This window comes from Dipodomys merriami, unplaced genomic scaffold, assembly GCF_024711535.1.
Source record: "Dipodomys merriami isolate MVZ:Mamm:240054 unplaced genomic scaffold, mDipMer1.0.p SCAF_90, whole genome shotgun sequence".
NCBI lineage: Eukaryota > Metazoa > Chordata > Mammalia > Rodentia > Heteromyidae > Dipodomys > Dipodomys merriami.
The window spans coordinates 1,277,587-1,349,675 of NW_027206513.1; the positions used below are offsets into that span (position 1 = coordinate 1,277,587).

The 72,089-nt window shown below is 39.3% G+C and overlaps 2 protein-coding genes across 3 annotated transcripts in view; one reads left to right on the forward strand and one right to left on the reverse strand.

The window, feature by feature from the left end:
- Positions 1 to 1,967: 1,967 nt before the first annotated feature.
- LOC138821168 (mitotic checkpoint serine/threonine-protein kinase BUB1-like) lies at positions 1,968 to 49,492 on the reverse strand. Of its 2 annotated transcripts, XM_070013251.1 has the most exons (26): positions 49,432 to 49,492; positions 38,621 to 38,683; positions 37,964 to 38,023; positions 37,744 to 37,882; positions 36,127 to 36,323; positions 34,367 to 34,410; positions 32,994 to 33,094; positions 31,865 to 31,917; positions 31,595 to 31,770; positions 30,118 to 30,269; positions 27,308 to 27,537; positions 26,094 to 26,152; positions 21,334 to 21,462; positions 21,144 to 21,254; positions 20,386 to 20,482; positions 19,333 to 19,414; positions 17,443 to 17,617; positions 13,679 to 13,766; positions 9,616 to 9,854; positions 7,850 to 7,993; positions 6,796 to 6,911; positions 6,312 to 6,473; positions 5,974 to 6,131; positions 5,708 to 5,879; positions 4,477 to 4,583; positions 1,968 to 2,280 (listed from the first exon to the last, which is right to left on the reverse strand). In XM_070013251.1, exons 3-26 carry the CDS (start codon positions 38,020 to 38,022, stop codon positions 2,085 to 2,087), a joined length of 3,186 nt encoding a protein of 1,061 aa, XP_069869352.1. In that variant the 5' UTR covers position 38,023; positions 38,621 to 38,683; positions 49,432 to 49,492; the 3' UTR covers positions 1,968 to 2,084. The 2 variants fall into 2 exon arrangements, with proteins under 2 accessions (XP_069869352.1, XP_069869351.1); XM_070013250.1 differs by lacking the exon at positions 38,621 to 38,683 and having other exon boundaries at positions 49,432 to 49,486.
- Positions 49,493 to 70,287: 20,795 nt separating this feature from the next.
- The window catches only part of Acoxl (acyl-CoA oxidase like), a 366,861-nt gene continuing 365,059 nt past the window's right edge, over positions 70,288 to 72,089 (forward strand). Inside the window, 1 exon segment of the mRNA XM_070013290.1 lies at positions 70,288 to 70,412. Within this exon segment, the coding sequence (XP_069869391.1) occupies positions 70,288 to 70,412 (125 nt within the window).

Genomic DNA, 72,089 nt, shown 5'->3' on the forward strand with positions numbered 1-72,089 from the left:
TGGCAGCCACCATCTACTTCCCATCTAGGTCAACTGACTAGTTGAGTGTGTAATTGACCACTTAAGTTACTTTTTATTTCCAAAATAAAAGCATATTTTGTGATCCTATTCTAGTAAGTAGTTTATCCATAGGGCACTTGTACTCGTGTTTGTGGCAAGAAAGCTATGAAATCAATGAACTGTGTCTAATAAAGGACTGGATAATAAATTATGGTACTTGTTCATGTAGTGAAATGATATATAGCTGGACCCACTGAGTAGATATATGGGTAAGGAAAGTCTAGAAGTGTTGTAGTTCTCATTTGTTTGGAATAGAAACAATAATATCAATACTTAACATAATTAAAAATGTATCTGAAACCAGTATCATGAAGCTTAATGAATAAAGGCCACAAGAGCTCCCATGAAAGCAGCACCTAACATGACAGTACCATACTACACAGCTCTCTTAAAGTGCAGGTTACTGGAAGAGAAAAAAAACTACCAAAAAAATTAGAGTGAAAATAATAAGTATAAGCATTACTTTCATTATGACAGTTAATTCAGAAACCTCAAGAATCAAATGAAAAGCTTTGTACAGAAATCAAAAGGCTTCATGTATTCAAACTATCAACTACAAAAAGGAAGGATGGGATATCTAATATAAAATAACCACCAGTTGGCCTCATGTCTGTAACCCTAGCTACTCAAGAGGCTGAGATCTGAGGATCATGGTTTGAAGCCAGCCTGGGCAGGAAAGTTTATGAGACTCATATCTAATTACCTACTGAGACACTAGAAGTAGAACTGTGGCTCAAGTGGCAGAGCAAGCTTGCCCTGAACAAATAAACTCAGGGACAGTGCCCAGGTTCAGAGTTCAAGCTCCAGGCCTGACACAAAAAACTCCACAAGTAACTTACTCATAAATACTGAAATTAGTGCAGTTAAAAAAAAAAATCAAACAACTAGTGGAACTTTGTCTCTACACTTACAGATAACGTTTTTAAGACACATATCAAAAGCCACTTAAAGCTTTATAAATCAAGAGTATGAAGCAGAATTTTAGATTTTTCATGTCAACAAACTATTCAAGAGACATACAATAAATGGAAATATCTGTCTCCTATACTAAGGACTCTTACAAATTAAAAGGAAATAGAACAATAAAGAGTTCTCAGCAAATAACACAGACATAGCAAAAAGATATGTTAGGCTTAATTCATAGAAGAAATGCAAATTAAGACTAAAAGGAGCTGGATGCTGGTGGTTCATGCCTGTAATCCTAGCTACTCAGGAAGTAGAGATCTGAGAATTGTGGTTCAAAGCCAGCTTGGGCAGAAAAGTCTGAGATTCTTATTCCAATTAACCACCAGAAAACTGGAAGTGACGCTGTGGCTCAAAGTGATAGAGCATTAGCCTAGTGAAAGAAATAAGGGACAGCACTTAGGGCCTGAGTTCTAGCCCCATGGCCAATGCCATGGTAGCTGAGGATACTGCAAAAGGAAGTAATTCACCTTACACTCCTGGACTGTGGGCTGCAGATGTTTTCAGGAAGACCTGTGCAACCTGAGGGCCCTTCTAGCTCTAAAGTCAATAAAAGCAGTAGTGTACCTATTTAGCAAGATCAAGGTCCTGAGTTCAAAACCCTAATATTGGCCCCCCCAAAAAAAATTATTTCTAAGAATAGAGATTTTCCACCGAATGGTACTGTAAAAGACAGACAGCTTTTTTGTTCTTTCTTTTCCACAAAAACTTTAAGACTCTGGATGTATTTTGGAAGGTTTCCTTCTACACAGAAGGGACCAAAGTAATGTTGGCCCAGTTTTGGCTTAAAAAGGTCAGGGTTTCCAATGGGTCTTCTTGGGAAAGTTCACATGCATTGTCACGAATGCTTGCCTACTGGAACAGATCCATTAGTCAGCTGCCTCCAACCTCCCACTGTGTTTATTTGGTTGGAGTATTTGTTACAACTAAGTCACATGGGTCTGTTTTATGGACTTTATTTGTAAGAAACACATAAATAATCAATGTGAAAAAGAATCAAGGTTTGAAGTAAGAGATCAGTCTTTACACAGTGTCTTCTGGAGAGTGTCCCCATCTACATTTCATTTTCTCAAACGCTTATAGTCCATGAGCAGCACAATTAGCCTGTTACGCAGGGTTCGGATCTTGCTTGAATAGTGCTGTTGAAACAGGCTCTTCAGCTTCTGCCTTAACAAATCCAAAGATGGGAGATGGTCGCAGTCTGGTATATTCAACATGGTGTGGAAAAACTCCTCCCACATCTCCAGATGAGGAAGCCTGAAGAGACAAAGCATCAACAGTGGATAAAACACAGACTTCAAAACACACAATATGCTCACACATTGACTCCTGAGAGCCTGGATGGTATAAGAGGACAATTCCCACATAAATACCATTTACTGACTGAGAATGCAAGTACTGTCAGGTACAGTGGCTCAAGCCCATAATCCTAGCAACTTGGGAGCAGAGATTGAGGAATCATGGCTTGTGAACAGCCCAGACAAAAAAGAAGTTTATGAGACTCCATGTTAGCCAATGGCTAGGCACAGTAATGCATACCTGTTACCCCAAACTATGAGGGAAGCCCAGCCTTTGCAAGGTGCAGTGGCCTGAGTCTGTCATTTCCAGTGATGACATGGGGAAGCCTAAGGAGAAGGATCCAAGCATATGAAGTGAGACCTATCTCAGAAATAACCAATGCACAAAGGGGGCTGGAAGTATGACAAGAGGTAGAGTGCCTGCCTAGCAAGCACAATTCCCTGAGTTTTTCCAGTAATCTCCCCTTCAAAAAAGAAAAAAAAATGGAAGCACTGAACCCATCATAAACAAGAAAAACAAAAGATCCAACCAAATTTCTAAACACATTCGGTTTGAGAAACATGGTTGAAAAGCTATCTGCTTTTGGCTGGTTGTAAATAGTACGGAATAGTCAGATACTCATAATGCAGCCCTATTGCAAGAGCTTATTTGTGCTCAAGCCAGGACCAAGCAGACAGCTGATAGGCTGCACTGCCCTGAGTGTGCTCAGTCTTTAGAGTTCCAGACACTGCAAACTTCATGTCTTGGTGAGAAGCCCCTATGAAGAAAACACCACACTGAAATTGGACTCCAGAGCTTGGTCACCGGACCTTTAGAGGGGAGCTTCAGTCTTTCCCTTCACTTGCCAGAGCTGGAAGCCTTCTGAACAACCATCTTGTCCTCCCATTATGAGCACAAGAAAGAATGCAGGAAGAATGCTCAATCTGATGATTCATTATACAGAATAAAACATAGCTGTTTTAGTCTTCCTGAAGAGATTGAACCTAATCTATGAATACCACATGACATTTCATAAAATTATTACCAACTACTTTTTTGTTCTTCAGTTTTGGAAGACGGTGGGCAGAGTGAGGAGAATCCAAGTGTTAAGTTTTGGTTTTTAAAGAATATCAACATGTAAACTTCCAGTAAGCTGTGTGTATGAGAGTACTTTTCTGTATGAATTTTTATTTCTCAAAAACGTTAAGAGAAGGTGGGGCTCTCAAGGCAGCTCAGTGGCAGAGTGCTTGCCTCACACGCATGAGGGAGGTCCTGGGGTTCGATTACACAGCACCACATAAATAGAAAAAGCCGGAAGTGGCACTGTGGCTCAAGTGGTAGAGTGTTAGCCTTGAACTGAAGAGTTGAGGGACAGCACCCAGGCCCAGAGTTCAAGCCCCAAACCAACAAAAAAAACAAAACAAACAAAAAAAGCATTAAGAGAAGGAAGTATAAGTCATATAAGGAACATACATGTACCTAACCTTACACAGCACCGGTAGTACATTCACAAGGTGCAACTCTGGAAGAGCCATTCACATTGACAGGATGAGATCCAGACCATTCTTGAAATTTTGTAGATCAGAACAAACTGTTAGTGAACTAAACTCAGATAAGGATGGGACTTAAATTTTGTCCTATAATAGAAAGCTGTGTCCTCCTACTATATAACTTTCAAAGCACCTTCATAATTTCCTTTGCTTCGTTCTTATAAGAAACATCTGAGAAGAATCTGCATTATTCCCATTACAGAGGCAAGAAAACACGTGGGAAAATCCTGAGGCTCAGTGACATTAGGTGAGTCTTCCCACCCATGGGTAGAGAGAAACACTGGAGTTCACAGTATCCAACCATGTAGCTGGCAATTTTCAGTGATGCCATGTAGCACTGGTTGCTCCTGGCCCTTTTCATCTGGTGCTGCGGATGGAACTCAGGGCCTTTTGAAACTGAGCTACTCTACTGAGCAGCCCTTGGCTGCGCTATTTTTACATGTGGAGAAACAGCAGTGGTGGCGCCATGCGATCTGAGCATTGCCTGTGTCAGTACTGAGCTGTCACCACAATGCCTAAGACAGGTTTTCCATACAGCGACAGAACTCCTTTTTCTGCCAGACAAAACTCACCACCATTCTGCTATATCTATTGTTTTCACTGTCACCCTATTGCCAATCCCCACCTTCTAAAAAGACCTTCAGGCTTCCAGACACCTCCTACATTTTTCACTCTCATGTAAGTGCCAAAGAGCATGCAGTATACTGTTGCGGCAACGCCAAAGTAATCAATCTGTAGAGAAAACACAGGTGCATGTCACTCAATAGTAATTTGCACACGAGCCTATAAATATGTAACTTTTAACTTGGACACTGTTATATAACCATCGGGCTTTAAAGATTTCTCTGAAAGCTACTGAGATGCCTCACTGCTTGTCTAGGCCCTGCCTGAAGCTTCCATGGGAGAGCAACACCCTTGCCTCCCGAGGTGGCCCCTTAGAAAGCTCTGTGCTTCTTGACCTAGTTAGTGTTCTTCCCAAGTCTTTTATTCTGTTGCATGCAGCAACTACAACAGTAGAATCGCTTTGTTTGGGAGCTCCAACTCCCTCCACTGTGATTCTGGTGGTTATATGATGTTTATAACTGAAAAGAACCCTCCATTGTGGCCCAAGTTTGTAAGACAACACACTGTCTGTCCCCCTCCATGCCTGAGGAAATGCTAGATTAGCATTTGTGCAGTTGGGGGTCTTATTGGCAGTAGAATAGAAATCAGACTCGCACCCTGGCCCATTTTAACTATAGCTCCTGAAAAGTGAGTTTATACCCACCTGGAAACTGGGTAGAGATTTTGTTAACCTAGTTTCAAACTTTACTTTTGTCCTAGTTAGTATTCTCTTTACTTGATAACTAACTTTGATGGAAATTGTGACGTATTTCTTTAGGATAATATCGATGCAATCTTTTGGATAAGGTATTCTGGGAGGATATCTGGTAGCTGTATCTTGTAACAGTCAGGTTCACTTACTTACCTATGAAAATAGCCAGGTGTGTGCAACACTGGCTCAATTCTGCCCACAGTCAATAGGCTGGGGTGTCCAGCTAATTCTGGCCCAAAAAGGAAACCAAGCTGCTTTCATCTACAACTGAAGCTGGATCCTGGTAGCATGACTTCCTTTTGAAAGGTCACAAATCTGCTTTTTCCTAGGGTCAAACTTTGACAATGCATTTGCTTCCCTTTGCTGATGATAGACTTGAGAAAGGTATATTGCTCAGGAGTAATTCTATCTTCCCCCTCAGCCATAAGTTTGACTTTTCTTTCACCCACTAGTTCAAACTAAGTAGAATCCCAAATTCATTTTGAAAATCTGATAAGAGAGAGAGGAAAAAGTTTTCAAAGCTCTTGTTTTACTCCCATACCTGGTAGTTCCATGGTTTGCTACTGAGCATTTCTGTACACTGAAAACCAGAAGTTTCACACTTGGCTGTAAATGTAGTTCCTTTTGGAAAAAGTCTCATATCGATACTCTGACCCAGGTCAATCAGTGCCAAGCCAGCAGCTAAATCATCATCATCATCCTGTTTCAAAAATCTAGATTCAACAAAAACAAGGGTCAAGATGCATGAGCACAAACAGCAAGCGGCTGCTAGAGAAGGGTGAAGGAGGCCTGTTACAGAGCACTTGCCTGTTTCCCAGGATGAAATTGTCTGGTTTAACGTCTCCATGAATGATCTCACAGCTGTGAACTTGTTCAATCATGTGGAGCATTTTGATAGCGAAAGAGATGACGATAGCCTGCGGCATCACTTTTTCAGGGGTATTTTTATAGAGGTTAATGGCATTCTAGAAACAATGCAAGTGACACCCTGAGTTGGTTGTGGAGGATACATGAAATTTCTAGTCAAAAAGGCTTTGCCTCACCCTTCTGTCCAGCAAAAGTTCCAACCACAAAAGACAGGTGCAAGTCATAAAGCAGAAATGCACTTCAAATTCATGACCATATCATGGAAACAAAACACTTACTAATAATGTTCCATAGCTGTAGAGCTCTCCTACTAATATGCTGCCATTTTGGAATAAGTGGGCAGAATAGAACTTGATAAACATGTACTCCATGGTTGGCTTGAGTCTCTCCATTAGCTGGGTCCCAATGTAGAATTCCCAGGGGTTGGCAGGCTTCTGGACCTGTAATACAAATCAGATCCATGACATTCATATCCCATTTCACATTCTGGATAGGATACCCAGAAAGCAAGCTCCATTCCAATAAAGGACATGGTATAAAGAGAGATGATAATCTATGAACTGCTTTACAATATGGGGCTTACTACTACAGGATAATTTTAGTGGCAAGGCAGTTCTGAGTCTTCACAGGATAGTTCTTATGTAATCATTCACTACAGATCTCAATGAAAACACAGTTTTAAGGAAAAAAAGGAGGCAAAGAACTTTTGTTATAAAATTCACTTCTATATTGCTTAAACAAGAACTCCCTGAGATCATTTACCTTTAAAATACATTTCTGCTTATTTTTCACCTCATTCACATCTCCAAGGGTAGCTTCATAGACCTGGGCAAAAGCTCCTTCTCCAATAAGGCAATTGACATACACCAACGAAGGACCTTGGAAAAAAAGTGTTAAAATGAGAAAAGGCCCGAATCATTAGTGACTACACAATAAAGAATTTGTACAATTTTTCTTGGTTTTCAACTGCTCTGATGAATAAAAATAAATAGGGAAAGGTCTAGAAAAAAGTGAAAGAAAGACCTGGCATCAAAGAGGCTTCTTAACAAGTCCCTGGCACAGAGGTGTGATGTTGGCTCAGGACATTGAGCTGCATGGCCTTGGGCATGTGTCTCCCTCTCACCAAGGTTTTCCCATTTTAGAAAGGGTACTCGTGCTTCCTGCTTTGTGTGACTTTCGAGATGTTGGTAAGAACATGTAAAAATCTTTTGTAAAGAGCTAATAAACAAAGTTTGGGACAATGTATGTGTTTTTACAACAGAATAAAAAGGACAAAGTTCTACATACTATACAGCCAGTTGCCCTACAATTAACTTTTTGTTTTGAGGGTGTGTGTGTGTGTGCGTGCGTGCGTGTGTGTGTGCGTGTGCGTGTGTGTGTGTGTGTGTGCACGCGCCTATCCTGTGGCTTGAACTTAGGGCTTATGCACTGTCTCAGAGCTTTTTTTTTTTTGCTCATGACTAGTGCTCTATCACTTGAGCCACAGCTCCACTTCTGACTTTTTTGGTAGTTAACTGGAGATAAGAGTCTCCCTGGCTTTCTTGCTTGGGCTGGCTTGGAACCACAACCTTCATATCTCAGCTTCCTGAGTAGCTAGGATTACAGGCATGAACCACTGCAGTCTAGCCTGTTAACTCTACATAATTATGGCAGGCTTGTCACAAATAAAGATCCATTGTATGTTCCTATTAACTAAATGCCACACTTTCTTCAGATTTCATTAGTTTCTCCATGTGTTACAGGATATATTACTTTTAGCATCTTCTATATTCATGTTATCAAAGAATTCAAAATTATGTTCTCTATTAATTCTTACCTAATTGGAACTCAGTTTTAGGCTTGATGGTTGGAAGTTTATACTGGTGCTCAAAAGTATTTGGATATGAACTCACTGGTTTAGAAAGTCCAGATAAAAGTTTAAGAATCAAGTCATTATCCCATGGGTTTTCAACTGTAAACTCTAAGAGAAACAGGAACAAAAAAAGGAACAAATTATTCTAATGAAATTTTAGAGAAAGCAAGTTGAGACATTAATAAGTTTTCAAAAGCTTTGATCTTAATAGAATATTAATTCAATAATAAACTTTTTTCAAATGTCAGAACTGATATTTCAGTGTATTTATTGCCATTTTAAATTCATAAGTTTGGCCAATATTCATTTGTTGACAAAGGGAATCAATTGGCTACATCTTTCTCAATTTATGGAGTTACTGGATCACAACTTTAATGATGACAACGGTGTCTAAAGACACACTTGGACATTAGTTACTTCTAATGGCTCAGACACACATATTCTTTAACTGTTTCTCCACTTATAACCACATGCATGAGTATGAATATTAGGAATCAATCCCAAGGCCTCTCACATACTAGGCTAGAGCAACTCCTCTACACTCTAGCCTTTGCAAACTATTTCTACTAACTATGCACAACTTGCGCAGAGGAGATGGGCTTTGGGTCCACAAAAAACAAAAACAAAAACACTTTTTAAAGGGAAGACAAAGCCTTCTCTCCAAGAGTGTTATGAAATTTCTGAAAGTCTTACCCACTAGGGGGTTATCATTTCCTTAGAATTAAGTATGTATAGAACAGTGTTCAGATCATTTCACATTTATTAAGGAACCAATGTTCACTTAGTTTTTCCAATGATCCCACGAGGTAGATACTAGCATTACTTCTGCTTCACACAAACGATAGACGAACATAGAGAACTGAAACAATCTTAGTTAAGGTCACATGACTACTTAGGTGGGAGTGCTAGCATTAGAACCCAATTTAGAATCTAGGTAGTCTATTTGCAGTCTGTGCTCTCAACCACAAATGCAATGGTGACTTGTCTGTAAAATGAGGGGAAATAGTATTATAGGCCCTTTGGTTCTAGTTCCCTCTTTTCTTTTTGGTGGGTCGTGGGGCTCGAACTCTGGGCCTGGGGCTGTCTCTCAGCTCTTCAGCTCAGGGCAAGTGCTCTACCACGTGAGTCACAGTGCCACTTCCATTTTTCTGGTGGTTTAATGGAGATAAGAGTCTCATGGACTTTCCCGGGCTGGCTTTGAACTGTGATCCTCAGATTTCAGTCTCCTCAGTACCTAGGATTACAGGTGTGAGCCACCAGTGCCCAGCTAATTCCCTCTTTTAACAATAGTTGTCTTGCTATCATTTAAGATTAAAACAGATTGACCTGCCCTTCAAACTAAGATGCAGGCATGAGTTCTGTTCTGAGCATGTATTCTACTCAGTGATGTGCAAGTCCTCGTTCTGATGTTTTTCACAGAAGAGCTTTTCCCACACTGTTCTTTTTTTGTTTGTTTTTGGTCGGTTGTGGGGCTTGAACTCTGGGCTTGGACACTGTACCCGAGCTCTTCAGATAAAAGTGAGTGCTCTACTGTTTGAGCCACCGACTTCCGGTTTTCTAGTGACTTACTGGAGATAAGAGTCTCACAGACTTTCCTGCCTGGGCTGGCTTTGAACTGCGATCCTCAGATCTAAGCATCCTGAGTAACTAGGATTATAGGGATGAGCCACCGGCACCTGGTCCATGCTACTGTTCTTATAGCAAGACTATAATTGAACATCTGTGCATACTTGCAGCATTGACATTCCCAAGTGAACTAATCTGTGTCCATTGTGCTTGAAGTGCAGGGCTGGCATCTGATGGGTGCTCCATGATGTCAAGGTCACTGCCTCTATGTTTTCTAGCCTCAAGGACCCCCACTGCCTTATGTGTGAGCACATCACCCATAGCAGTTTGGCGAGGCTGACGTACAGATGCTGAAGTCATGTCAGGCAGGAATGTTTGTACTGGACTTTTGTCTTGAATTACACTAGATATGTGACAAGTGTAAGAGACAAAGAAAGGTGATTAGAAGCCTATTTGATTTGATCACATGAAAGTTTCACAAAACAATTATCTGTTAGTTACCATTCTAGGAATGCCATTTCAAAAGTGCCTCACAGGCTGTTGATTAAATCATTTTTAGACTAATACATAAAATTAGTATATGAATAGAAATAAAAATTAAAGACATATAATGTCTTAAACAAGTGAGGTGATACACAGGGTATTAGTGGTAGAAAATTGAGAGGAATGATTTTTTCCCTCAAGTTCCATCTAAGAATGCTACTGTAATCAGGTCTAACTTCATTTTAAGAAGATTTCTTACATGATATTGAGAGAAAAATAAAATATCAACCATAATTCAATATCTTAATTCATTTCTATAAACACATATGCATATGTACATGTGTGTGCATGGTAGTACATGTATGCAAAGTTATTCCTCATTCATCAATTTCACAGTGGTGAATTCACCTACATGCTAACATTAATGCATAACTACAAGATGAATACTCATGTGATTTTGCATTTCTTATTTTCAGATTTTCAGAGAGCAATAACAAATTTGAGTAAACCAACATACATATTCCCAGTATCAAGTGAAAACCAGGTTAGGCTCTGACTCACTGCTTTACTTTCATACTGTCTTTTTTGGGGTATAGGATCATATGGTTTTGTATTCTTGTGTTTTTTTGTTGTTCATTTCATTATTAAAATGTCTTCAATTTGTTGTAATATTGAAGGGCAGTCTGATACACCTAAGTGCAGGAAGGCTGTAAAGTGCCTTGTAGAGAAAATATAGGTATTAGTTAACCTTCACTCAGCAGGAAGTACAGTCTCATTGGATGTGAATTCAGTGCTAACAAATCAGCCACATGTTATATAAGATGTCTTAAAAGAAACTAACCTTGCTTTTTCCCTAGAACAGTGGTTCAGTATAGAGAACAGACATATGGAGAACCACAAAGAAGAGACTTTTGATTGTGTATCTCCACTTACATATGCCCTTGCATCAACATATACACATCCACAAATATATAAATGCTTATTTTCACATGAGTAAATCTATATATGTAATTTAATATGCTGCTAGTTTTACTTCTTGTCACATTTCCATTACTGTAAATTTCTTTAAATTTCTTTTGGAATAGTTTTAAAGAAATGTTGTAAGGATGATAGAAAATTCCTATCAATTTCCTTTAATGTTATCAGCTCCTATTAGAAGGTACTTCTGTGAAAACTAACAAAAAAAGACTTGTACTTTGCTACTCAATTCTAACTGTCATTTGGATGTTGTCAGGTCTTCTACTATTGTCCATCTTCTATTCCAAGATCCAGTCCTAGATATGATGTTGTAGTTAGCTGGACTGTTTTTTTCTCTCCTTACTCTCCAGTGACAATTCTGGCAAGGCTTTTCTTCCCAGGACCTTAACAGAACTGGGTTTCTGATATTTTTCTCATATCTACACTGTGATGACTGGTGTTTGGGAAGACTATCAGAGCAGCACAGTGTTCTCCTTCTGTGGCATCAACATGTATCACCATGATTTATCATTGGTGATGTTAACCTGTCTGTCAGGTTTCTTATACTACTTCCAAGGATTTTAATAACTTATTCACTATTTAAATAGATATTAAAGGTATTTATACACAATGAAAAAGGGCTTCCAAACCCTTACACATTGCTTTCTAATGATATGAGTATCCAAATTATTGTTGGTGCACAAATAATAAACTTTCTCCATAAGAATGAATTTTAAGCTCTTTTCTTCTGAATATCTAAAAAGATAGAATATCACTGTGTCACCTACCTATTGCTTATGGTAAAAAATAACCCTCACAGCCAGGCATTGGTAGCTCATGCCTACAATCCTAGTAACTGAGGAGGCTGAGAATGGGAGAATTGTAATTTAAGGCCAGCCTGGACAGAAAAGCTTGCAAGATTCTACCTCAACCCACAGCTGGCTGTAGTCGTACACATCTTCATCCTATGTGGGAGCCTGAGGTTGGGAGGATGGTAGGACCAGGGCAGTTCAGACAAGAAAACTCCACAAGACTCCATTTCCATGGAGGAAAGTGGATGCAGTGGCATATGCCTATAATCCCAGCAACTATGAAAAGACTAAAGTATGTAGACTGAGGCTCAGCAGTCTGCGTGCCTGAGTGGGAAACAAGACCTTGTCCTAAAAATAACCAGTGGGAAACAAGGCAAGAGGCATGATAAGTCTTGTTTCCTTACAGTTTAACTGGTACAGAGGGAAGGGAAGTATCAAAGAAAATAGACCCTTGGCAGTGTGCATCTCACTGGATTTTTGTTCTCTTTCTTTTAAGTTAAATTTTTCCCCCCACCCACCTCTGGTGCCATCCTGGGGCTTGAACTTAGAGCTTGGGCAATCCTGAGCTTCTTTGCTCAAGGCTAATGCTCTACCACTAGAGCCACAGCTCCACTTCTGGTTTTCTGGTGGTTTAACGGAGATAAGAGTCTCAAAGACTTTCTTGCCTGGGCTGGCTTCCAACTGTGACCCTCATATCTTAGCCTCTTGAGTAGCTAGGATTATAGGCATAAGACACTGTCACCTGGCTTCTTTTAACTATGGTTTAAAGTACTCTTGTGAATCAAAAACTTGCCTGGACTTAGGAAAACTCCAGGTAGCAGTACAGAACAACACCATGCTTTGCAATCTCTTGTTGGCACAAGCCTCTCACCAGAAAAATGAAGAGAAAACACGTAGAAAATGGCCAACTTAGTGATAATAAAATTAATGCAAAACTGATCTTGCCCGTCACTTGAAAATCATATCAGTGGTTTTTTGTTTTTTTTTTTTGGTAACATAGCTTAGCATGGTGGAAAAAACAAGGTTTCTGAAGAAAAAAAAATGGGTTCAAATTCCAGTTCCATAAACCATAAGGCCTATGACTTTAGGTCAATAATTTATTCCTCTTGGAAGTGATTTGCTCATCTATAACAGAGGAGAATAATTCCTACAACTCTGTTATTGTAAGGATGAACTACAGGGCACAGTACATGAAAAGCATATGCACCTTGTCTAGAATATAAGTACTTAAGAAAGCAGCTACTAGCTGGGCGCTGGTGGCTCACGCCTGTAATCCTAGCTCCTCAGGAGGCTGAGAACTGAGGATCGCGGTTCAAAGCCAGCCCGGGCAGGAAAGACCGTGAGACTCCTATCTCCAATAAACCACCAGAAAACGGGAAGTGGCGCTGTAGCTCAAGTGGTAGGGCGCTCGCTTTGAGCTGAAGAGCTGAGGGACAGCACCCAGGCCCAGAGTTCAAGCCCCACGACTGACAAAAAAAAAAAAAAGAAAAAAAAGAAAGCAGCTACTTTTACTATTGATTACATGGAATGGTCTATCAAATATGGAAGAAGTTTACTCCTGCAAAGTATTGCACCTTGCACCAACACTGAAGGAGGCTTAAGCACTCTATCTTCTTCTCTTAAAAGAAAGTTACTAATTTTTTTTAATGACAATGGGTATAAAGGGGCGATTATGTGTTGGCACAGCTCTGCAATGGTCTTTGTCTGCTAAGAGGATTTGCAGTTTTAATCTTGAAATTGAATGGAAGTCAGTTTCGTTAAATGTTCTCACAAGAATTCTGTTATCCCAGCTGCTTTGATCACTGTCCTGCTATACCCAGTGCTCAGGCTCATCACTATGGTCACATTCATAGACACAATTCTCACTTAAAAGGTACCAGTCAAGAAAAATTCCATGAGCCCTTGAGGGTTTAGATTAGGTGTTCAATTACATCTTAAAATGCAAAGCTACAATGAAATGGAGAACATACTATACCCGAATTTTCTGTCTTTAGGAGGCTGTACCCTCTTTTCTTCATGAGAGTTTAAAGTTGCACATGTACCCTGTGTTGTCACCATATTTTCTGGAACATACAAAAAAAATAGAGATAGACACATTATGTGCACATATGTGTATACACACATTTGATATTTACAAAGTCTGGGATTCCTTTTTTATGCTGACTTGGACAATAGTTTCAAAATTGTATTCTATGATAAAAATTGCTATATAAAAAACAATTTATATCTATTTTTCCTATGAACTTGCAGAAAATTACTGTGCTATTGGTCTTTACCAAACATACTAAAAATTCAAGCACAACAGTTTGAGACCTTTGAAAATTTTTCTTTTTTTTTTTTTTGGGTCCGGTTGTGGGGCCTGAACTCTGGGCCTGGGCACTGTCCCTCAGCTCTTCAGCTCAAGGCTAGCACTCTACCACTTGAGCCACAGTGCCACTTCCGGCTTTTTTCTTTTTGCTTATGTGGTGCTGAGGAATCGAACCAAGGGCCTCAGGCATGGAAGCCAAGAACCATGTCTCCTAAAAACAGCCTAATGTCACAAATGAGATGGATAATTACTGCCAGTTAGGATGTGATTCTTTCCTTTATCTCTAACATTAATTCACCTAAACGGATTCAATCAATGTTCAATGGCTGATTTTAGAATTTGCTCTTTGATTTCAAATGGAGAGGGTTGTGTGACTTTTCATATAACAAATGGGATTTCTCTTTCCATTCTTATTAGGTGACTCCTGAGATAGAATTTGAACAAATTAGAAAACACTATTTGAAATGACAACTATATCTTCGCCTAATAGCCACAAAAATACTGTATTGCTTGGCAGAAAAAAAAGTGTAAAGTAGTACCTTCATATTAATGACTGCTTATTTTGCCCTGTATAAGGAATGTACAAAAAAGGATATTCTAAATACATTATTTCCATTCATTTAGCACAATTAAATCCTTTGGTTTCACTTCGGCATGGAAAAAAGTTGCTGTAAGATTGAAAAATGGGGAATAAAATCACTGAAAAAACCTATTGGGCTCCGTTTTCTCTGGCCTGGAGGCAGCTCTTTTGCCATACCTCACCCCTGAAAACGTATGCCTGCTCCAAGTTTGCCTCTACTCCCTCCTTGGTGAGGAGTACCTGTCAGCTGCTGAGCTGACCACTATCTGCCGTGGTACTGAACCAATCACAGACACTGACAGATGAGAGCCATAGCAGCTTAGCAGGCCCATGTCCCCTGACCTCACGTCCCCAGCTACAGCTTCCAAACCAGCACCCTCAAGGGACATCAACACAGCAGCCAAGTTCATGGGGGCTGAAGCCTCCAGTTGAGGTGGCTGGTGAAACTGGTATGCCTGCCACTCCTATCTGTCACCCCCCTCTTGGTAAGTCAGTCTGTCCACAGTGGCCTGCCACTCTCTGGACTTTTTTGTCTTAAGGATCATAGGGATTATATACAGAGAGTCAAAATGCTCACATATACTAGTAATAGGAATTTCTCTGTATGTGTGAGATTGGCAGTGTTTCAGAGCCTCATCATTGGTTATGCCAGGAATCCTTCTCTGAAGCAGCAGTTCTTCTCCTACGCCATTCTGGGCTTTGCCCTCTTGGATCCCACGTGGCCTTTCTCATCATCTTCACCATGTGAAGGAGCTGTCTCTACCTTCCATACTTTTTGCTCCCATGTCTTGTTTGTCCTGTATGTTCCTTTTCCTGTACCTCCTCAGGAAGTCTGGGGAAAGTGGTTGGCTCAGGGTTTGACAGAGGAAAGACAAATAAATACTGTATTAATAAGAAAAAAAATCTATTGGTAGTGTAGGCACTGGTGGCTCATGCCTGTAATCCTAGCCACTCAGGAGGCTGAGATACGAGGATTCTGGTTTGAAGCCAGCCCTAGGAGTAAAGCTCATAGGATGCTCACCTCCAGTTAACTACCAAAAAGAGGGAAAGAGAGCCATAGCTCAAGTGTAGAGAACTAACCTTTAGGAAAAAAGCTCAGGGACAGAGACCAAGTCCCGAGGTCAAGCCCTAGGACCAGTACACACACATACACACAAATAGCTATTGCTAATATATGTGAGCATTTTGACTCTCTGTATATAGTCCCTATGATCCTTAAGACAAGAGTCTAGAGAGTGGCAGGCCACTGTGGACAGGATGACTTACCAAGAGGTCCCTAGAGGGACCTCTTGACTTACCAAGAGGCATGGGGGATTAGGGGTGGAGGTGGCAGGCACACCAGTTTCAAAATCCAAAGAGGACATGAACAGTAACAGTGCTTTCCGAGCATAGGGATTTTTATGTCCTTCAGCTTAACAAACTTTACTGAATCAACTTTTAGTTGATTAAGATGGTTTAAATGTGGTTATTACTTATCATAGCTGCCTTTAACCTAAAACTATGTATTCTCATCTGTAGTAGGCAGGACAGACATATTAGACTTCTACCAAGTAATGCTAATACTCTATGTAACCAAGCATTAGACTGCAGTAAATCTTATTAGTCAGTCTCTCACTGAAAAGGTACTTGACTTCTCAATGCTATAACATTAGCTTCTGTTTATAGAGCCAGAGCGGCAAATTAAGAACAGTCAGTTGACGTTTTGAAAGACTCTTATAGTTTCCTGAATGGAAAGCTTTTATTTTATTTTTTAAAATTCAAGTAGCAAGCTTGTGATAGCATTTAGCAATAGCCCATGTTTCAACTAAATTCCCTTCTGCAGATTTAAAGAGATGTAAATATTGACTCCCCCCAAAGAAAAATATAAATGAACACACTAGATTAGTAATCTTAGAAAAGAGCATGATTCCTTAGTCAAAACTTTTGTCTACAGGTTCTTAACTCCACCGAAGTATGCTTGCATCTGACAAGTGAAATTCTTTGGTCACTACTATTTGAGTTATATACCTAGCCCTTTTTGCTTTTGCTGTTTTGCTAATATGGTCTCACATTTTGCTGGTGCTGGCCTCAACTGTGATCCTCCTTTTTACATTCCCATTTTGCTGTGATGGCAGGCACTGGTCATTGTGCTTAGCTTTTAATTGGTTGAGATGGAAGTCTTTCAAACTTTTTGTCCAGGCTAGGCTTAAACAGCAATACTCCTAATCTCAGCCTCTGAAATATCGAGGCTTACCGGTATGAGCCGCTGTACTCAGCTGATAGAATATATTTTATAGTTGGCTAATTAATAGCTAATAATTAACTGTGCTCAATGTAATAATTTTAAAGCTTAATTCATAAGTATAAAGATTTTTTATATAAGAGGTTTTATATCTGGGTGGGGTGGAAATAAAAGCTATAAGTCTGGTTACTCTTTAAAAATATGACTTTATTACTCTCTAAAAATGACTTTCTTTGTATAGTATACTTGGTCCAAAATAATAAAATTTAGACACATAACTTTGTGTTTGTCTATTTGCCTTTAAACACTTCTATAATTTTTTCTTTCTATTGACATAGGGTCTTGCTACATAGCTCAGGCTAGCTTTGATCTTCTTGCCAATTTCTTGAATGCTAGGATTATAGGCATGTACAACTACATTTTGCTTGATATTTTTCTCTTTCTACCTGTTCATTAAGTTGTGAATATACACAGACTTTATGAAGTCTACCAAAGGGGAAAAATACAACTGACAAATTTTATACTTAATTTTAATTTTCAAACTATTTATAGAATTTTTAAGTAGAAAAGCTTAATATTAAATAAACTGAAGTTCATAAAAGACAGACACTAAAACAGTGTGATACACACCTTTATCTTCTAGCATGTGCTCTGAGTCTGCTGGAAGCTTATGGAACGGTGTAGATACAAGTTGGGCAGCAGGTGTAAAATCTCTGGTGCTCTTAGGACTGGGTGCAAGGGTTTTGTTGCAGCGAGTACCCCAGATAGTTGAATCATCTAAAAACTCTTCAGTGTGAGGCATTTCCTACAACAGAGGAGGAACTGAAAAGCAGCAATACTTTCCCTGTTTTGTCTATCACATTTTAACTCATTAACATGTTAAGATGAAGCCAGGTGCAGGTGACCTAGACTTGCAGTGCCTGCTACTCAGGAGGCTAAAGCAGGAGGATCATTGGAGCTCAGGAGTTCAAGACCAGCCTGGACAACATAGTAAGACCTCATGTCAAAGAAACTAAAACAAAGCTGAAAAATGTTTATTAAAGAGGAATTAAGAAAATCAAATCTTAATTTTTACCTTTAGCACTTCTCAGAAAAGCAAAGCACATTTTTGTTTTTGCTTTTACATTTTTAAGTTTGAAAAAAAGTCTAGATTTATTGAAGAGATACAAAGATAGTAGTACACAGTTCTTCTCTTCAGTAAGAATTCTTTAACCTCTTCTAGAACCTGGTACATTCCAAAGGTAAACAATTAACTAACTTCAGACCTTATTAGGATTGCACAGTATGCTGCATTTAGCTGTCCTGCCTGCTAGTCTCCACTCCCCATGGCGATCTATGTATCATTCTTACTTTTTCTTGCACTGACACTTTTGGAGACTGGCCAGCAACTGGGTAGGATGCCCCTCTAATTTAGGCTTACTTAATTTTTCATGGTTAGACTAGATTTACAGATTTTGAGGAAGACTGCAAAGTATCCTTTTCATACATTTCAATATAATTTTTTACTGATGAGGTTAAGCAAATCACTTGAGAAGGTATCTGTGAGGTTTCTTCACTATGAATTTTTTTTTCTTTCCCTACTGTATTTGTTAGAAGCAAGTTACTACGTCTTGCCCAAACTTGAAAAGAGAGTTACACTCCTAGAAAGACATCAGGAAAGAATTCAAAGGTCCTTTATAAATTATACTGTTTATTCAATATTTATTCTTTGAGCCGGGCACCAGTGGCTCACTCCTGTAATCCTAGCTACTCAGCAGGCTGAGATCTGAGGATCACATTCAAAGCCAGCCTGGGCAGGAATGTCCTTGAGACTCTTATCCCTAATAAACTACCAGAAAACTGGAAGTGGCATTGTAGCTCAAATGGGAGAGCGCTAGCCTTGAGCTGAAGAGCTCAGGAAATCACCAGCAGAGTAATTTATAATTACCAAGTTTATGATTATATAACATATAAAATTTGTGAGTCTAGTGAACTGCTTGAAGTTATACAAATACTCTAAAAGTTCTTTAAAGAGGGGCTGGGAAGGTGGCTCAGTGGTAGTGCTTGCCTTGAGGCCCTGGGTTCTATTCCTCAGCACCACAGAAGCAGAAAAACCCAGAAGTGGTGCTCTGGCTCAAGTGGCTATTATTAAGGTGTTTACTGAAGGGTTACCATTAAACTAAGAATCTTTAAAGAACTTTTTTTTTTTTTTTTTCGGTCATGGGGCCATAGTTATATTAAAAAAAGATTCTTGTTTCCCATTGTTAGCATACATGCATGGGCCCTACCTGCAGCAGATACTAGTGATTATCTTAAGAGTAAGAATCATATAAACTTCAATATTTTTCTATCCCAGTATCTGACATATTACAGGGACTCAAAAAGTTGTTGAATAATGCTTTGAAAGAAACACATTCTTCATAGAACACTATATTTTCCAATATAGTTGGACATACCTCAGACCATTTGGAGAACTAATCAATTCCTAAAATGAAAAGAGTTGTAAAGATCCATTTCAAAATAAACCAGAGATTTGCTTACATTTTGTTTTGAAGGAAATCTGCTAACAGAGCGTTCCCCGAAGTTCCTGGATCCTGGAGGCTTATTTTTAAGCTGTGGTAATCTAAGGAGAGATTTAAAAAATTCAAAATCCTAAAATGTATTGATAAAATAAATGCTATCACTTAAAAGTGAATGTCAGAAAATTTTCCACTTATACCTGAGTTAATAGTTTTAGGGATTCTTATTTTTACTACCATTCTACAAAACAATGCAAACTGAATCACGTATAAACATTATTGATCTAGAGTTACTCAAAAGGGGTGGAAAATACAATTTCTGTCAAATTTAGTTCCAAGTTTTGGGGGCAAAAGAAGAATAAGGACTATGAAAAGTAAAATGTCAAGGATTTTATTTATAAAATGTCATTTATTTCTTACTTCCTGTTTCTGGCCTAGCTCTGAAATATTGCTCTGGACGCTGGTCGTGTCTTCTTTCTGCTTCAGTGAAGTTTTTCCCTATCAGGATACTGATAATTCACACTGACATCTCTTGTTCCATGGTTTAAGCTATGAATAGTGAGGCTTTCAGAGCCACCCCTCTTTAGAGTCTGATGTGGCTCTTCAACATTAGTCCTTTGCCGAACATATTCTTTAAGCAACATTACTCATCAAAAGCTACTTCCTTTACTACTTATCCTCCTGCAAATATAAATTGGGCCTGTATAAATACCTGTACCTCATCTACATCGAAAATAGTTTTGAATCAAGAGAATCCACCAACTGAGCCCTCTCTCAAGTTGTAACCAGACTCTAATTTCCTTCACAACTATCCTTTTGCTGTGGCAGGTCTGCTGTCTTGGAACTCCTACACAGAACTGCAGATAGGTAGAACTTTGGTAATTAGCTCCTGGTTACAGGGTCAAATAGGTTGTCAGTGGCAGAGCTAGGACTGGAACCTAGACCATCTGGTCAGCGAGCTGTGTTCTTCCCAAACTGTCTATCACCTTGAGTCCTGCAGGCACCTCCATAGATCCTGTGGCACTGTGACAACTTGCATTCTCCCCAATATTATTTTAATTAAATATTTCCTTACCCATAATTTTCTTGGTTTCCATCTTCAAAAATAGGGATAGCAGATGACAAAGACATAATTTTATTGATCCCCCAAGCCCCAGAAGACGTAGCATTTTCTGCAAGAGAATAAAAAAATAGTATTTTATTATTGTCCTAGGGGAGGAAAAAATCACTATCCTTTACATTAGACATTAACTATAAATAAGAAGAAACAGCTTACATAAAAAGAACTGGTATCAGTTTTAATAATACTAATTAGTGCAGGAAGTCACTTTGTAGTGAAATGAAGTGACTTAACTATGGTCACTGGGTCATAAATTCCTTTCGTATATAAAGAACAGTATTGGTCATTTTCCTGCAGCACTGCTACTGACATTGAATTATTCAATAAAACCTCCCAGTGGTTTTGTTTTTCATTTCCTTTATGAAATAAACTATCAGCTTGTATTTCTAGCCGTCCTAAATCTAACTAGATCTTGCAAATAATTATTGTGACCTGTAGCTCCTAGCATGGGCTCCAACATTCCACTTGGCCATTTCTCTACCACAACCAGCTTAAGTCACATTTCTTTCTGACCATTTCTACCTATGGGGATTTTGTCCTGCTTCAGCACTGCTATATTAAAAAAAAAAATCTATCACTCACAGTGTCTGTCACCTTATCAAATTGTCATATTTTTATTTCATGTGTTCCCTATCCTCTTACATAATCCCTGATAACACCTTTCGTAGCCCCCATGATACTATGTACTTAGTAAGGTTTAAACCAATTGTTACTTTGAAACTGGGCTTCAAATTCATCTTCATTTTGATCTAGTGATGTCCATTCATCTTTGTCATCAAAAACGTCAGGAATTGTAGGAGCCTGAAATATGTTCATGATGAAACCTTAAAGAACAAAAAGAATACTTGTCAAGAGCTTTCCTTAATTTGTTATAGGTGTCACAAACAAAATTATATACTTTACCTAATGCTTCCTTGGTATGCACAGTGGGTGATGGCTGCACTTTGGATGGTGTTGCTTGAACCATTCCTAGTGAGGTATTTGGAGTTGTGTGAAATGAACTTACACTAGCCACCTTCTGTATTTCACATGCTGGCAAAGGAATGAATCAAAATGTACTGTCAGTAGACCAATCAGAATACAATGGAAGGCACATGAATTACAGGAACTCAATCAACAAGCTTACCACAGTCAATAACTAAAATTATTTATTGTTTTCATATACTTGGTACTTATCTTTGTAATAGTACTATGCAGTTGGTATGGTGAGGAATATCCTTTTACAGAAAGCAAAATGAAGGTTCAGGGATGAGCCATCTGTTCTGTGAATGACCCACTTAGCAGTTTTGTCATAAATAGCATCCTCAGCTTTCCTGTATCATAAAACTACCTGCTTATAGTTATGCTCTAAATCTTTACTCTTAACACTGTAACTCTTAAGACTTGTTTCCATCTCACTCAGTTGGAGTCAGACAACGGTGTAAAAAGCTCTGATCAGCCCAACCTGTTTGCTTAGGTCATATGCAACTTCTTCTTCCTTCCCCTGCTCACTCTATATATGAGAAGTGTCTTTACTGAACTTAGAACATACCAGAGGCATTCCTGAGGGCTCTGTGCTTGCTACTCCTTCTGCCTAAAACAGACTTGTCAATTTAGCTATATGGATAACTCCTATCTCTAGTCATTCATTATTACCTTCTCAGAAATCCAACCTCAGTATTAATATAGTGTCCCTTACTATATCGGGGTTCACTTATTGTGGCTTCACTGTATTACAGGTTAAAAAAATATATATCTAATTTGGTAGAGTTTTCACCATATCGTAGGATTTTGCAGTATACAGGTATTTACATAAGTTATTTTAATTATTTTTGTGCAAATATTTTAAACAATATAACACTATAAATGTTAATTAAAACATATTAAGATAATAATAAATTGAAATAAAATACAGTATGTATTTCATCAGTGGATGAAAACTACTGTACACAATGGAAATGCAGTAAGCAATTACTGTGTGTGCAAGTTTGCCAGTGTGAGATTGTACATGGCACACTACTGGCTGATGAAATGGAAGGTGAACAACTACAGTACTGGATGCTGATTGGCTCAGTGACTGTAGCATTGGTCTGTTTGGTCTCCTACATTATGTTGATACATTAAGTATCTCTCCCTGTCCCTTTCACCTCGACAAATTGATTACTACATATAGTGTTGCTCTGCCATGGTGTGAAATTTTCATAGAAGTTTGAATTTATCTCAAGCCCCATGATGCGACCTAAACATTCTGTGTCTTTGCTTCTGGGAGCCAACCCCAAGTGCTAGAGAAAGATGTTTACCATCAAAGGCAAGGTGGAACTTCTGGACAGGTTAAAGGAAGGAAAAAGCTATGCTGCTGTAGGCTGCCATTAGGGGATCAACAAATCTACTTCTGGCTATGTCTGCATTGGCCTTTTGGATAAATGACTGCAGCAAGAAGATCTCACTGGATACCAACACTATCTGGACAAAGGCCAAGAAACTTTATGATCGTTTTGCAGAAAGCATGGATGTGCACGATGGTGATGAGGATGATGATGTAGAAGCAGGTCTGTCAAGTGTTTCTACCATCAGATCAACCCCATTTAGTGCCAGCAAGGGTTGGTTTGACAAATTTCAAAGATGCTTTAGACTCAAGAGCATTTCTCTGCATGGAGAAGCTGATTCTGTAGGTAAAGCTGGAGCCAGGTATATGTGAATATGTTCAAATCCATCATCAAGGAAAGGGGTTATAAGCCTAAACAAGGTTTCTTTTATTTTTGGTCAGTCATGGGGCTGGAACTCTGGGCCCGGACACTGTCCCTCAGCTCTTCAGCTTAAGGCTAGCCGTCTACCACTTGAGCCGCAGTGTCACTTTGGGCCTTTTCTGTTTATGTGGTGCTGAGCAATTGAACTAAAGGCCTCATGAATGTGAGGTGTTACCACTGAGACACCTTTCAAGCTCCTAATCACGTTCTTACATGGATGGGACAGGCTCATTTTGGAAACGAATGCCATCTCACACTTTTATTATGAAGGATGAAGTCAAAGCCCCTAATTTAAAGGCCCCAAAAGATTGAGTAACTCTGATTACATTTGGGAATGCATTTATTTTAAGTCTCAAAACCCAAGGGCCCTATAAAACAAGAATAAGAATGTGTTGTGTGTATTGGATGCACAACTCCAAGGCCTGGATCATGAAACTCTCACAGCTGATTGGTTCCACCAGTGATTTATCCTGGAGGTTAAGCTTTATCTGGCAGAGAAAAACAAAGTGCTTCTGACCGTGGGCAATGCTGGAGGCCATGCTGTCGAACTGTCATATAATGGCATCCAGATAAGAGTTTTTGCTACCAAATACCACATAGCTCATTCAGCTTGTGGATCAAGGTATTATGTCCACTTTTAAGGTGCTCTACACGTGAAATGCCCTGTAAAACTTAATTGAAGGTGTGGATGCAGGTGAACACTTCTTGTTAAAGGCTTATTTGTATCATGGCTTCTAAATATTCAGAAGGTCATAAAGGAGATGAAGAGTGAAACAGTAAATGCCAGCTGGAAAAATTCATGACCAGAAGTGGTCCATGATTATAAGGAATTCTCCCGATAAAGTCCATCACTCTGCCTTAGCAAAGGCTGTGAAGCTGGCAAAACTACTAGGAGGAGATGGTTTAAAAGCTATGACATGAATGACCTGATCAATATCCACTCAGAACCATTGACAGATGAAGATCTGATGGAGAGGACAAAGTCAGCAAGCGAAGAGGATGAGGAACAAGATGAACCCAAGGTTGGAGAAGAGAAGGTTGGCCTAATACTTGATCGTCTTGCAGCTATGGATGGGATGGCCAAGGACTTCAGCAAGTGGTTGAAGAGTGGGATCTCCATATGCTTCATTTGTTGCACTTCGTAAATACAATTGAGAGTGGCATGTCAGATAATGACAGAAATGTTTTTTCTTGCTTGCTATTGTTTCTAACATGTTTATGAGATATTTCTTTGTTGATTTGTATGTCCCTCCCCCACAGTATAACCCCTGTTTTCATTGTATTTGATGTTGGTATAATTTGTGGAGGGGAAGGGAAAAACAAATTGTTTAAATAGGGATACAGGTGGACCCACTGCAACAATGAGATGTGCAAGATGTTATGTCAAAAATGAACTTTACAACTTTGGCTCAGGAGGGGGTGAGTGAGGGGGGTGGTGATGAGAAGGGATGGGAAGGGGAAACAAAGGAGGAGGCAAACAAAGAAGGGAGCAACAATGCTTGATAAGAAATGTACTCATTACCTTGCCCGTGTAATTGTAACCCCTCTGTACGGTATTTTCACAATGAAAAAAAAAAACTCACTCAGAAGAAAAAGAAGTGCCAGCAACTCTCCATAACTATGTTCATCACTCAGACAAAAAGTTACGCCTATGCCTTTAACAGAAATAGAAGTTACGGCCCAGGGTGAAAATACCGCACCACCTGATGAAGTGGTACCTTCAGAAGAGCTGTAATGCTCTTCTTGTCTGTGCAGTATTCATCTCATTGGCATCACCTTCACCGCCATCAGCACTGCACAACTACATAATTCATGATCTTCATTGTTCAAGTTGTAGTATACTTCACTGACAGTACTCACATAGAATTTAGTATGTTGTTAAAATTTCATAAGACTGTAGTAAGTGTTTAAGAGTATATGAATTATTTATAAGAGTGTGAGAAACATTAATAAGAAAGTGGGAAAGGTTTATAGGAGAGTAGGGTTTATAAAGCCTTAAAATATATAAATCATAAAATAAATATAATGCTGCTACTTCATGTATTGTCACCTATTGCAGGGGTCTCTGGAATGTAATTCCCACAATAGGTGAGGGATCATTGTACTTCCTGTCCTGGGAGACTTTCACTGTTCTGTTCAGAGCTACCTCTCAGTACAATGCCTGTTTTCTGGAGAACAGGCACCATATCTTGGTGCAATCAACAAGTCTCAGCTATTTGGTGTAATGGTCAGCTGTTTCAAGAAGCCGTTTCCACAAATGGTCAGTGGATAATCATGCTACCTTCATATGGAGGAAAAGTTCAAATGTCCAAATATCCAAATGAGACCTATTAATGTATACAACTTATCATCAATCAGCTATGCAAATGCCTCCAGTAGAGTAGCAAATAGGATTATATAGTATTAAACACTGGATTACATTTCCCAACTAACACACTAAAGATGATAAGCATTTTACATAAAGATGCTGCTAATAGAAGTTTTCATAAATTAGGTTTTTGTTTGTATGTGTGTTTGTTTGTTTTTGTTGGACATGGGGACTGAACTCTGGGCCTGGATGCTGTACCTCAGCTCTTCAGCTCAAGGCTAGCACTGTACCACTTGAGCCAAGCACCACTTCTGGCATTTTCTGTTTATGTGGTGCTGAGGAATCAAACCCAGGGCCTCATGCATGCAAGGCAAGCATTCTACCAATAAGCCACTTTCCCGGCCCCAGTAAATTAGGTTTTCAAAGGATTCTGCACTATGAAGAAGTGGATTTCTACTTTGATTTGAAATGGTCTGGGGCTCTGCTCTCTAATAACAAGCTTGCTAAACTTAGGTTTAGTAAGGTCTGTCTGAAGCTTTCCAAAAGCACAGCTACAACACAGACAATGAGTAACACCAAGAGAAATCTGCCCAAGCAAGTCAGGATGAAGTTGTTATAATGAAACACACCTTCTTTCATTTCAGTCCCAATCTGTGGCTTGAACTCATGAGTACTCTGATTCATACATCTGCAAAAGAAAGTACTTGAGATATGCTGAAGAATAAAACTACATATATACCTTTTGCCTAATTCTCAAGAAATAATAGTAAAAGAAATTAGGCAACAATTATAAGCCCGTGATTAAAACATAGATAGAACTCTAGGTCCATGTTATAAGTCAATGTTATTTTTTTTTTCCTTTCAGATATTTTTCCTTTCAGTTAAAGAAAATCTTACAAATAAATCCAGGTACTGACACTTGTGTAAATTACTGATTCTTAATTTTAGCACCATAATAACCATCTCTTTATGTGTCAGGATAGTGTAACATCTTCTCTAATTTAAATGCATTCATTTATAGTATAGGTTAAATGTAACATCCAGTTCCAAGCACCTGAAACAGGGGAAGCTCTGGTGTTTCAGTGATGAGCCTACAGTCACAAAATAATGTCTGGATTAAAAATAACAGCTACCAAGGAAGAAAGCAAAATGTATGCAAACCAGAGCTTGTTTGAAAAGTATACTTGGGGCAATGGATCTCATCTAATACTTCTAGAATTCCCATAAAGGAACCTTAAAATGTTAACTAAAACATCTTAAGAAATTTGAATTTTACACATTCTTAGCAAACCACGAGTTAAAAGACTTCTGCATGACTGAAGATATAAATGTAAAACAAACAACTGATATGAACTTTCAATTTCTGCAATGTAGAAAAATTCTGCAAAACTGAGGAAAAGACCTTCAGAGCAATGTGAGGGTAAATCTTGGCATATAGTCATGGACAATGATACCAAATTGTTTCCAGTGGGAGGACAGAAGGACTGAGAAAACATGGCAAGTAACTATCTGGACAGTAATAGCATTTCCAGGTCCTGAGTTAAAAGTAAGTTCAGTTTGCAGCTGTATATTTTTCAAATGTAAGTGATTTAGGATTCAGAAAATGGAAAATTATAATTCAAGAGAAAAAGCATGAAATGAAACAACTTTTCTAAAGAAGCATGTCATAAAGTAAGTGTGACGGATTTGGGGCATTTTTTAACAACATACTTGCTCCCAAAACTATTTTTAAAAAGTAAGAATCCTTCATTTTCAAATACTGTTCTTGATATTGTGGATCATGAAAAGAGACTGACAAATGCCATTTAAATAACTGATACCTTCAGGACTACCTCGGGCTTACCTGGAGTCTGTCATTGACTGGGCCTTTAAAGGAACAGGAGGAGCTACACTCTGGCTGATGGCTGGGGACACCAAAGTAGCAGTAATAGTATTTGCTGCAAGAGGGACAACAGGTGGTGGCTCTTTAGGGTTCTCTGAGTTCTTTAAGGACTGATGACTGATGGCTGGAAGATTTGGAGCTCTCACTTCCTGCTGGAAGTCTACACTTGGCCCCATACATGCTGGAATGACCTATCATGTCAAGCAAAAAACAAAACAAAACAAAAAAAAAAACCAGGATGTTACTAATCAGGCACTAGAGCTTTCTGAAGCATATTGTATAGATTTCTTTCCCTTTGAAGCACACCTTACCACTTCAGCTATTTTAAAATGAAGCCTGCTACAAGCTTCTGAGCATGGACACAGCCCACAGCTCAAATTTCTAACCACAAGAAAATAAACAGCGTTTATAATATATCAGTATTTTAAAACTATCTTCCCTCTCTCTACTTAATTTGAGAAACTGACCAACGAATCAATGTTATCAAATGCTCACAATTGTGTCCTGCTCAAATACCCTTGGCAGCCATTTTCTATTCAATAAATAGGCTATTTATGGGAAGGGTAACAAGCTCTATACTTAAAAATCTTTGCTTCTCTACTATATGTACACAGAACCTAGGCAATGTTACAAAGTTAAAGACAGAGGATTAATTCAATGTATGCTTGTTAAAAAAAACAATCAGAAAAAAACCAAAAACAAAACAGCTGGGTGCTGGTGGCTCACACCTGTAATCTTAGCTACTCAGGAGGCTGAGATTTGAGGATCATAGTTGGAAGCCAGCCCAGGCAGAAAAGTCCTAAGTCTCTTATCTCCAATTAACCACTCAAAAACTGGAAGTAGTGCTGTGGCTCAAGTGTTAGAGAGCTAGCCTTGAGCACTAAGAGGCTCAGGGACACTGTCCAGGTGCTGAATTCAAACCCCACAAAACAAAAACAAACACCAAATATCTAGGGTAAAAATGTTATTTCACAGAAAAATGGACAAAATATAAGAAGTTCATCCTTCCTAGTCATTAAAAAGGGTAACTTAAAATAACTTATACCACTTTCTCACCTAACAGAATCATAAAGAAAAAGAATCATAATATAATCCCTTATCTGAAATATTTTGAACTCAAAGTATTTCAGAATTTTTCAGATTTTAGAATATTTGCTTAGACTTACTAGTTGAACACCCCTGATTCAAACATCTGAAGTCCCAAAATACTCTGAAATTCTAAACTTCAGTACTAGCTGGCTATTTATGATGCTCAAAGTTTCAGATTTAGAGTTTTTCAGATTTCAGATTTTTGGATTATAGATGATCTATTATAGGTGATCTACCAGTATTCAATCTGAGTAAATATTTTTAAGAAGAAAAAGCAAGAGATGTACTGTACCAGATATCAAAAATAAACAAGAAAGCTATAGGAAATATACAGTATAAAATAATAAAAAAAAGCTCTATTGACAAAAATAAGAATATATTTTAGAAATGGATTCGTCAAATATAAAGATTTGGCATGTGAGAATTTTGATAAGGTTTTTGCCTACACTCGTCAACCCATTTGGACAATATATCTCTATACCACTGTATAGACAAATTCCATAAAGCTTTTGGCTTAGGACAGGAGATTAAGCATATGACTTATAATCTACTCCCAACCAGACCTCAGAGAAATGTTAACACCTAAATAGCTGCTGGACTGGGCTAGGTGTTCCCTGGCCTCTAGAATGCATTAAGTATTTCTGTTGAGAAAAAAAAAACACACCCTTAAAAACCACTATTGTAGGTAGATACAGCTATTTATCTTCATGTTCCACCTGAAAAGGAGATGGGAGGTTGGTATCTGGAGAATTGTTCAAGAAGACTCTAGACTAGTAGACTACAAAAGAGGGTGTAATGGATACTATGGACTAAAAGTATCATATGTACAAGAATGCTCACTGCAACATGCTTTGTAACAGCTGCTATAGGACATATGTGTCCTGTAAGGAGTGAAAGAAGACTGTACTATAATATGGGTTGGATTGCTATGCAAGTGAAAGGCCTACAAGATGTGCTAGGTTCAAAAAAGCAGAAAATAAGTCTTCTTTAAGCTGAAATGTCACAGCAAAACACAAACCACAGTAGTATCAGTGAAGAACATCCACTGATACATAAATATGTGTATATATCCATGTATATACATACATGTTCAGTAACAAATGTTCTTCCTAAAAAGATACAAGCTTAAATAAATATACCTATAGCATACATTTTTATTAGATTTAAAATAAATCATATATATACATATATATATGTACATATACATATATATATATGTATATATATATATACACATATATATATATATATTTTTTTTTTTTTTTGGGTGGGTCCTGGGGCTTGATTTCAGGGGATGGGTACTGTCCCTTTACCTTTTGTGCTCAATGCTACTGCTCTACCATTTGAGTCACAGCTCTACTTCTGGCTTTTTTTGGTGGTTAATTGGAGATAAGAGTCTCATGGACTTTCCTACCTGGGCTGGCTTCAAACTGTGATCCTTAGATTTCAAACTCCTGAGTATCTAGGTTTATAGACGTGAGCCACCAGCACCTGGCTATATATTAAAAATAATTTCAAAATGTTCTCAAATAAGGCATATGATTATCACAGTATTCTTTTTCATGGCAGGAACTCATTATGTGAAAGATTAAGCAAACATTATGAACTTTAAATTAATACTCAATAATTACAAACACCACCGGGTGGGTTACAGTCCTCACTGGAAAAGAGCAGGGACATACCTCAGACCTTTCCGGAAAAGCAGAGGGGTCCTGGTAGGATGGCTCCCCGACTTGGTACAATTTTTTGTGAAGCTCATCCATTTTCTTTTTTAATAATTGTTCTTCAAAAGCACTAGCCTCCTTGCTCTTCATATAATGTTTGTCTTCATTTACTTTAGAAAAGACAGTTTGTTTACAAAGCTTAAATCCAGGTCCTCAGAGGAATATATATAAAATGAGTAAAAGGTCCTATTTTAGGATGGCATTGTCATGCTCATATTTATTAAGTTTGGTCAGTCGTGGGGCCTGAACTCTGGGCCTGGGTGCTGTCCCTCAGCTCTTCAGCTCAAGGAGAGCGCTCTACCACTTTGAGTCACAGCGCCACTTCCAGGTTTTTCTGCTTATGTGGTGCTGAGGAATAGAATCCAGGGCCTCATTCATACAAAGCAAGCATTCAACCACTGAGCCACCTTCCCAGCCCATGTATTTACCGTTTAGTTATAACCTTTATCTATTACCACCATGGTTACTATTATATTCAGGGCATAGATGAATTGTAAGGAATTGACATGGTGATCAACAATATTATTTGGTATTAGCCCAGTATAATACTCAATACTTTTTATAAGCAATCATGACTTTGAAAATGATTTTTCATTTCAGTTTTTCAAAGACAAACTTCAAGCAACATGTTGAACTGAAAACTCTTTGTATAACTACTTAAAGATAATAATAATACAAAGAACTCTCCAAGTACTTTTGTGAAGTACATTAAAGTGCATGGAGCACACTGTGATTAGCTTACTTGGCCATACCATAGCCTGACTGGAGACTTACACCTATCTATGCACAGCTCAAAATGGGTCCAGTCCTGTATGAAGTAGGAATTGATCCTTCTCTTGGTTGTTGATCAAACATAAATAATATTCTCACAGAATGGTTATAGTCTCATCTATGTAGTAGAGAATCTTGCGTGGAAGATTCATTTTCCTAGAGTCTATGTTGTTATAATAAGAGCCAACTCTATTAAGGTATACATTAGTGAGGAACTAAATTTAGCCCTCTCTATAGCCATAAATAATATGGCACATTGATCAGAGAACTCCTTTTGTTTCATTTGTTTAAAGTAGGTAAAGAACTTGGAAAATCTCTTCTGAACTTCCATTTCCAATCTAATCCTGTCATAGTATAAGTAAGTGGGCCAGCAAATTTCGAATTGCTGTACACAAGTACAAATCCACACAGATCATACTGAAAAACCTTAATGACATAGATTCTTGTGCAGTGTTCTCTCTACATGAGCAATGCTGCGAAGACAAGGACTGAGTCACCATACAAGCATGGCTGCCATGTTCATGTTTAGCAAAGATTTCCAAGCCTTTTACAGATAAGCTACACACATTTTCTGCAATATGTCAGCATTGTCAATTATTTGATCAAAAATGCAATTACTATTTTAAATGACATACAAATAACTCAAAATATGAGATACAAGTACCCCATTGTTCATGCTTCCTTCGTTGATTATATTTCTGGGCTCTCAGCTCCTCAAAGGAAAATTCTGAGTCTCCACGAATAAGCTTCTCCTTGCAGTACATAACGACCTGCTGCACATCAGCGCTGGCTGCCGAAGATGAGTGTGTAGAGCATTCTGATTTAGAAATCATGAGTACCCTTTGTTCCCAACAAGGGAAAAAGACAACATTTACAATACTGGAAATTTACACTCTGAAAGGAAACTAAGTAATAGAGCAATGATTATACTTGCATATTTGGCTCTTTGTTACCAGCTGAAGCTATTGCTCCAGAGACTTCAGAACTCTAAGAGACAGAAAACAAACATAAGTGACCTTTACTAAAAACAACAACAGCAACAAAAAGAAAACAAAGTCAACTTCATCCCAAATCAATATGAAAATGTTTCAGTGGAAGAGCCTGGACTCAAATAGATTTATACATGTGCTCATATTATGATTAACAGCTGAAGCTTTAGTTTGCAACACTATCATAACTTTTTCTAATGAAAAACTCACCAAGAACAAAACACATAAAACTGAGCAATTATGTTAATCCTCAATAAATCCTTGTACACTTGGAGACAGAGACCGAAAAACCTCAAGGTTTGAAAGACTCCATCTCAAGTAATGGGTAGGTAGGGTAGCATGCAGTATTATCCCAGCTACAGGGGAAGCACAGTGGCTAAGCACAGGGTAGGGGAATTCTTGGTAGGGCAAAAAGCTCCATGGGAATAAAAATCATGCATGGCAGAGAAAGACAAAGTTAAACTTATTGGTTGGTGCTGATGGCAGATGAAAAGGTATCATTTGATGGTGCTGAAGAAATAGTATTTTTTCCAGTGCATAAGAATAAAGTTAAAGGAAGATAGGTCCCAAGTTTGAGAAGAACAAAAAGAAGTCTAGAGAAGAGTGAAAAGATGTTTAAATCTCTATAATTAGGCCTTAAAGGGTGAACTGGGAAACCTAACAGATACACAAGACATAATGAGTGAGCTGGGACACTGGAAGGAGAGTCCTGGTTGAGGTTATGGGCACCAAGACTTTTTATTTTTTTCAGCAAGGCTCAGTAACTTCCAGTTAGAAGTGACTCAAAATAGGGATTTCTTTGGCCAGTGAAAGAAACTGGAAGAGAGAGAGAGAAGGCCACTGACAGATAAGGAAGTGAGGACAGGAGTTGTGTGGTGGGGATCCCTGGGTCTGATGACTACTAATATGAGTTGACCAGGAGTAGATGACAATAGGCCAAGGAAGCTGCATGAAGGTTGAATGACAGGAGTCAAGGTCAAAGAAAAGAGAAGCCCAAGGGTATATAAAAAGTAGTCAAGATGGTCTGTTTAGTACATTCCTAGTTTTCATACAACTTAAAAATGTCTTTATTACCTGACTCTTAGAAACATAGGCTGGGTTTTTTTCTGGACTTGATTTTGATGTTATTGCTTGGTTTAAAATCTGGGCATTTTGCAGAGGTTCTGAGGTTCCAGCTATGAGATGAGACAAAGTACAGAAAAAATATTAAAATACTGTATAATACATTCCCTTGCTCGTTCATTCCATGCACTCACATTTTTCTCAGAAAATGGAATTAAAACATTTTTTAAATCCAAATATTATATAAACAATTTTCCTATCAATTAAAAACACCGAAAAAAGTATAGGAAAGAAACATAAAATGTTGCTGAGTGCCAATGGCTCATACCTAGGAAGTTGAGATCTAATGATCACAGGTTGAAGGAAAGTCCCTGAGACTTTTATCTTCAATTAATCACCAAAAAGGTAGAAGTGGGGCTGTGGATCAAGTGATAGAGTGCTAGTCTTGAGCAAAAAAGCTCAGAAACAGTGCCCTAAGTTCAAGCCCCAGTACAAACACACACCAAACATATCATCTTCCTTTCCCCAACACACATAATTTTTTTTCTATAGGAAAAAATGGGATCATATTTCCTAAATAGATAGATAGAAACACATAGATGTAATTTAGAACAGAGTCTAGAATCTATTTTGGAAACTTTTTACTTTTTGAAACAGTATCCCTATGTTGCTCAAACTTCAGTTTCCTGCTTTGGCCATTCAAGTGTTGAAATCATTGGGATTACAGGAGTAATCTACCATACCTGACATTATCTTTTATGTATGTATGTATGTATGTATGTATGTATGTATGTATGTATGTATGTATGTATGTATGTATGTATCTATCTATCTATCTATCTATGTATTTATTTTGGTCAGTCCTGGGGCATGAACTCTGGGCTTGGGTGCTGTCCCTGCACTCATCAGCTCAAGGCAAGTGCTCTACCGCATGAGCCGCCGCACCACTTCTGGTTTTCTAGTGGTTTATTGGAGATAAGTGTCTCATGGACTTTCCTGCCTGGGATGGCTTTGAACCATGATCCACAGATCTCAGCCTCCTGAATAGCTAGGATTACAGGCATGAGCCACCTGCGCCCGGCTCTGACAACATCTTTTAACTACCTCCCCGTCTCACTTGTTGCAACAGAATGAAAACATCAAGCTTTGCTTCTAAGTTTGCTCTATTAAAGTGCTAAGATAAGTAAGACAGAAGTCTTGGTCCTACGGCTATTTATAGGCTTTATTATTATTACAGTGCTATCCCCATGACCCAAGACAGTAGAGTATGGTTTTCATTAAATAGTATATATATATTTTTGTTTTTTCAAGACAAAGAAAAAAATCAGTGAAAATTAAGAGACTCAATTATTAACAATCTAGATCTTTTAGAAAGGATTATTTACCTTGAGCTGGCAAACGCGTTTCAGTAAGGCGAGCCTGAAATAACCTAAATGATGGTAGAAAAGATGTCAATGTAGATTATAAATTTAAAGTTGAATACATACATATATTCAAACAGAAACTAAATATAAGCCTGTGAACACTGAGGATGAAAAAGAACATAAAATGGAATTTGAGTTGCTTCAAAATTAAGGAATAAAATTCAGAGTGTATCTTCATATCTGAAATACCTAGTAGAAAATGTCCTTGCTGTGAGCAGAGGCTATCACCTGGAATCCTAGATACTCAGGAGGCTGAGACCTGAGGATCACAGTTTCAAGCCAGCCCAGGCAGATAGGTTCATGAGATGCTAACTACCAAAAAGTCAAAAGTAGAGCCTGTGGCTCAAGTTGTAGAGCACTAGCCTTGAGCAAAAAAGTTCTGGGACAGTGTCCAAACCTTGAGTTTGAGCCTCAGGACCAGCATACACACACACTCAAAAGTCATCCTTTTGCGCAGGTTTAGTCTACATTTCTCAAATACACATAACAAACATACTTTTTCCATGTCTGAAGTCTGCAAATATAACCCAGGGTGTTTGAACTCCTACTTTAGCTATTTTGTACATTTGGAACAAAATGAATATAATGTTTTGAAGAAAGAACTGAAAGTATAAAACTTCAAAAGGCAGACTGATTAATACTGTTCAGCCTATAAGAAGTTCTCAGATATGTCATTTCATGGCACTTTTACATATCAACCGTGAAAAATGTATAGTTCCCAAGCCTGAGCAAGAGTATATATGAAGGTTGTAAGGAAGAGGTATACAACAAAATGCTAAACACAGCTTAGCTCTCAATTTAAACAAATCAATTGCAACCAAACCTTTTTACATGATGAGGAAAGACAGAAAATTAGATATTAAATTATTGTTATTTTTATTAAATGATTATGGAGTACAAGTTGCAAGAAATAATCTTTTGGAGATATTTATGTTGTAGAGTTTGAGGCAAAATATCTGCTGCTCTGGAGCTGCTTTAAAATTCATCAGCACAGAAAATGACAAAACATTAATAATTATTAAAAGAATGTGCTGTATAAATGGAGGTTTCTTAATTTTTTAATTTTATTTATTGTAAAGATGCTGTACAGAGGGGTTGCACTTACATGAGTAAGGTAATGAGTACATATCTTGTCAAGCATTGTTACCCCTTCCTTTGTTCTCCCACTATCCTTTAGCTCCCTCTCCCCTTCACCCCCATCTCATCACCCCACCCCCACAAAGTTGTAAAGTTGAATTCCAATATACTGTCTTGTGGGTATCATTGTTGCAATGGGTCATTAAATGGTGGCTTATTATACTAATTTTTCTTTTTCATGTTTTTGAAATTTTTCATAATAAAAATATTTAAGTACAAATACTATAGCAAAGTATTCTTTTTTTTTTTTTTTTTTGCTGGTCGTGGGTCCTGAACTCTGGGTCTGTGCGCTGTCCCACAATTGTCACCACAATGATAATAGTAATATTTCTGGGCAATTTCTTTTCTTTATACTATTCTATATTGAGCACATTTCCCACAAGAAGGATTTCCCACTAAAATGGATAGCACAAATTTCTTTTTTTTTTTAATTGTTGTTGATTGTGGGGCTTGAACTCAGGGCCTGGGCACTGTCCTTGAGCTCTTTTGCTCATGGCTTGTGCTCTACTACTTTGAGACACAGTATCACTTCCAATAGCATAAGTGTTTTAAAAGCAAATATTCCATTCTTATTTTGAAACTACCTGTACTGTTGTTGCAGTAGTTCTCTAGGTTCAGCTTGGTTCTGAATTCCTCTCCGAAAAACAGCACTGGCATGCTGCAGTTCTCCCAGGGCTTCTAGATGTCCCGCCCAGAAAATGTACAGAGGAGATGACAGGGTTCCAATTCCCTGGTTGTACAGAAACTCAAAAAACTGATGGAGGTCATTGTTGTACTCAGCCTATAGGAACCCAACCAAAAACATATAAGAAAAGTGAGGTGGGGTGACTGAGAAGAGGTTACCAGGTTATGGGCTGTTGGACAGGGAAGGAGAAACTTCTAATAATGAGTAACAGCAGGATATCCTAGTAACAGGATAATTTTGTGTTTCAAAATAGCTAGAGAAGATTCTTAATGTTCCCAAAACAAAGAAATGATAAGCAACTGAGGTGATGGATATGTACTTAGCCTGTGCAAATCATTACACATTACATATATATATATATATAGAAATATCTATCATACTGCATTTCATAAACACATGTAATTACTCTGCATAAAAGTATGTAAATAAAGACACTAGGAATACTAAACCAATCCATAAAAATACATAAGGACAATGAAATTATTAGTATACGTCAGGTCCAGAATCCAGATAGCCCTCCACTGTTCAGTCCTCATAAAGGACTGAGGATATACACTGCATAGGTAAAGGTGTGTACACTTCTGACAGCAAACCAAACAGTTAGGTTCTTTCCTTTCCTTAACATTCAATATTCTTAAAATTATCTGCACTATTTTCCAGGTGAGTGAGTCTGATAATTTTATTACATGAAATATTACTTTTCTCTTAATTTGAGCTTGTTCAAGTTCCACAGGGGCTTATTTTATAGCAGTGAACAAGTTCATGTTTACTCTTATTCACTCCATGTGTCATTTCTATTACTAGAGCCCATGCCCCAGGCTTTTATTCCAGGCTTTGTCCCAACCTCTTAAAGCCTGACCTATCATATCTTTTTAGTACTAAATTTAGTCTTTTTTGGGGCGGGGGTAGGGGGGTCCGGTCGTGGGGCCTGAACTCTGGGCCTGGGCGCTGTCCTTCAGCTCTTCAGCTCAAGGCAAGCGCTCTACGTACGACTTGAGCAACAGTGTCACTTCCGGCTTTTTTTTTCCTGCTTATGTGCTGCTGGGGAATTGAACCCAGGGCCTCATGCATGCAAGGCAAGTGCTCTACCACTGATTCAGCTTCCCACCCCTAAATTTAGTGTTTGAGAGGTAGTTTTTATTATTGTATATATTTAATTTTCTCCCAGAGGCCCTGTTAGTACCTGGGAGTTTCTGCTTATCTTTATCTTCCCCTCACCAAATGTTTCTAACCCAACATACATTCTATTGTTTTACGCTTTCAGTTTATGTCTCATGCTGGAACACTTGCAGATTTGAAATAAAGACTATGTTTTTAAAATTAAATCACTGTCTAAATACAGTGCATTTTCTTTCTAAAATAAACATTTCTGCCCATAAAATTAAAAAAAAAAAAGACTGGATAAAAGGAAGTTAAATAAAATACCAGCACCAAACAATCTTAAGATCTAGGGAAAAGCAAAACAAAACAAAAGAACATGATTTTGATCTGATTAGCCAACTGATAGTATACTTACAAATTTTAAGCAATAATTGATGAATCTTGGGTCATTGTGGTATCTCTTCACATCTAAAAATTCCTTCATCAAATGTTCTAATGACGTTATCAAGTAGTCTTTATTATCAGGAAAATTCTCTTCTATCCACTGCAAGTAGCTAGAAAGACACAGATAATGTTAGTTTTCAGTAGAGTAGCATATAGTTGGTGTCAAGGGAAAAAGTAAAGTAAATGCTAACCTTTCCCATTCTCCAAGTGGGTCACTGCCTTTGTAGTTTCGCATATGGGCCTCAAACATTCTAGAACAGTGAAAAGCACATATGTGAGATACTAAAGATAATTCTTAAGAGCAAAAAAAGAAATAGAAATCTCATTTATATCTCTTAACATAAAAAACAAATTATCAACACAAATGCTATAGTATAAAATTTGAAACAACATTCACTCAGAAGTAGTTAGAAAACTCAGAAGCCCTTTCCTGATCAAAGTTCATCTCTAGCTCTATCCCTGCCTCTCCTTCACTTGGTCCCAGTGGCATAGCTTCTTCTTTTTTTTTTTTTTTTTCCCAGTCGTGGGGCCTGAACTCTGGGCCTGGGCGCTGTCCCTCAGCTATTCAGCTCAAGGCTAGTGCTCTACCACTTGAGCCACAAAGCCACTTTCAGCTATTTCTGTTTATGTGGTACTGAGGAATCGAACCCAGGGCCTCATGCAACCATGGCAAGCACTCTACCACTGAGTTACCTTCCCAGCCCCTGGTGTAGCTTCTTTGAGGGGCCATGTCTGGGAGCTTGCTGCTCTCTTCCTAACAGTAGGATTAAGAAATGATCCTACTCAGACCTCTCATCTTGCTTCCTGGAAGAATAGCTAGAACAAGATGGAAGAAGGCTTATACCTACTTGAGTGACAGCCAGAGCAGCACAACTTAAGAGTTTCCTGGGCTCCAAGGTAACACATTGCTTCTAAGGAAGAGCACACCACAGTGACGGTACATCAGTCACTAAAACTTTCAGAGGACTCTGCTTCTCTTATTTCCACATACCCAACTACAAGTTTTAAAAAACAACTAAACAGCAGCCAGTCACAATGGCTCACTCCTCTAATGCCTGCTACTCAGAGTTGGAGGTAGAGATCATAATCTGAAGTCAGACACAGGCAAAAACACAAGATCCTATCTGAAAATAACTAAAAGCAAAAAAGGGCTGGGGTGTGGCTAAAGTGGTAAAGCACTTGCCTAGTGAATATAAGGACTTGAGTTCAAACCACAATCACACACACACACACACACACACACACACACACACACACACACACACACACACACACACAAAGAAAGAGAAAAAGAAAAAAGTTAGCCAAACAAAACAAAACTCTTCTGGGAACTCAGATGCTGAGGCAAACAAATGAACAAAGAAAATATTTAATATGTCAAGTTATATTAAGTACTAAGAAGAAAACAAAACCAAACCAAACAGGAGAAGAGGATAAGAGTGTGGTAAGTGTTACTCTTGAAGGGGATGACATGCGATCAAAGTCAGGCAGCCACACTCTCAGGAGGGAAATGGTCAAACAGAGAGAACTTCAGGAACTGTCTACTTCCAGGAACAGAAATAGAATCAGTGTGGTTTAAATGTGATGAGCAGGAGAATGTAGAGTGACAAATTCAAATTCATTTTAAAATGTCTACTTTTTTCCTCTAAGAAATAGGGGAATGGGGAAATGAGAACCACTTAGGAAGGACTAGAGTGGAAGTGGTGGATGGTATTGGGCCAGGGTGACAGAAGTGCACATATGTACATTTCAGAGGAAGTAGGGTGGAGCTTATAGATGGGACTGGTTTTATGCGAAATTGTAAGTTTTTTTTTATTAAAAGGGATTAAAATATTTTACAGGAGACCTAAAAATATATTTCTTTGGCATACTGAGTTATTCAAAGAAACTATAGATCTGCACAGCAACCTTTTAGTAACAGAAATTTGCCACAATCCCATGAGGTCAGCAGCTGACCTCTGATGACTTTTATCTGCCTCATCTTCTTTTTGTGACACTTTTTTTTAAAGTAATTTTGTTATTATTAAGGTGTTGTATACAGATGTTACCATTTCATAAGTCCTGTGATACTTTTATTTTGACTTTCATGGACTTGTACATGATGAAATGTCTATACCTTTTCTTTTAAAAAATCTATATCAAATTATTCCAGAGACTAAATTAAGGAACCTTCAAAACAGAGGGAAAATATTATATTTCACTCTCTTCTAGATATCACCTTAGTATAGAAATGAAACCAACGTTCCTCATGAATTAAAATCCAGATATCAAAACAAAAAAAGCAATATAAAGTCAACTGTAAGATAATACAAAGTTTCTTTGTACACATCAGATAAATAATAGTTAAAAAAAAAAACTACCACCAGAGACAAGAGAAATGACAAGCTGGGAAAAAAAAAAGAACTACTAAAAATTGAAAATGAACTAAAGGCATAAAAGACAAAAAAAAAAGCACTTCACTGAGAATTACCAGCTATGTGTGTCTGTGTGTACATGCGTGTGTGCTGGTCCTGAGGCTAGAATGCAGGGCCTGGGTGTTATCTCTGAGCTTTTTTGCTCAAGGCTACAACTTGAGCCACAGCTCCACTTCTAGATTTTGGGTGGCTAATTGGGGTAAGAGTCTCATAGGCTTTCCTGACTTGGCTGGCTTTGAACCACAATCCTCTTAGCCTTCTGAGTAGCTAGGATCAGTGAACTGCCAGCAGCTGGCTTGAATTACAAGCTTTTACACATGGAAAATAAGTTCAAACTCTCTCAAAAGAAAAATCTACCTTATTGAAGTACAACTTCTCTTATACATCTGAATGGGAAAAATAAAATGTGATACGAGCAAGAAAGTAGGTAACAGGAAGCAGGTACTCACATCTTTCTTGCAGGCAAGAGTGCATTCAATACCTGCCAATAGAGTTAACCATCCACTCCACTTTCACCTGTTTCAAAATTTTGACAGAATACCTAAAACTGTAGAACTATAATATTGTGTCCTTTATGTGTTGCTTTTTCTGATACATATATAGGTATAATTAAACTTAATTTGTAAATTAGGCACAGAAACAGATTAACATGAATAATAATAAAATATTTAAGCACAAATAAAGACTTTTTGGGGATGGTATCCTTTCTCCCAAATCAACTTCTTCAACTCTTTTGAAAACATGGCAGAACAACTTCTGTCACAGTAGACACAATCTCTTGAATAATTTTATATTTTCTCAGCCCTAAGTTATTGCTGGATCTCTCTAGCCATCCCTTAGTTGTGGGAATGGCTTGGTAAGATTTACCGAAGTCTTTGTTATATAGGCTCTTTGCTCTCTGGTACAATTTACTGCTGACAGAACACATCTTCTGTTCTGTGTTTCATCTCCAAATTTAATGTCTTTTATATCTTAAGTACTTATGTATTATGGCAATAACATTTGCAGTTTGTAAGTATGACAGCAAAATTTTCTTTTTCCTTCTTCACAATTTCATGGAAAAGATAAGAGGTTCTTATCATAGATCTTAGCAATTGCACTATGAATTTCATTCATTTGTTCTTAAGTCAAACTCTTGCACTTTTTTACCACTGCAAGGAAGCATAATTTTGTATTCTCTTTGGCATATCTGAATTGCCAGCAACACATTCTTGTGCTTTGGAATCATTATTTAGGAAATTAAGGCGTATGTACACAAGGCACTATAGAATACCACTAAGTCAGTAGGTGGGATACTAAGTAACTTGGCTATGGTACACAGAGTCAAGAGTCACTTTCCTAAACTGCAAAGAGCAGGAAGGTGCAAGATTTCATCAGGCTACACAGAATAGTGTCCAATTTATTTTTTTCATTTAAATTTTATTTTAAAGGTGATATACAGAAGAGTTACAGTTACATAAGTCAGGTAATGAGTACATTTCTTTTTAAACAATGTCACCCCCTCTCCCTCATTTTCTCCCAGTTTTTCTCCTTCTGACTCCCCTCCCAAGTTGTATAGTTCATTCCAACCATGTCTACTAAGTACCACTGCTTAATTGGTTCACTCTTTGTCCCACATTTCCGTGCTTCCCCTTTTTCTCCCCAAATCAAATAAATTTATATACAAGACAAAGGGTACAGAAATCAAAAAGTGACCAAAGGGAATAAACAGAAGGAAAAATAAAACACTGCAAACAGGACAATTAAGAAAAACTTCATTTCCATTTCATAGAACTCATTTCGATAAGCATCATTTTATGTGACCATATGCACATAGCTATTAGGTCTTGCGAGCCTCTCCTGAGAATATTCTTTTGGTTTCACTGTGTGACTGTTTAAAGTGCTGTATAATTAATCATGTCCAAGTGTAACTATTTGTCTTTTACTATCCATTGGATTTACTTGTAGATTTATAGGCACATTTCTAACTATTACAAATGAGGGAAACCATGAAACCTATGTATGTTTCTTTGAGTCTGGCTTACTTTACTTACTATAATTTTTTACAAGTCTTTCCATTTCCTTACAAATGTCACAATGTCATTCTTTCTGATGGAAGCCTAAAATTCCATTGTGCATACATACATTTCTTGATCCATTCATCCATTGAGGGGCATCTGGGTTGATTCTAGATCTTAGCTATGGTCAACTGTACTGCAATGAACATGGTTGGGCTGTTGGCTTCAGTGCAGCCTGGTTTGTGGTCATGCAGGCGAATGCCCAGGAATAGGATGGCTGGGCCATAGGGAAGGAAGCCTTATGTTTAGTCTCATCCAATTTAAAACTGAAGAAATTTCTGGATTTTCCATTTAAAATAATTAGACCACAGATGTTTCAGGTAACTGAAACAGTGGGTAAGGGGATAACTGTAAACCTACTTTGGGAAATCTAGAAATCAGATACACCTGTGTATATGCCAAAAACCATATGCATAATATTTTTACTGGAACACTATTTGTAATAGCAAAAGACAAATCAACAGCCCAAATGCTGTATGAATTTGTAAAACTTAAAAAAAAGTGTTTATGTATTTATTTCCAAGGATATTGTTAGGCAAAAAAATGCCATGTTTCTCTGCTACATTTGATGTGAGATAAAGCAGGAAATGTACACACACCTACACAAACATGGATAGATTACAAAAAAATATTTTCAAAAACAAACACTTGAAAAACTAGAAGGTTGGTTATATAGGATGGAGAGAGAATAGATAGGTATAAAAAGTTCCTGGAGAACAGAAGGAATGGGAGTCCAAAGAAACCATAACCAATCAACTAAGTGATTTGAGAACAAACACTGAACACCAAATTAAGGAAGTAAAGAAATTCATACAAGACCTAAAACAAAGAACTTGAAGCCATCAAAGCTGACCAATTAGAAGGAAAAGAGATAAAAAACAAAGTAGAGAGTCTTGACAGCAGGTTAGACCATGCAGAAGATCGAATCTCAGGGATTGAAGACAGCCTAGATATTATAGAGAAAGAACATACAACCATCCAAGACAAGTCCAAGAAATATGATAGATCTATCCAACACCGGGAAGACACCATCAGAAGGCCTAATCTAAGGATAATGGGTGTAGAGGAGCAACTAGAAACAGAAGTTAATGGTCTAGGAAATTTGTTTAACAGGATCCTAGCAGAGAACTTCCCAAACATGCAAAAAGATAGGCCTATTCAGATACAAGAAGCTTTTAGAACCCCAAATAGACCAGACCAGAATAGGACATCCCACCGTTACATTATAATCCACACAGGATCAACTCAGACCAAGGAAAAGATCCTTAAAGCTGTCAAGGAGAAAAGGGTAATCACCTATAAAGGGAAATCAATTAGAATCACCTCAGATTTCTCAGCAGAGACAATCAAAGCAAGAAGAGCCTGGAATGATGTATGCCATGCCCTAAAAACAAACAACTATCAACCAAGAATACTGTACCCAGCTAAACTCTCCTTCATAACTGAAGGCCAAATAAAAACCTTCCATAGCAAAGAAAAATTGAAACAATACATCTCCACCAAACCAGCCCTACAAAAGATTCTTAAAGATGTCCTACACATAGAAAACCAACAAGACCGCAATAAAGGCCAAGAAACTGCACCCAAACTGAGAATCCAAGAACCATAGGCAGAACCCAGTTTTTGCAGCCCCCAAGAAGGTGGATAACATGGGAGGAACTCCCAAATACCTCTCAGTCCTATCTCTTAACGTTAAGGGACTGAACTCTCCAAATAAGCGACAGAGACTGTCTAGTTGGATTAAAAAACAATACCATTCTATCTACTGCCTGCAGGAGTCACATCTTGCCAGTAAAAACAAACACATTTTCAATGTTAAAGGCTGGAACAAAATCTACCAAGCTAACGGCCCCCATAAACAGGCGGGAGTTGCAATCCTAATATCAGATAAAATAGACTTCAAATTAAAATTCGTGAGAAGAGATAAAGAAGGTCGCTACATACTAATTAAAGGATCTCTCCTTCAGGAGGATATTACAATTCTAAATATCTATTCGCCAAACAATGGAGCACCCAAATTTATCAAAGAAACACTACTTTCCCTCAAATCCCATATAGATCCAAAGACATTAATTGTTGGGGATTTTAACACACCACTCTCCCCACTAGATAGATCAACTCAGCAAAAACTCAACAGAGAAACCGCAGATCTAAACAGCTGCATAGATCAACTAGACTTAACAGACATCTACCGAACATTTCACCCAGCAGCATCAGAATACACGTTTTTCTCAGCAGCACATGGAACGTTTTCTAAAATAGACCACATTTTAGGCCACAAAGCAAACTTGTCTAAATTCAGAAACATTGAAGTTATACCTTGCATCCTCTCTGACCACAAGGGAATAAAATTAGAACTCAACACCAAAAGCCACCAAAGAAAGTCCGGCATCACATGGAGGCTGAACAACACACTGCTGAATCATGAGTGGGTCATGGAAGAGATTAGAAAGGAAATTCAAATGTTCGTGTTATTCAACAAAAATGAACACACAAATTACCAGCTCCTCTGGGACACAGCAAAGGCAGTACTCAGAGGCAAGTTTATAGCTCTGAGCTCCTACATCAACAAATTGGAGAGATCTGAAACTAACAATTTAATGACACATCTAAACCTCCTTGAAAAAGAGCAGCAAGATAAACCCCAATCCAGTAGACGGAAAGAAATAATCAAAATTAAATCAGAATTAAATGAATTAGAATCCAAAAAAAAGAAAGAATCAACAAAACAAAGAGTTGGTTCTTCGAAAAACTTAACAAAATTGACAGACCCTTAGCAAATCTTATCAGAAAAAGAAGAGAACACACCCAAATTAATAAACTCAGAGATGAGAATGGAAACATCACCACGGAAACAACCAAGATTCAGAACATTATAAGGGAATACTTCTCAAAACTTTATGCTAATAAGTTTGAGAACTGGACAGAAATGGACCTTTTCCTAGCAAATATTGACATGCCAAAAGTAAACCAAGATGAGTTAAACTATCTTAACAGGCCCATATCAAGCACTGAAATAGAAACAGCAATAAGAGACCTCCCAGCTAAGAAAAGTCCAGGACCAGATGGTTTTACAGCGGAATTTTACAAGGCCTTCAAAGCAGAGCTCACACCAATACTCCTCCAACTCTTCAATGAAATTGAAAGAGAAAGCTCACTTCCGAACACATTCTATGAAACCATCATAACCCTCATCCCAAAACCAGGCAGGGACTCATCAAAGAAAGAGAACTATAGACCCATTTCTTTGATGAATATTGATGCAAAACTTCTCAACAAAATTTTGGCCAATTGAATTCAACAATTCATCCAAAAAATCATACACCACGATCAAACAGGATTCATTTCAGGGATGCAAAGCTGGTTCAATATACGCAAATCAATTAATATTATTCATCACATCAACAGGAGCAAGAATAAGAACCACATGGTTATCTCAATAAATGCAGAAAAAGCATTCGACAAGATCCAACACCCCTTCATGATGAAGGTTTTGGAAAAATTAGGAATCCATGGAACATTCCTCAATACAATAAAGGCTGTATATGACAAACCTACAGCCAGCATTGTACTCAATGGTGAAAAACTAAAGCCATTTCCTCTTAACTCAGGAACAAGACAAGGATACCCACTCTCTCCACTCCTCTTCAATCTAGTATTAGAATGCCTAGCTACAGCAATAAGACAAGATGCAGACGTAAAGGGGATCCAAATAGGGAAAGAAGAAATAAAACTCTCCCTCTTTGCAGATGACATGATCTTGTACTTAAAGGATCCCATAGACTCCACTCCCAAATTACTCAAGCTGATTCAAAACTTTGGCAAAGTAGCAGGTTATAAAATTAACCCCCCAAAATCAATGGCTTTTCTGTATGCCAACAATGAGAAAAGAGTGGCTGAAATTAGGAAAGCAACTCCATTTGTAATAGCCCCACAAAAAATAAAATACCTAGGAATTAACTTAACTAAAGAAGTGAAGGACCTCTATGATGAAAACTTTAAAATCTTGAAAAAGGAAATCAACACAGAACTTAAAAAATGGCAAAGCCTCCCATGCTCCTGGATTGGCAAGATTAGCATCGTGAAAATGGCAATACTTCCCAAGGCTATCTACAAATTCAATGCAATACCTATCAAAATTCCAACCTCATTCTTCAAGGAAATAGAACAATAAAAGACCCCGAATAGCAAAAGCGCCCCTCAACGGAAAGAACACTGCTGGAGGAATATCAATACCAAATTTCAAACTCTACTATAAAGCCATAGTAATCAAAAGAGCTTGGTATTGGCATAAGAACAGACCTCAGGACCAATGGAATAGAACTGAAAACTCAGAAATGAACCTACAGACCTATATCCATCTAATCTTCGATAAGGGAGCTAAAACAATAGAATGGAAGAAAGACAGCCTCTTCAGTAAATGGTGCTGGCAAAATTGGTTAACTACTTGTAGAAAACTAAAGCTAGATCCTTATATATCACCCTGCACCAGAATCAACTCCAAATGGATCAAAGACCTTGAAGTCAAAGCAGACACTCTGAAAACATTACAGGATGGAATAGGAAAAACCATAGGTCTCCTTGGCTCAGGCCGAAATTTTTTGAATAGAGACCCGGAAACACAACAAATCAAAGAAAGGTTGGACAAATGGGATTGCATAAAGTTGCAAAGCTTCTGCAGGGCAAATGACATAGCTAGCAAGATCAATAGAAAGCCCACGGATTGGGAGAAGATCTTTACTAGCCATACAATGGACAAGGGTCTCATATCTAAAATATACTTGGAACTCAAAAAATTAAACCCCCCAACAACAAATCCTCAAAGAAACAACTGCCCAATAAATAAGTGGGCGAAAGACTTAAAGAGAAACTTCTCTGAAGAAGAAAGAAGGATGGCCAATAGACACATGAAGAAATGTTCAACATCCCTAGCCATAAAAGAAATGCAAATCAAAACAACATTGAGATATCACCTCACCCCAGTTAGAACGGCAAAAATCAAGAACTCTAACAACAACAGATGCTGGAGGGGATGTGGACAGAAAGGAACTTTACTTCATTGTTGGTGGGAATGTAAACTTGTTCAACCACTTTGGAAAGCAGTATGGAGGTTCCTCAAAAGACTTCACATAGAACTCCCCTATGACCCAGCAATCCCACTTTTGGGCATTTACCCAAATGTTTACAAACAAGACCACACTAAAGCTACCAGCACAACAATGTTTATTGCGGCATTATTTACCATAGCTAAGATATGGAACCAACCCAGATGCCCCTAAGTAGATGAAGGGATCAAGAAAATGTGGTATATATACACAATGGAATTCTATGCCTCCATCAGAAAGAATGACATTGCCCCATTTGTTAGGAAATGGAAAAACTTGGAAAAAATTATATTAAGTGAAGTAAGCCAGGCCCAAAGAAACATAGGTCCCATGGTTTCCCTTATTTGCAATATCTAGTATATGTATGAGTCAAGCGGAAAAGGTCAGATAATGTGATGTCAGGAAAATGAACCCTTAGATATGTATTTTAATGTTTTTTCTTTCATGCATGTGTTTCTAAAGCATTTATAAGATTATCTCTTTGTTGCTTTGTATGTCCCTCTCCCACAGTATAACCCCTGCTTTCACTATATTTGATGTCAGTATAACTTGTGGAGGAGATGGGGAAAAACCAGTTGTTTAAGAATACAGGTGGACCTGTTGCAACAATGAGAAGTACAAGTTGTCATGTCCAAAACGAGCTTTACAACGTCCGGTGGGGGCGAGGGAAGGGGGGGAAGGAGAAGGATTGGGATTGGGGGGGAGGGGGGAGGCTGGGAAGGGATGTGGAGGGTAAACCAAAGGAGGAGTGTGCAATGTTTGGTAAGAAATGTACGCATTATCCTGCCCATGTAATTGTAACCCCTCTGTACAGTATGTTCACAAATAAAATTAAATAAAATTAAAAAAAAAAGTTCCTGGAGCATACTTTTCTAAACCTATTTCTAAATTTGAATCTCTCATGCCTCCTTACATCGGGATAAATCCCTATAAGGTCAGAACCTTTCTCCCAAAAATGGGTGATACATGTTTGCTGAAGATAAACAGTTCATGCTCTCAACATCAACCACATCCTAGGAAAATAGCTAAAACCAGCTAAAACTACACAGTCAGTTCATTAGAACAAATTAGCTTTAAAAAAGAAAATCAAAATAGATCTGGCAGATTGCCCTTCTAAACCAGAGTTGGACTCCCTTTAAATGAGGGGTGGACTCCCAAAAGAGAATGCCTTCCTTGTTGGACTGATTGAAGACAACGTAAAAGACTTAAACAAATGTTTATTTTGACTATATTAGTTCTCAGATCCCCAAGAGATGTTTAAAACACACACACACACACACACACACACACACACACACACACACAAATACACACAAACACACGCGCGCGCGCACGTTTTACTTCCTACCACACATGATTAAACCATTTTGCATGCTTTTAAATCACAGGCTGGGTCAGTCACCTAAGCTATAAAACAAACCTGGAACTTTTAAAAATGGTGATGAAGGGCTGGGAAGGTGGCTCAGTGGTGGAGCGCTAGCCTTGAGCTGAAGAGCTGAGGGACAGCGCCCAGGCAAGGAGTTCAAGCCCCACGACTGACAAAAAACCAAAACCAAAACCAAGAACAAAAACAAAAGGTGAGGAAAATGGCAGGAATGATCCGACAATAAGCAAACCTTTTTTTCTCTCACACCCTCGATGGGTGTGAGAGCGGGGTGAATTCTCGCTCCGATGGGGTCAGCATTTTTGATTTACTTTTATAGTTTTCGTTATGCCGAAATCGCACCGGGGCGGCGCTTTCCTGCCACCGAGGCGTCTGTCCAGACCTGGGTCCTCACAGACGAGCGATAAGAGCTCTCGGCCTCACACCTCGTCCCGTCCCCACACGGTCACGGGGCAGCCAGGTAGGCCGGCGACGGTGGGGTGTCCTCAGGAGCGGCACCCACCACACGAATGGCTCCGGAAGCGGCCCGGGCTAGGGAGCGGTGGGCCGGGCTGCTACAAACCCAAAGCCGGGGGGTGAAGGAGGTGGGGAAGGCCAGGGGACGCTGGGAGCTGAGCCCAGCACACAACCTGTGGGACGCTGGGCCTGCGGCGGAGGGCGACGCCCTCGCATCCCTCCCACCCCTCCAGAAGGACTTACTGAAATACATTTTCCTGGTTGTCCATGGCGAGGAGGACGCGGGGACGGCAGCAGGCCCAGCTGCTGCGTGAAGACTATTCGAATCTCCCGCGCAGCCGCAGACTCTGCGCCGAACGTTGGCGAGACGCCTGGCTATTGGACACACTGCAGACGGGCTGGCCAATCGCTGGGGCCGTTGCCGGGAGACCAGGTCCCGCCTTCCCTCTCCTGGATGGTCCTCCCACTTGCGCTTGGCTAGGATAGAAAGTAAACCGAACGACCTCTGAGGTAAGGTGTGGAAGTGCGGGTGTCCGCGCCGCCAGGGGGCGCGAACCTTGGTTCGGGCGTAAGGATAAAAAAACTCTCCAAAGTGCAATGGATTTGCACAATCCCAGGATTAACATTTTGTCCTGGGAAGATATCTGGAGACGGCCTTTGATCCTCAGAGCGGCGTCCTCTGCCTGCCGTTTGCAGTCGCTGTGTCTGGTTCACAGAGAGATGTAAAAGAATCCAGAGGGTCCAGTCTGTCAAGCCAGGGGAGATGCTGGAGTATCCTTTAGGAAGATAGGCCAGGGAGAGGGTGGCTCAGTCAGGACAACTAGCTCTCAGGAGGCTGAGGGCCAAGGTTTGTCGTTCGAAGACAACCGGGGCAGGGGCTTCCCTGTAAAGGAAAGGGGCTGGGACTCTTACAGACTTAGGGACTTGATGTCATGGAAGAGAGAGAGAGAGAGAGAGAGAGAGAGAGAGAGAGAGAGAGAGAGAGAGAGAGAGAGAGAGAGAGAGAGAGAGAGAGAGAGAGAGAGAGAGAGAGAGAGAGAGAGAGTGTCTTGGAGTGATGAGTTTGGGCAGGTAATGGAATATGTGAAAGTTCAACATACTTTGTAGGACGACACACTCTGGAGACCAAACTCAGGAATTATAAGTCCTTTAATTAGGGACCTGAATATCTAAAGAAGAAATGTGTAGTGTATTTACGTGTCCTAACAGTGAGTTGAAAAGGAATTCAACTTCAATCAAGTAGTCTCTGCTCCTTGGATTTTAATAACTTCTCATTCTAGCTCTCAAGGTTGTCCTAAGGACCTCTGGAGAATGCAAGTAAAAAAAAGAGCTCTTTGTGACTACTTTCCCTTTTGAAAGAGGTCCTGATGATGTGGCTCCTAGACCTCTAAAATTGTTAAATACCTTATTAAATCCTCATGCTCTCAGAGTCCAGAATTTCTCTAGCATGTTGATCATTGTGTGTGTGTGTTTGTGTGTGCGCGTGCGAGCGTGCATGAGTGCATGCGCACCTGTGTTCGTGCACACTGTTCCTGAGGCTTGAACTCAGGGCCTGAGTGCTGTCCCTCAACCACTTGAGCCACACCCCACTTCCAACTTTTTGCTGGTTAATTGGAGGTCAGAATTCATGGACTTTTGTTGCCTGGGCTGGCTTTGCCCCAGAGACACTAAGATCTCAGCCCCCTGAGTAGCTAGAATTACAATTGTAAGCCACTGGCACCCATAATAGTGATCAGTTTGGATCCACACAAGTATCTGATTTGTGAGCCTTATGCAGACAGTGATCATTCTGGGATCTTTAGAGAAGTGCTAGGTTCTACTGTCACCAGAATTAAAATGTTTCAATCAAGAATGAATTAGGAAATCTTGGCATTGCATTTGTCCAGAACTACATGCTATTGGATTTAAACCCAGTTACATCCTTGCATTTGTCTTTAAGAAGCAGCGGTTTTATCATAGACACTCGTTTAAATATGATAACTATGTTTTTCAGGAGCTTTTTGAAAAGAAGTTTCATGTGCTGTTTCCTAAGGCTAGAATGATTCTCCCACCACCACCCTCCACAGAAATATTTTATTATCTTTATATAACAGGAATGAATGGAGACCCTCTAGATAGCCTGACATTTTGATGAAGAAATTCTGAAACCCCTGAAACACTGGCAATGTACAGAGATCAGTATAAACAGAAGACACTAGGGGCAGGCAAATGGGTTGCTCTGTTTTATAAAATCTCACTGCTTGGAGACTTGTGCCATTGGCCACATTTGAACTTTAATCTATTCTAACCATTGTTTTCTTTTGCCTTTTTTCTCAGGCCTGGGTTGAGAGTACAGCAGTTCCACAGAACTTCTGAGCCCATTAGGTAATAAGTGTCACTTCAGTAGCCCTTTCCTCCCTTTCATTTCTGTCATTGTTGTTGCTTCGTTTGCCAGAGGGTAAGGGGAAATTTGGTGTGATCTGCGTGAGGTCAGCTGATCAGCTATGCCTAGGAAATGCCCTCAGTGTGTTAGATGCAGAACCAGATGCCTAGAATTCTCTCTTTCTGCCAAACTACCTTCTAAGCTAACTTCAGTAGTCAATTTGTATATAATGAAAATGACTCTAATAAATATGTCACTTATTATAAGGGTAAATAAGTATTTTTACTTGTATATAGGCTTTCAGTGACCTGCCATTCCAACACTGTATTTTCTAAATGTACTAGAAGAACTAAACTAGGCCATTATAGGGTAATCAACTTCAACCTTGACTTTTCTTTTTTTTTTAATTTAATTTAATTTTATTTGTGAACATACTGTACAGAGGGGTTACAATTACATGGGCAGGATAATGCGTACATTTCTTACCAAACATTGCACACTCCTCCTTTGGTTTACCCTTCACATCCCTTCCCAGCCTCCCCCCTCCCCCCCAATCCCAATCCTTCTCCTTCTCCCCCTTCCCTCCCCCCCCCCCCCCCCCGCACCGACGTTGTAAAGCTCGTTTTGGACATGACAACTTGTACTTCTCATTGTTGCAACAGGTCCCCCTCTATCCTTAAACAACTGGTTTTTCCCCATCTCCTCCACAAGTTATACTGACATCAAATATAGTGAAAGCAGGGGTTATACTGTGGGGGAGGGACATACAAAGCAACAAAGAGATAATCTTATAAATGCGTTAGAAACACATGCATGAAAGAAAAAAACATTAAAATACATATCTAAGGGTTCATTTTCCTGACCTCACATTATCTGTCCTTTTCTGCTTGACTCATACATATACGAGATATTGCAAATAAGGGAAACCATGGGACCTATGTTTCTTTGGGCCTGGCTTACTTCACTTAATATAATTTTTTCCAAGTTTTTCCATTTCCTAACAAATGGGGCAATGTCATTCTTTCTGATGGAGTATGGAGGTTCCTCAAAAGACTTCACATAGATCTCCCCTATGACCCAGCAGTCCCACTTTTGGGCATTTACCCAAATGTTTACAAACAAGACCACACTAAAGCTACCAGCACAACAATGTTTATTGCAGCATTATTTACCATAGCTAAGATATGGAACCAACCCAGATGTCCCTCAGCAGATGAATGGATCAAGAAAATGTGGTATGTATACACAATGGAATTCTATGCCTCCATCAGAAAGAATAACCTTGACTTTTCTAAGAGGTAGCAAGTGACCTAAACTCTAGTGTGACATTTTCTTGATCTGAAAAAAGAAGTCTGCTTATCTTAAAAAAATGTCTCTGGCTTTATTCTTTAGCATTATACAATTTGTGACTCAATTCTTGATCAGTCTTGGTGTGTCACATGATGTCTAAGATTGTACAAGATTTAGAAGAGGACACTGTTGCTTTTCTCTATGTTTGCTGATGTGAGATAAGCAAATAAGTGTAGGTACACTTTTCCCTGGGAAATATTCAACCATTTAAAGTAGCAGTAGTAGATGCATGACTTGCACATTGTGCACAAAACATCATAGAAGATTGAAGATTTACAATTAGAATAGTTACAAAAAATGGAGAAAACTGATGAATGATTTAGGGGACTACCAATTATTCTGATACTCTTTAGGGTGTTCTGTGAAATCTTAATCAACTAGCCATTTTTGCTTAATCCATATTTATTTGTTCCAATCGTCTTGAACAATATAAAACTAGGGTTATAGTCTCTTATGAGGAGAATAGTCATCTCTCAAATATTTCTGGTGTCGTTGACAATTGCTATAGCTACTTTAGAAAGTGTTTGACAATATCCATGAACAGAAAACAAGACCAGACCTAGCTCTTCTATTCGAGGAACAGAATCCAACGAATGAAGCACAGTTCTGGGTAGGGGAGCTGCTTGAGTATTTTAGACTGCCAGAAAACCATGCAGACATCCAGGTACAGAGAACAAAGAAATGTTTATTGCCAGGAAAGGGGCCAGCAAGACCCCTTCTCACAAGGGAGAAGTGAGAAGAAGCACCGGCTATTGTCTGAGGTGACCTATGGAACTTGGGTGGTTTAGGAGGGGCTAGAAGGGGCTAGGAGACAGAGACTGTGGTGTGGACGTGAGGGCCAAGGCCTTCATCATGGCAGACTAGGATTTATGGCTGCTGGCAAGTAGTAGATAAGGGGCCCTGCAGCTGCCCAGACCTGAAGGACACACTAAGGGGCTCTTCTTGCCTTCTATGGTGGTAGCTGCCTCAGAGAAGTGCATCCCAAGGTAACGGGGGTGGTTGGAGGCTGATTATTTACTGCCTTTACTACATGGGCCTACTGTTGCCTAGGAAGGGAACATGATAAGCTGTGGAGAGGGGAAGGAATATACTAAGCTATGGGAAGGGAGCTCATTGGGCTAACAGGAGCAGTAAGATGTTGGCTCTGCTGTGCAGTGGCCTATAATGAAACCAACATTTGTTTAAGAAAAAACAGTTTAAGTTGTGAAGCAGTCTTACTGGGAGATGCATTATACCATTAGAAAAGTTGAGCCTGGTCTATTAGAGTGACTCATAATGTCTGCACTTAGATTCCAGATGAAAAGCCAAGGTGAAAATATAATCCCTATATTGGAATATGAAGGTGAAAGATTCATGCTTTTAACATCAGTTATTTATCAGTTATTTGAGAGATGATACAGGTGGGTAAAAGGGGAAGTACAAAAAAAGGAAGGAGAGTCAAAAATATCATTAGTTATTAACTTTTTACTAAATGCATTATTAAAGGGAAGCAAAGGGCTGGGAAGGTGGCTCAGTGGTAGAGCTCTTGCCTTGCATGCCTGAGGCCCTCGATTCGATTCCTCAGCACCACATAAGCAAAAAGAAAAAAGCCGGAAGTAGCACTGTTACTCAAATGTTAGAGCACTAGTCTTGAACTGAAGAGCTGAGGGACAGCATCCAGGCCCAGAGTTCAGGCCTACAACCGGACCCAAAGGAAAAAAAGAAGAGAGAGAAGCAGGAAGGGCCAGGTATCGGTGGCTCCTTCCTACAATCCTAGTTACTTAGGAGGCTGAGATCTAAGGATCTTGATTCAAAGCCAGTAGAGAACCAGTTTTAAGTGGAAAAAGCTGAGTGAAAGTAGGAGACCTGAGTTCAAGCTCAAGCACCAAGAAGTGTGGTGTAGTGAAGAAAAGTGCTGCAAAAAAGGTCCTAAAACAAACAAGAGAATATCCAGGTAGAACCTTGGCAGCAGAGAATGTAGTGAAGCTAAGGAAGAGTTTAGGAGGAACTATCACCATTTTTTCAGAAAGAACTGGGGTCTTGATGTTGAACTTATCTACTCTGTTTCCTTTATGCACATCTGTGTTTATGTTTGTAAAGCAGCCTGTATACGTCAGGAAAAATCTGTCACAGTGGAATCCTTCTGTAGTTCAACCCCTATTACACTTTGCCTCTCTTCATTGTTTCCCTTTTTCCAAGTTCAGGTGGCTATTCCTAAACCAGGACAGTGGCCCAGGAAGAGAATATCCTCTGCCTTCCTATACCAATGTGTGGACCCATTGATGCCCCAAATGTGTATCTTTACTCATTTCAGGAAATATGTGGTTTAGATAGAACTAGAAGACACAATTCCAGTCCAAGAAGCCCAGACTATAGAAAAAGGGGAAAATTTTAATTGTGCATGACAGGTCATAGAACCAAGAACTAGAAATGTACATTACTTAAATGGAAGCAAAAGCATTTTGGGAAGCAAGTCAAGAAGAGCCCTCTTAAGAGATAGCATTAGCAGAGTGAGTCATAGCTCAGTGGTGCATTGAAAAAGGTAATATGAGATTGCGTGCTAGGGGGAGAATAACCTTTACACTATTGGTGGGAATGTAAACTAGTATAGCCATTATGAAAGTCATTGTGGAGGTTCTTCAAAAAATTAACAAAAGAACTACCGTATGATCCTGTTACACCATATCTGAGTCATTTGAGTGTATGCCCAAAGGAACAAAGCCAGCATACAATAGAGATACTTGAACACCCACGTTTATTTCATGAAATCAGCCTAGGTGTCCATCAGTGAATGAATAGATAAAAAAATGTGACTCTCTGTCTCTGTCTCACTGTATCTGTCTCTCTCTCACACATATGCACAATGCTTTCTTTATTCAGCCATATAAAAGAATTATGTTATCTGCAAGAAAATGATGGAACTAGAGATCATCATGTTAAGTGAAATAAGTCTGATACAAAAGGATAAAAATTACATATTTTCTCTTTGATATGCAGAATCTATATTTTAAAAGGCAAAAAGTGACTATTCTTTAATGATATAAAATATTCAATATCCTAGAAAATAAATATCCCATTTGAATAAAAATGAAGATGCACAGAAGACATACAGAAACTAATACTTTTAATGTGCTCTGAATGATCGCAGCATGCAGTTCCCCTGTATTTCTGTCTCAAAATGAGTTGTCCTCCTTCCTTACCTGAATTGGACCCACTTGTATTAGAGTGAAGCCAAATTCAAAATTGGACTCCTTTGATCTGCATTTGATATTTGATATTTCTATATGGCATCTTTCCTGTGTCTTTTTTTTTTGGTTGGTCATGGGGCCTGAACTCTTGGGCTTTGGTGCTGTCCCTCAGCAATTCAGCTCAAGGCTAGCGCTCTACCACTTGAGCCACAGTGCCACTTCTGGCCTTTTCTGCTTATGTGGTGCTGAGGAATTGAATCCAGGGCCTCAGGCATGCAAGGCAAGCGCTCTACCACTGAGCCACCATCCCAGTCCCATAAATTTGTTATTTTTATGATGCTGAAAATGGAATTGGTTATTGCTAGCATATAGAAATACAAGTGAATTTTAAATATTGATCTTGTATCTTGCAACCTTTGCTGAATTTAGTATTTATTAATATTTTTGTGGTTGATTCTTTAATGTTTTCTACATATATAATCATGTCATCCACAAATAGTGATAGCATTACTTCTTCCATTCCAAGTTGAATATCATGCATTTCTTTTTCTTCCCTAAATGATTTGAGTATAAGTTCATATGGGAACTTATACTGTGCTTAATATGAATAGTGAGAGTAGACATTCTTTTCTTATTCTTAATTTTAGTGGGGAATCTTTCAGACTTTCATCATGAAACATGAGGTTAGATAATTTAAAATTATTTAAATAATTTAAAATTATCTTCAAGTAATTGTACAAAGGGGTTTCAATTCAACATGTCAATTTATGAACACAATATACCTTGATCAATGTTACTTCCTTCATAATTCTCTCCCATCTCTTCCAACCCCACCCATCCCCTCTATTTTCCTAGAATTTTCACATATATTTATTGAATATTATGACTGTATTCCTTACCCTTCCTCTATTTGTCTACCTCTCCCCTTGACACCACAAGTTTCAGCCTCCTGGTATTCATTTTGTTAAATTGTAAGATAGTTGTTCAAAGGAATTATATCATTGGAGTCCTCCTCTGCATCCACTATACTTTAGTTAAGATGCTTGTGTGTAAATAATGGCATTTGCAGGGAAATGGATGGAGCTAGAAGGAATCATGTTGAGCGAGGTAAGCCAAGAACGAAGAGACAAACAGTACATGTTCTCCCTGATAAGTGGATGCTAAATCCAAAATGTTAGGTGATATGACAAAACTAACAGGACTTAAGAAACAAAGAACTCCCACTCATCTGGTTGAACCACTACCAAATATCCCCATGCTGCTGATCACATATATGGTATATAACATGTGAGCACCATTATATATTACAGACTGTGATAGACAATTTGCTCCAGGAAAGTTAGAATGAACTTGTGACTTTAAATGAGCATCATTATTCCACAATACTGTGAATTTCTGGAAATTATGTAATCACTTAATCACAATAAAAAAAAAAAAAAGAACCTCGGGGAAGGGAGGGAGGGAGGGGATGGTAGGGGGAAAACAATGGAGGGGGTAACAATGTTCAAGAGGAAGTGTACTCATTACCTCACTCATGTAACTGTAACCCTCTGTATAGTATCTTTACAATAAAAAAATTAAAAAAAAGATGCTTGTGTGTATATGTATGTACCCTGTAATTGTTTATGTAAACATTTATAATTTAGATCTAACTTCTACATAAGAGAGAAATATTGTAATGACACAGACATCCTTGTCTTGTTCCAATTTTAGTGAGAAGTCTTTTCGTCTCTGATCATTAAATATGAAGCTAGCTGGGATTTTTGTTTGTTTGTATGTTTATTTGTTTTAGTGCTAGTCCTGCGGCTTGAACTCAGGGCCTGGGCTCTGTCTTTGAGCTTTTCCTGCTCAAGGCTAGTGCTCTACCACTTGAGCCACAACACTACTTCTGGCTTTTTGATGGTTGATTGGAGATAAGAGCCTCACAGACTTTCCTGTCCAGACAGTTTTGAACTGTGATGTTCAGATTTCAGCTTCCTGAGTAGCTAGGATTACAGATATAAGCCACCAACATCTAGTGATTTTAGCTGTATTTTATGAATGTCCTTTATCACATTGAGAAAGCTCAGCTTGCTAGTATTTATTTTGTTTTATATTTGTAAAAGCGTAATGGATTTTGTCAAATTCTTTTTCTGTATCAATTGAAATGTTCATGTGTTTTATTCTGCATTCTGTTAAAATGATGTATTAACATTAATTGGTTTTCATATACTGGCTCTCACAACTCTTGTACTCTTGGGACAAATCTTACTTGGTCATGGTGTATATCCTTGTAAAATGTTGCTGGATTTAGTTTGCTGGTATTTTGTTGAGTGAATATTTTTGTCTCTATATTTATAGGGACTACTGGATTTTGGGTTTTAGTTTTATGATGTCTTTTTCTGGTTTTGGTATCAGTAAAATATCAGTTTGATGGAATTAGTTAAGAAATGTTCCCTTATGTTAGTCACCTTTTTATCACTGTGATGAACATTGGGATCCTTTTGCACTGCTAGGACAGGGATCTTGGGTAGGTGAGGAGGAACTCTTCTGGTTGTTTTGATGGCTTTTGTCTCTGCGTGGAGATAGCAGTAGCATTAGAGGTAGAGTCCACTGGTATTACAAAGTTTGTTCTAGTCAATGGTGTTGAGAACCTTCATCCCTTTCCCTAAGTCTGACAGCTCTTGAGCCTTGGATTTAGAGATCCTTAAGTCCTTAATAAAGGCAGCTAGTGCTGCACCTCTCTGGAATTCTTGAAGCAACCAGGACCTGCAGCTTCTTTTGTCTCTGATTCTTTATAGCCTTCTGACTTTCTTCAGCCTCAGCTCTTCACCCTCTTCTGCTTTCTCTCTAATTTTGCTGTCCCTTATTGTCTCTGACATATCTGATCCCTACTGCTTTTACCCTTTCACTGTTACCACTGCTGGCTGTTACATTGCCACTGTTGGGATGGCAGCTGCCTCCATTGATGCTTCTGAATCTGCAGTCTCTTACCACTGCCACCACTGTCTCTACTGCCACTTCTAATGCCTTGGCTACCATACGTGGCTTCTGCTGACTCTGCCTCTACCATGGTGGCTGCTGCTGCTGCCAGCTCTGCTGTCACTGGCACTACCATGGCTGCTATCTGCCACTGCTGCCACCTCTTTTCCTTTTTTAGATTGCCAGTTCAGCTGCTCAACTAATAGTGAAAAACAAAAAGGCAAGAAAAGATCACAGGGGAGAAGGCCAGGGTACCTCCTGGCTGACTCATGAAATGAGCCAAACAACCTGTTTATATAGCCAGAAAGGGGGTATGGCAAGGGTGTCTGCCCCAATCATGGCAGTCCTTCATGCAGACGATTGACTGTGTTTACACCACTTTCAGGTTTTGGGTTGGACTACCAGAGCAAGTGCTTTCCTACTGATCTGGGTGGAAATGACTGTAGGGTCATTTAGAGCTTGCAGAGGTTTCTATTAGAAAAAGACTGGTGCAAGTCAGATGCAGGTGGCTCACATCTGTAATCCTAACTACTTGGGAGCATGAGATCTAGAGGATGGAGGTTGAAAGCCAGCCTGGGCAGGGAAGTCTGTGAGACTCCTCCTCCAAATAATTATCAAAAAGTCGGACTGGACAGAAGTAATCGAACAAGCAAACTAACTGAGAGAGCCCAAAGCCCTGAGTTTAATCTCCAGAATGAGAGAAAAAAAAACTAGTGCAAGCTGTTGAAACAATTGTTGGTGGGTCAGTGGCTTCAGGAACCAAGTTATGCTTAGGCTACAAGCAGCTATGGTTACTGTGGAGCTCCAGCCCACTTTGCTTGCTTAAATTCTACTTAACTTTCAGATTTCAGTGCCCCCAAATGAAGATCAAGGGAAAATATATTAAAACTCAAACTGGCTTCTACTCCAAATACTACTTAATATATTCTAGAAATGGAACTTGGACATGAAAATAGAGAGGTGGGAGAAGAGAAAGTATCCTTTAAGCCAAGAATTGATCATTTTTAAAAGTTTAGATGCTAATTATTTTAGTTTTTTTCTGGTCTTTGTTCCAAGTACTCAATTCCACAATTATAGCACAAAACTTCCATAGACAGTATGCAAATCAATTAGCATGTTTGGGTACTATAAAACTTTATAAAAAATAAGAAGTAGGGATTGGGCTCATGGCTCACACCTGTAATCTAGCTAGTCAGAAGGCTGAGATCTGAGGATCATTGTTCAAAGTCAATCTGGGCAGGAAAGTTGGTGAGACTGTTATTCCTAATTAACCAGGAAAAACACTAGAAATGGAGTTTATTTTCTCAAGTGTTAGAGCACCCAGGCCATGAGTTCAAGCCCCAAGACTGGCACAAAACAGTTTTTGGCTATATTTGGACCAATGCTTATATCTGCTTTAAAATATTGATTTCAACCACAGATGCACAAAACAACCAAACAAACAGAAAACACTTGGGAATACTTGTTAAAAAGCAGATGCTGATGGAGAATTCTGATGAAGAAAATTGGGATATAATAATCTGAGTCATGACTTTTAAAAAAATGAGAAGTACAAAATGTCATGTCAAAACCAGCTTTACAATGTCGGTGTGGGGGGGGGAGGGGGGTATAATTGGGTGGGGGGAGGGGGGAGGCTGGGAAGGGAAGTGAAGGGTAAACAAAGGAGGAGGCTGCAATGCTTGGTAAGAAATGTATGTATTATCCTGCCCATGTAATTGTAGCCCCTCTGTACAGTATGTTCTCAAATAAAATAAAATAAAATTAAAAAAAACATAAATGAACAAGTACATAAATAAATATAATCTTTATAGAAACACTCAGGTATTTTGATACTATATCAAAGTATAGAGGTCAATATAATTAACACATATTCTATCATTACTCATTTCAAAGTTATCAACATTAATCTTATTATTATTATTTCAGGTTTTCCAAATGAGGCATTTTAAAGCAAATCCCAGACATCCTATTATGTCATCTGAAATATATGCATGCATCTCTAACAGAAAGAACTGAAGGAAAAAGGACACATAGCGGGCATTAATATATACAAAAGTTTCACAACAATTCTTTAGTATCTCCTAGTATCTGGCTCATCATGTGCATCATTTCTCAGTTATTTCAGAATTGGTAAAAGATGTTTTGTATATAACTCAAACAGGTCCACATATTGGTTTAATGTATCTTTTGAGTCGTTGCACTTTTTGTTTTCACCATAAAAGTTCTTACTCCCTTTTTTACACATACCTTTTCTTTGTGAGTGAATGAGTGTGTGTGTGTGTGTGTGTGTGTGTGTGTGTGTGCTGGTCCTTAAGCTTGAACTCCAGGCCTGGGTGCTGTCTCTGAGCCTTGTTTGCTAGAGAATGGCACTCGGCCCCAAGAATTTTTAATATATGTATAATTGGAAATAAGAATCTGATGGCCTTTCCTGCCCAGACTGGCTTTGAACTGCAAATCTCAATTTTCAGCCTCCTGAGTGGTTAAGGTTAGACATGTGAGCCACTAGTACCCAGTTTGCATCTATCTCTTTTATGGTTTTTGAAAATACTTGGCCATTTGTTCTAAATAGTTTTCTTCATTTTGAGATTTTGGTTCATTTCATCTTTTTGAGGTCTCTTAACATGTTATTCCCTTGTATTTCCAATACACTAGTGGCCTAAACTAGAGGCTTGATAAAATTCATGTTCATTTTGTTTCCTCAGAAGAACAGGTGGAGCTGTGTGTCTTTTTCTTTAAAATCATATCAGGAGCCAGGTATCTACTGCCTCTCTTCATTTCACTAAGAATGGGTAGTAAGCTGGATGCTGTTGGCTCATACCTGTAATCCTAGCTATTCAGGAGGCTGCAATCTGAGGATAGCAGTTCAAAGCCAGCATGGGTAGGAAAGTCTGTGAGACTTTTATCTCTAATTAACCACCAGAAAACTAAAAGTGGAACTGGAAGGTGGAGTGCTAGCCTTGAGAAGAAAAGCTCAGGAATAGGGTCCAAGCTCTGTTCAAGCCATACACCCGAGAACCAAAAAAGAAAAGAAAAGGAAAAAAAAGAATAGATAGTAAGGACAAGTGTCGTCAATTCATTCTCCCCCTATCAAGTCCTTTTGCTGAATGTTGTTAGTGGTCTTTGCTGACCACCATGACTTTTATCATCTCATTAGGGTCTGCCAGACTGAAGTTTTCTAGTCTACCATTCTTTCACATTTATGTGCCAAAGTTTTATAATCAAGCATATTCCTTTATCAAATATGTTGTTTTCCATAGTTTTTGTTGTTTTGAGGTTATGTATCATCTTTGTGGTATCAGAGAGTTTGAAGAAAACTGCCCTGTGAGGTCAGAATGACCTAGGTGACTGTAGTCTCATGTCTCATGTTTCCCTGAGCTAACCACTTTTGTGCCCTCATTTCAATTTTGTGTGATATTTGTTTGTGTGACATTATAATTCATTTTTCAAACTTATTATAGCCATAAATTATTGCAGAGGTTATGTTTTTTGGCCCATGGAAGTCTCCTATGTGCTTTTGAATAACCTCAGCTCTCTAGGATGATATCCTTTTTTTTTCCCACAATAGAAATGCAGCTTTATTAAGGGAATGAGAACATCCTTGTTTGTACTGTAAAGATGCCTGAGGTCCTTGGGCATCTCCGTCCTACTTTCAGCCAAGAAGCTCGGGTTCCATTAGTGGAAAGTGTCTGAAAGATTAGAACCTGGCTGCTAGGTACTCACTACTACTTGTTAGGTGTTGCTTCGCCATCTTTTTTTTTTTTTTTGGTTGGTCATGGGGCTTGAACTCTGGGTCTGGGCGCTGTCCCTCAGATCTTCAGCTCAAGGTGAGCACTTTACCACTTGAGCCACAGCACCACTTTGGTTTTCTGAGTGGTTTCTTGGAGATAAGAGTCTCACGGCCTTTCTGCCTGGGCTGGCTTTGAACCTCATCCTCTCAGATCTCAGCCTCCTGAATAGTTAGGATTACAGGCATGAGCCACCAATACTTGGCATTTCTCCATCTTTTTAATGAATAGAAAAAGGACTGACCAAGGCAGGGAAAATCTAATAATAGTCATAGTCATACTGTTTCTAATTTAAGCTCAAGATATGGATTTAAGCTAACAATTTTGTCTTAATGTTTTTGATTTTTGTATTTGCTTTTTATTCTAGTAGTCTTATTTCTCATATATATTATATTACAGCATGCACAGAATAAATTTGAAATAATACAATATTACTGCTAATAAGACTGTTGACTACAGAATGAAATTGCTCTGTAGTTCTTTACTGGGCTACATGAAATAGCCTTTTATTTATAGCATTGAATAGGAGTTGCAGGTTCAAAGGCTGTAATAAATAACTTTCTGTCCAGTGGCTACTCCACTAGTTTATAATACAGTTGGGTACATATTTTTAACTTTGATTTTTTAGGAGTTGTTTTGTTTCCTGTTTTATAAGTTTATATAAGAAATTTACCTAGTTCAAAGTCAAAATTGTAAAAAAGGATTGTAAAAAAAAGCCAATGTAAATATGTATTTTAATGTTTTCGTTTCTTTCATGCATGTATTTCTAATGCATTTATAAGATTATTTCTTTGTTGCTTTGTATGTCCCTCCCCCACAGTGTAACCCCCGTTTTCACTATATTTGATGTCAGTATAACATGTGGAGTAGATGGGGACAAACAAGTCGTTTAAGGATTCAGGTGGACCTATTGCAACAATGAGAAGTACAAAATGTCATGTCAAAACCAGCTTTACAATGCCGGTGTGGGGGGGGGAGGGGGGTATAATTGGGTGGGGGGAGGGGGGTAAAATTTGGTGGGGGGAGGGGGGAGGCGGGGAAGGGAAGTGAAGGGTAAACAAAGGAGGAGGCTGCAATGCTTGGTAAGAAATGTATCCATTATCCTGCCCATGTAATTGTAGCCCCTTTGTACAGTATGTTCTCAAATAAAATAAAATACAATTTAAAAAAAAAAAAAAAAGCCAATGTAGAGAGGTTTAACCTCAACCAATCTCTCCTTCCCTTCTGTAGGCACCAATTATGGATAGCTTCTGATTTATTTTGTGTCTTTTTGAAGATGTTAGTAAATGTGTACACACACGTGCTTACACACACACACACACACACACACACACACACACACACACACACACACACACACACACCTCTTTCTTCTACAAAACTAAACAAACTTTACAAACTATTCTTCCTTTGTTTTTTTATAGCACTTCACTTTGTAGGTTCATGCCTGGCAACATTCAGGGATAGTCCTCAGCAAGACACAGGTCCTGGTCCGTGGATGTTACATGGTAAATCTTTTCTCTGATCAGAAATTTATCTCTTGGAGGTGGGAAATAGGAAAGAAAGGCCTCAGAAAGAATTGGTTTTGATCTGGGGATCTGGGGACAGCTTCATCATAGTTTATAGCCTGATTATTTCTCGATGGGAGTACCGGGAGCCAGCCTGGGACTTCTGAGGTTAGCCAGTCTTCCAGAGGCTTTGTGGAGTGTGAAACATGTTTCCAGCATGGGCCTTGTGGGCCTAGTGAACTGGTAAAGACTAGTGTAAGTCTATGAGAGCCTATATATGAAAAAACTTGTATTCTGGGTAGAAAAGGAGACTGGCACATCAAGGATGTCTGTAATGAAGCTGTGGCCATCCAGCGGGGAAGGCATTCTTGAAGATAGTGTAGGGGCTGTTTGAGGATGGCCACTCTCCCTCTCAGACACTTGTCTAACACTTGAAGTAAGAAAGGACAATAAACAAGAGTTTTCCCATTGCAAACTTTGTTCATGAGCTCTGGTCCCAAAGTGATAACATAAAACAAGCTATGCTTTCTGTCTTTTCTCCACATAACAGCTTTTTGTCTTACCCCAGGTTGTCTGTGGACTCAGAAATCAATGTTCCGGCTATACCTGTAATCTTAGCTACTATGAAGGGATCTGAAGATCATGCTTCACAACTAGTATAGGAAGGAAAGTTTATGAAACTCTTACCTTCAATTAACCATCAAAAGGCTGAAAGTAGAGTTGTGGCTCAAGTAGTCAAGTGCTACCCTGGAGCAAAAAAAGCCTCGGGAAAGTGTCTAGGCCCTGAGTGTAAGCCTAAATACTGGCATGTGTTTGTCCGTGCATATGTGTGTGCGTGTACACACACACACGCACACATCATTGTTGTTTTCTGTTGGGGAACAGTTGAAGTCTTCATGATCTATGGAGGAAATCTTGCAAAGCTAAAGGAGACATAAGGAAGAACTTGTGGGCAGGTGAGGTAAGGGCCAGGTGCATCTGAGTTATGCACCTTTACTGAGATTCCCAAAGTACTCACACTAGAAGTTCCTCTTAAGCAAAGAGGCCACTACAAATTAGTTTTTCCACTTTTCTGGCCTTAAACCTCAATGCAGTTATTAGACTCCTCCAGCAGAAGCCATAGCCTGCAAGTCTTCAGTAGGAAAGAAGAGGCTGGTAAGACAAGCCTCAGCTTAACATTTTATGGTTCTATGGTTGCTACAAAACCACTGAAATGCTTCTGAGAAGAGTTTGTGTCTCACCACAGAAACCAGAAACCTAGATTGTAATAGTTTTGTCACAAGGCCTCCAGAAAAGTAGCATTTGTGATGTTGGCCAAGACAGTCTTGTCTGGAATGATATAGGTCTGACTCAGGGTAGGAACCATGGACAAGGTATTCAGCCACTAATAGCCAAGTGCCTTGGGCAAGTCAGTGAACACTGCTTGGTATTTATCTATGAAAACAATCTAAAGGAGGCCTGTCCTCCAGATGTATGCAGCCACGTCAAGTTCCAACAACCCCCATGTGTGGGAATGCTGCTAAAACCCCTGCTGAGAGCCTACGCACAGCTCCTAATAAAGCCAGCAGCAGTTTTAAGGCCTCTTTCTCATACGGAATACCTAGACTACAGGGTAGACCTGGGGTTAAACCCAGACAGCATCCCTTGTCCACTATGGGCCAGCCTACTCTTTTTAGAGGCCTTTGACCACTGGCTTCCTTCATTTCCTTGATTCTTACTCCAATCTTTCTCTCCAGGTCTTCCTCTGGCATTTCACCAGGGAAGTATTTCTGAGCCTAGCCCAAATGAAGCTATTACATCTACCCTGATTCCTTTAACCTCTCCTATCCTATGTATGGCTTTGAAGGAAAACCAAGAACAATACTTTTTTGGATATTTCTGTATCAGGCAGCATAGAGGTCCCTCAAGGTTCTGTAGAGGATGGGATTCTGGACCTAATATGTGGCCTGTAAGTGTGAAGTCATTAGGTGTAAGGGGTAGAGGAGGATTTCAGGAGGCAAGAAATGTGGTTGTCAAAGCCAATTCTCCAGAGGTACCTGGATGGGGTGGTAGAGTGGGTGTCCCTTGCCCACCAGACCATGTGGCCATTACATGGTTTCCTATGGCAAGTGGAGGATTTGTCCCATGTTCTTGTAATCTTAATTTAGTAGTTGCTTGGATCATTAGGTCCTAGAGTGAGGAGATGATTGGCTGAGAAATGGGCATTTCTAAAATTTAATGGATGAAATCTCTGTCCATGGCTCTGTCCATCCATCCAGTGCATGAATGCCTTTGCAATTCAATTGTTGATTTTGTTTTCCCCTGAATTACCATCTACATCATAGTAAACTTTAAAATTTAAATCCTAAAAATTCCTTTGCAAATACATATTGTTTCATAAATAGCAAATTATCATAGATGTACAGTAAATTCAAATTTGTTTCTGACTTTAACTTTCTGAATAACTAAACATTATATACCAGTATTGATTAATGGTGCCATTAAAATTTGTGAAGCTAATTGCAACTAACCACCAAAACAAGTATGAGGAAGTGCTGGTTTCAAGTAAAATGTTTTCATTTTATTTCTGTAATTAACATGATGAGTGAACTGCCTCAATCAATAATCCAGCTTTGGGAAACATACATTTCCTACTCTGCTGGAATTTCAGTAGTTTACCATCCCATTCATTCTCTGCCCTGTGATTTTTTTCAATGTCCTGTAAGATTTGTAATTGTATGCTGGTCACACTACTTTAAAAATGCTGTTTCTCATGAAGCAAGAAATGAAAAAATAAAATAAAATCTACTTGTCACAAGGCTCAAATTAGAATTTTAATTTAATCCTTGCAACTGGACAAGGATATAGAGTTTGAGGGTCTTTAGTTTTAGTTGGCCTTTGTTGTTCATTAAAAAAAAAAAAACTGTTGGTATTCCCCCCCCCCCCCTTTGTTTTGATAGTACTGTGGTTTGACCTCAGGGCTTTGTGCTTGCTTGGTTTGCTTGCTTACCTGGCATTCTAACACTTGAACCACATCTTTTGCTGGTTAATTTGGAGATGAAGTCCTATGAACTGTCTTTCTGGGCTGGCTTTCAATTGTGATTCTCCAGATCTCAGCCTTATGAGTAGCTAGGATTACAGGCATGAGCCACCAGGGCCCAGCTCCCAGATTTATCTTTTACAAATAGATGTTGGGAAGGAATTGCTTCTCCCAACATTAAAAATACCCAAACTCTCTATTCTCTTCCAACCCTGCTTGCAAAATCTTCATGTTTTTCCTAAGCTCATCTCTTGCTTTTAATGCCTTGTTAACATAGCCAATGGCAGCCATCATTAAGTGCTTCTCATTTCCAGTGTCTTTTTGAAGCCCATTTTGTATGGCATCAGTCAGATGTCTGCCACTTCATAACATGAGCCAATTTTTGTCAACAGCATACTCCTAGACCCTAGGTCAGTGCACATATTTTGGTTTTTCTTTTCATCAACAACATCCTTCCAATATTTTTTAAATTTTATTTTATTGTAAAGATGCTATACAGAGGGGTTACTGTTACATGAATAAGGTAATGAGCACATTTCTTGTCGAACATTGTTACCCCTCCTTTGTTTTTCTCCTATTGTCCTTCCCCCCGCCCCCCGCTGTTGTAAAGTTCATTTCCAACATAGTGTCTTGTGAGTATCATTGTTGTAATGGGTCATCCTGTGTCCTTGTTTCAGCATTTTGTTATTCCCCTTCCCCTCCCCAAATTAGATAAATATATATACACAAGATGCACCGTACCAAAATCAAATACAGTGACAACAGGGGATATACTATAGGGGGAAGAACATACAAAAGAAACAAAAAAATCACATAGTACATTAAAAACAACAACACCAAAGAAAAACCTCTTCCAATATTTTATACCACAGGCTAGGCAAAGAGAACCCTCCAAAAAAATCAGTGAGTTGTAGCTATTTTTTTGTTTGTCTGTTTCACTCACACTAGATATACTGAAAATTAAATTAGAAACCTATAAACTGTTTTTCAGTTCAGTTTATAGGTTTCTGTGTCAGGAGGAACCACATCCTACCTTGATGCAGAGACCATTGTTCCATTGTTCCGGGAACCTTAAACTTGATGCTGTGATGGTGTATGGTTGCCTCTTTGAGGAAAGGAGGGTGTATTTTGCCTATAGAAGTGAGAGGATAAGCAGAAGGGCAGATTAAGTAGTCATTAGTGATGTTCACAGACTGTTTGTCATATTGGTCTTCTGAGCATGGACATGCTCAGAAGTGGATTGTGTATGGAAATTACCTATGTCCTTTCATGATTAGAAAAGCCAGCTGTGTGGCTATGCAATGATGGCAGTTCTGGTCTTATACGTGGGACCTGGTATGAGAGGGCATACAAAGAATCTCCAGGTATCATAAATTAGGAATAAACTTTTGCCTTTATAAGTTCTAAGATTTGGGAGCTATTTATGACTATTGAGTGCATGTGGAGATTTTTTTGTGACAATCTTATCCTGTCTGATGATCTAGAAAGACATTCTTCCCTCTGCTTGATATAAGGTGGTATGTAGAATGGCAGTATCCAATTTACGACTGGGGAGAGACAAAAATAAAGACCACAGAGAATAAATAATTCATGTTGGAAAGGAAAGAGAAATAATCTGTGCCATTGATTTAGCTTTTGGACTTCTTCTATTCCAGAATTTCTGTAATATTATGCATGTAAGCATCATGCCTACCTTTGGTCCTCAGCTCTACCCAACCTACCACTCCCGACTTACAGCTGGCCACTCCCTCTCTCCCCCAGACCCACCTGAGCTCCCACATACCTCACTTCTTGCTCCCAGACCCATTGTGGATTTTTAACTTATAGAATTGTAAAAGAAAATACTGTGTCATATTAAGGCAGTCAGTTTATAGTATTTTGTTATAGAAGCCAAGGGGAACTCACAGAGCTGCCTAATCTAATGATGACAGACCACATCCACAGCATCATCTCATCAAACTAGTCTTAGGAAGGAAGGGAACAGCTCACAATTTCTTGTGGATTTAAAAGGAGAACGAAACTAGGTACTGGTGACTCACATCTGTAATCCTAGCTACTCAGGAGGCTGAGATCTGAGGATGGTGATTCAAAGCCAGCCTGGTCAGGAAAGTCTGTTTAAGTTCCTTTTCTAAACTAAACACCAAAAAGCCAGAAGCAGAGGTGTGGCTTAAGAGGTAGAGCACCAGCTTTGAGTAGAAAAAAAAGCAAGAGAATTAGGCTTTGAGTTCAAGCCCCAGTAGTACTGGCACCAAAAAATAAATAAATAAGTAAAACTTAAAAAAAAAGAAGACCTAATAAAGCGCATGACAATTAAAAGAAAGAAAGGAACATTTTTCCAGTTAGGTTATAACTCACTTCCCACTGACCATAGCAACAGAAAAGGTTTTGGGAAGGTTCAAGGTGATTACAGAGTTCTGCCTATAGCTCCTAGCTACTTTGGATTGAGCTGACTACAGATCACCTTTGCATAATGTTCAGTTTGAAAATGGTGGGGATGTGAGCTAGGGTGCAGTTGGGTTTGGAGTCAAGCCATAGCCAATTGGGGAGTAGGTAGACAGGCAAAGTAACTGGCATGCGGTTGACAGAAAGGCGCAGTGCAGAGCATGTACACTCCAGTGCCTGATCCACCTAACCTGCATTCCTTCTGAGGATCTTACACTTCACAAATCTGGAAGGACAATTTTGTAAGTTAAGGAATAGTCCTTGGAAGGGCTAGAGAACACTGAGGAGCGCTGATTGCCTACACTGCTCTTGGCCACGTGTGGATCAGGTTGGGGAAGCAGGGAAGTAGGGTTGGGGCAGGGCACGCACCAGGGAGGGAGGGGACAGGAGGAAGGAATGGAGATCAGGAGAAAGTGCTCTGCGGGAAGGAGAGGAGAGGCCCACATCGCGCAGGAAGCTGTGGCTTGGAGAAGCACAGGATAAAGTTAGAGGCCAGGGGCTTGCAATGGAGCTGGCCCAGGACCTGGAGCTTAGGGACTCGGCCCTGCATCGCTACCTGGACGGCGACTGCTGGAGCCTCAAGAACGAGCTGCGCAGCCTTTTGGGCAGCTGCCCGCTCTTGTGGCACAGGTAGGGACCCAAGCTGCACTGGGCCAGGGGGGCATCCCCAGCCTATGCCAGCCTGCAGGCTGCGGGCTTGGGGTGAGAACGAGGAGTGGTGGTGGGCTGCACCCTAGGGGCAGGCTGAGTCCTTACCTTCAAAGAGGGATGGCCTCTCTTGCCCAAGAGGGTGGGTGCAGCCAGTCACTGCCTATTTCCTCGGCCCTCAGGGGATGTCCTTTGACGCCAAAGCTTGGTCATGCTTTGGATTTGGTGAGAGCTGCAGGTAGCAAGCTCTGGGCTCCAGTGGTACAGTCCTGATTAGAATGATTGGCCTTGCTTCTAAACCTAATTCTTGAGTCCAGAAAGACAGTAGGGTGCCATGGTTTTAAGGGAGGCCCAGGTGTCATTTGATGTCACCACAGTCCTGAAAAGTAGGCAGAAGGATTGGTGCAGCTCAAGTTTATTAGTGGAAAAAGTGACTCAGTCGCTGGCCAGTCATGAGCAGCTGCCAGCACTTGTCTCATTGTGTGGGCTTTTCTCCTATGCTTTCCAGGGTAGTTGACCCCATTTCAGGGCTGAAAAGTCCAATTAGATCCACTTTGGACTCTATTATAGGAGAGTCCTGATTTAAAACATCAGATTAAAAATATTAGGTAGGGATGTGGCTTGGCAAGCAAAACTGGCCAGTATAATGACTAAACAAATAATATAGATAGCAGTGAGTTCCAAGGAGGACTGACTGGCTAATACTCAGTTATCCCAGATTTAATTCATTCTCAAGAATTACCTGGGCAGAGGAACCAGCATCTGGCATCCATTTGTAGTCCTAGCTACTAGAAAGGCATGGGAGAAGTGGAACAAGAGGATCCAGGGTTGGAGCCAAGTGGAGGTATAAAGATACTTAATTAAAAAAATAAAAAGTAGGAAACTCTCTCTTACATGCTTGAGGTCCTTGGCTCAACCAAAAAACCTGGGTCAAGAAGAAAGAAAAATGGCTTTGATAAAAGGGTAAAAATATTGCATGGCTCCTGCAATGAGTTTACCTAATAGAAAAGGGTGGGTTTAAGGACCTTGAAAAATAGAAGGTGTGGGATAGTTTGTATGTTCTTGAATATCTCCTTCATTTCTTATCTTCTTTCTCCCTCAAATTATCCCCCCTCCCCTCCTCTCTCTCTCTCTGTGCCTGTCCTGGGGCTTGAACTCAGAGCCTGAGCTCTGTTCCTGACTTTGGCTCAAGGGTAGTGCCCTACCACTTGAGCCACAGTGCCACTTCTGGCCTTTGCTGAGTAGATTAGTGGAGATAAGAGTCTCATAGACTTTCCTGCCTGGGCTGGCTTTGAACTGTGATCCTCAGCTCTCAGCCTCCAGAGTAGCTAGGATTATAGGCATAAGCCACCAGTGCCCAGCTCCACAAATCATTCTTTTTTTGGAGGGGGTCCGGTCGTGGGGCCTGAACTCTGGTCCTGGGTGCTGTCCCTCAGCTCTTCAGCTCAAGGCTAGCACTCTACCACTTGAGCCACAGCACCACTTTTTTCTTTTTGCTTATGTGGTACTGAGGAATTGAACCTAGGGCCTCAGGCATGCAAAGCAAGCGCTCTACCGCTGAGCCACCTTCCCAGACACAAATCATTCTTTAAGTCATGGTTGTCAAGGTCTGGTACAGGGATTCTTGGGGCACCTGAGACTATTTCACTGAATTCAAAT

What these genes read in the sequence shown, in the direction of transcription:
- LOC138821168 (XM_070013250.1), bottom strand. Translation starts at nt 49,457, where the DNA reads ATGGACAACCAGGAAAATGTATTTCA. An exon ending in GCATACCAAGGAAGCATTAG is followed by an intron (nt 21,255 to 21,333) that starts GTAAAGTATATA and finishes TTGTTCTTTAAG; the next exon opens with GTTTCATCATGAACATATTT. An exon ending in TGGGAATGTCAATGCTGCAA is followed by an intron (nt 7,994 to 9,615) that starts GTATGCACAGAT and finishes TGTTTCTCTTAG; the next exon opens with AGTTTACAGTTGAAAACCCA.